This window comes from Elaeis guineensis, chromosome 7, assembly GCF_000442705.2.
Source record: "Elaeis guineensis isolate ETL-2024a chromosome 7, EG11, whole genome shotgun sequence".
Taxonomy (NCBI): Eukaryota; Viridiplantae; Streptophyta; class Magnoliopsida; order Arecales; family Arecaceae; genus Elaeis; species Elaeis guineensis.
In genome coordinates, this window is record NC_025999.2 from 70,736,271 (window position 1) to 70,808,359 (window position 72,089).

Genomic DNA, 72,089 nt, shown 5'->3' on the forward strand with positions numbered 1-72,089 from the left:
AAAATGAGTGATCAAAAGGTCAATCGGCATCCCATTATAAGATAATTTTTTAAATAAATAATCTTTGCTACTACGTTGATCATTTGTACAATGGTGATCATAAAATTCAAACTGCATGTATATGAACCATCCATATTAAGCAGATCTTATAAAAGTACAAGTATAATTATTTAAGGACTTTACGTTAAGCAGATCTTATAAAAGTATAAGTATAATTATTTAAAGACTTTAAGAATAAGTATCAAAAGATAACCATCATACAAATGATCAAAATAGTAGCAAAGATCATTTATCTAAAAAATCACCTTATAATCGAATGTTATTTGGTCTTGTGATTATTCATTTTTTATTTAACAGTCCAAATCATTCCATACTAAATTAACTATAATAATGATGTCCGATTAAAGTAAAATTTTAATAGTATACTATAAATATCATCAAGATCATCGTTATAAATTTTTGAATCCATCGACGGTCTCTATCTATCAGATCATCATGCGATCGTTCGTGACCGTCGAAATCAAATTTTATTGATCGACATAGCTAGAGCTATCAGATCGAGATGATCTTTTTTGATGATACTATAATAATAATTATTTATATAATAAATGATAAAGATAGATTTTAAATTTTAAAATTATATCATATTCAAAAAAATAAAAAAAAATTATATTCCATTATAAAATATATTTACGATCAATTTTTTAATAGCAAAATATTAAAAAATTTTATGACTAAAAAATTGATTGCAAAATTTTTAAATTATTTTTTAATCTATAAATAAATTTATGATCAATTTTTTGATCATAAGATATTAATTTTATGATTGAAAAATTGATCATAAAATTATTTATAGATTAAAAAAATAATTCAAGTATTTTATGATAGATTTTTTAGTCATATATTTTTTTAATATTTTATAATTACAAAATTGATCACAAATATATTTAAATTAAAAAAATAATTAAAATATTTTATGATCGATTTTTTGATTGCAAAATTTTAAAAAAAATTTATGATCAAAAATTTGAATGCAAACTTACTTATAAATTAAAAAAGAGCTCAAGAATTTTGTGATTAATTTTTTGATCACAAAATTTATTATTTATGAAATATTAAAAAATTTATGATCAAAAAATTAGATACAAAATTTTTGAATTATTTTTTTAATCTATAAATAAGTTTGTGATCGATTTTTTGATTGCAAAATATTAATTTTGAGATTAAAAAATTGATCATAAAAATTTTGAATTATTTTTATTCTATAATTAAATTTATGATTGATTTTTTATTTATAATTTTTTTTATATTTTGCAACCCAAAAATCGATCGTAAATTTAAATTTTGAAAAAAAATTAATTGTTGCTACTGATTTCTTCTTTATAACCCGCTTTCTTCTCCTCCCCTCTCTGGCCTTTTCCCCTCTTTCCATCTCCGGCACCCGAAGCCCCTCTTCCCCTCCTTGGCAACCACTAGCGACGGCCTTCCATTGTCGGCCTGCCCGTAATGGCACCCCCTCCCCCCCCGGTGACCACCCACGACGGCCTCCCCTCCCCTCCAGCCTCTCCTCGCCAACCCGCTTGTGACGGCCCCCCTCCCCTCTCCGGTGCCCGAACCCCCTCTTCTCCTCTCTGGCCCACCCACGACAACCCGCCCTCCCCTCCCCGACGATTGCCCACGATAGTGTTTCCTCACCGACCCACCTGCGATGGCCCCCCTCCTCTCCCCGACGATCGCCCTCGACAGTCTCTCCTTGTCGACTTGTCCATGATAGCCTCCCCTCCCCTCTGACCTCCCCTTGTCGGCTCACTCGCGATGGCCCTCTCTCCCCTCCCCAGTGACTGCTCACAATGACCTCCCCTCGTCAGTCCACCTGTGATGGCCTCCCTCCCCTACTCGACACCCGAACCCCCTCTTCCCCTCCCCGACCTACTCACAACGGCCTCCCCTCACCGTGAGCAAGAGAAACAGATGGGAAACACCCTCGATCCATAGTGGACCATGAGAAATCGAGCAAAACTGATTGCTGGTCCATACCTCGCTCCATGGATCGCACCAATCGAATTTTATTTTAAATAATAATATAAAAAATAAAATATATAAAATAATAAAATAATATAATAAAAAATAATATAAAAATAAAAAATATAAGATTAAAAATTTGCAACTAATTTTGTGATCAATTTTAAAAATTAAAATATTATAAAAAATAAATTATGATTGATTTTATGATTAATTTTTTAATTAAAAAAATAAAAATAATTAACAATCAATTTTATAAATAAAAAATATTTTAACAAAATTAACAATCAATTTTATAATTGATAAATTAATTAAAAAATAAAAATAATTAATGATTAATTTTATGATCAATTTTATTAATAAAAATTTAAAAATAATTAACAATTAATTTTATGATTGATTTATTAAGAAACAATATTTTAATAAATTTAGCAATCAATTTTTTGATCAATTTTATTAATAAATAAATTTAAAAATAATTAGTGATTAATTTTGTGATCAATTTTATTGACAAAAATATTTCAACAAAATTAGCGATCAATTTTGTGATCGATATATTAATTAAAAAAATTAAAAATAATTAGTAATTAATTTTATGACTAATTTTATTAATAAAAAAATTTTAAAAATAATTAATGATTGATTTTATGATTAATTTATTAATCAAAAATATTTTAATTATTTTAATGATCGATTTTAGTGATCGATTTTACAATCAATTTTAAAAAATAAAATATTATAAAATTTAAATTATTTTTTTATTTTTTGATCACTAAATCGATCACAAAATTTTGCAATTGATTTAAATCGATCACAAAGTTTTATAATCAAAGTTTTTGCAATCGATTAAAATCGATCTCATAATAATTTAGCAATCAATTTTTATTATTTTACAATCAATTTTTTGATCGCTAAATCCTTATTTTCTTGTAGTGATATAGCCGTATCACGTGGCTAATCCAAGTGTGGGGTTTAGAGTGTGATAGAATGATATCAGAGCTTAGATTATGATCATTAGAGATTATGGTGCAAGTAATATTGGAAGATATAGGTTCAATTATAAGAATTTCTTTAGATCTTAGAAAATGATGTATCTTGAGCATAAGTAGGATGGTTATTGAAAATTAAGATACAATCTCTTGTGATACTATGAATTATTAGAAGTCCTACATCTTGATTTATTTGGTATTTTGCCTAATGAGCATAAGTTGAGGGAGTATATCTATGTTGCTAATAGTTCTTATGATAAGTGAAATATGTAGATTTTTATATTCCTTGCTTATACTGAATGTTGTTTACCAATTGGTGAAAGTTGGGATAGCACTCCTATATGGGTGATGGTTGATATCATTTATGTCGATAAATAGAGAACTAGATGGCAGTTGTTAAGGATTACAGTTTGTTGAAAGTTTCAAAATTTATAAGGTTATAATATATAGTTTCAAAGTAAAAGAAGACAAGATGAACTCGGATATTTAAGACATAATGTGGACATGTATAATATGAATATTCAAAGATAAGAATGACTTTCATAAATATTTAACATTTAGTAAGATGAATGGATCGGAGTAATGCAGCGGAAGCATGATAGAATTATAACTTGCAGGTTATATGAAAATTTTTGATATATGATTTTATGAGGATTGATTTTAGAAGAAGATAATTATTTTGTATATATATTTATAATCTAGTTGGGATTCATCTTCATATATATAATAATAGTCATTTTATATAGTTCATTTTCTATGGTGATGATTGCAAGGCAATGAAAATAGTTGAGATACCCCGAAATATTATTTTGGTTAAGATAACTAAAAATTTAAGATTAGTTGAATCTGTGTATGGGTGTGAATAATATAAAGGGCAGTATGGGCAGTATGTACAATCATATGTAAATATGGTGTTGAGTGGAATAAGTCTCATAAACTTGAAAGTCGGTAGCAGCCAAGCAGTGTAAAGCAATAGAAATTAGAGGAAAAGGATCGCCACTTGTGCTTTTAATTTACTTCAGGAGGTAATTTAGTTTGAAAGTCAAAAATATAAATTACGATGAAAAAGAATATAAGTATGCATATTAAAGAATGGATGCTAGTACGAGGATTTACGAGTAAAACAATAATGGTTGAGATGAGGGTATGATTTACTAGTAAAAAGACACCAAAAGTAAATGAATGAGTATGTTGAATTGCATCAAAAAGTCAGGAGATGGAGGCAAACGCTTTCTTCGAATGTTGAATCTTTGTCAAGAGAAAATTGATGCGGAGAAAGAGAATAAAATAAAGAAAGTTATGATTTATTATTGCATATAATAAGTTTATGCATACTCGATATTTGAATGACTAATCTGAGTTTATTCAAATTTTATCTTGTGTTGGGGGACTTAGTAGTGATCAATTTTGAATTATATTATTAAAAATTTATATAAATAGTTGAATATGATCTCGGTATGTTTTGAAAAAAGATTTAAGATGATATTCAAGAATTTAAGGAATTGATACTTGGTCAAATATTCTTAAGGAATTTGAAAAGAAATTTAAGATTTATGGAGAATTATTTGGATAAATATATATGAATTAAAAATAACATACTAAGGTTTAATTAAATTATACTATCTTATATAATATTTTGCATAAGAAATGGTATAAAGATGTAAGTAGTTATAAAATATGAAAATTATTTTTAATAAGAATTCCTCCAAGAGTATGTAGATTGAACAATAAATGCCTAACACTTCTATCGATAGCCATTGATATAAGCCATAGACTTGAAGATCTTTTGAATATTAGCATTTTTGGTGATGAAATTTGAAAATCGATTAAATCTAATTTTATTATAGATTTGAAAATTTGAAAATTATTAATCATTGAATCATGATTATGAGTATGTATTGATTAAATAATTAAGTTAGTATTTTCTGGAAAGAGATGATCATGTATTGACTAAGGTAATGCTAAGAAATGAAAAGATACAAATCTAGTAAATATTGCAAGCATACCAAGTAGAGGATGGTACTAGAGTTCAGAAGTATAACTTTTGAAAGGAGATCTTCAAAAACTGAAATTAAGATTTGTAATACTATATTTTGAATTTGAAGTCTAATTTTGATAGTTAAAGTAAGTGCAAAGGATAAAGAAAAGGAAAATATTATAATCCAGATCTACTAAGGATTGCTTGTATAATGAGATTATAACAAAGTCATCCCTATAAAAGAAGTAAAGTGATTATAAATGGTGGTATCTATGAATTTGAGGCTTGATACTTGAACTTGTGCCTTCATTATGCATAGGATTACAATGATGGACATAATTTTTTCTATGAATTCTCGGATATTATCCAGTTAATTAGATTTTGATAGCAGTAAAGTAGCAAATGCTAATTGCAGTAAAATAATTGTAAGTGCGTGTTGCTCCTAGATTGATTTTGATGATTACAAAGCAGATTGAAGGGGTACCAATATTTTTTATTTGAAAAAATCTTTGTGCTCTTCAGGGGCAAAATCATAATTTTACCAAAACCCTAATTTAATAGTATCATTTGGTAGAACAAAAGATTTGTGATCTATTGGCAAAAATTTTATTATTTTTGGACTTGTATTTTTGAAGTTATGCATGTTTGAAATCCATGAGTCGACTCATGAGTCAGCTCATGGCACAATGAGCAGTTTGGCACGCTGAATTTTTGGCTTGGCACGGTCTGTGAGTCGACTCATGAGTCGACTCTCAAGGCATGAGTCGACTCATGAGTCGACTCCTGCAGTTTTAGGCCAAAATTTACAGAACCCTGTTTTCTGGTTGCTTCAACAGAGGTCGACTCATGAGTCGACCCCTGAGGCATGAGTCGACTCATGAGTCGACCCCTGTGACGGGATTTTTCCGCAACGGCTAGTTTTTAACCCGTTTTAAGTACTTTAAATGCTCATTTAATGTGGTCTAACGGCTCTTTTTCAGCCTAAAATATTTTTTCTTTTTCTTAAAGCTATAAAAGGATTCAAAAGGTGGGAAACACAAGAAGAAAGAGAGAGTGCAAGAGATTAAAAAGAAAAAGAAGAGCATTCAAGAGAGCATTCAAGAGCATTCAAAAGAGAAAGAGTTTCTCAAGCCAACTTTTCAGCCCTAATCAAGAGCTCATTTAAAGCTTCCAAGAAGCCATCAATCCAAGCTCACCAACTCCTCAAGCGCTCAATCAATTCTCCATCCACTTTGAGGAAATCCAAAAAAAAGGAGCTTCTTCTCTTGAGTAAAGTGTATTTAAAGTTATATTCGCTCATTAAAGGAGCTTTTCTTGTACTTATTTGTGCTATAAATTATTTTACTCATTTTGAGTGATTGTTTTTGTTTTGGAGGGGTTCCAAAATAAGAGAAGGTTGATCCGAACCTAGAATTGGAGTGTATTGGGTTGGCTTGTATCCGGAAAACAAGTGGACTAACTTGGGATAGCTAGTGTCGGAGTTTTCGACGTTTGTATTCGGGTTGAATACAAGTTTAGTAGATTGAAATTTTCAAGTAGGAGCTTGGGGAGTGGATGTAGGTGCAAGGTTGGCACCGAACCACTATAAATCCTTGTGTTTGTGGTGTGCATAATTGCCTCTCTTTAACTCTTCATTATTTCCTTGTATTCTTGCTTTAGACAATTAATCTTGAACTAAAGTCATTCTCCTCATTCATTTAGCTATTGACAAACATCTTTCATAAGTCATTAGTTAAGCTTAAAATTTTTAGAAACCCAATTCACCCCCCCTCTTGGGTTGCATAGCTGGGCAACAAGTGGTATCAGAGCCTGGTGCTCTAGCCCGTCTTTGATCTAAACAATCAAGGAGCCAAAGATCTATGGCAACCCACGTCGGTACTTCTCTAGCCGAGGGGCAATCCACCAACCGACCTCCACTTTTCAATGGGTCTAATTACACCTATTGGAAAGCTCGGATGAAAATATTCATACAAGCACTCGACTATGATATGTGGAGTATCATAGTGAACGGTCCTCACACACCCACTAAAATTATAGATTGTGAGGAATCAACCAAATCCGAGAAAGAATGGGATGAGGTTGATAAAAAGATGGCCCAATTAAATGCTAAAACAATGAATGTACTTTATTGTGCTCTTGATGCAAACGAATTTAATCGCATTTCTACTTGTTCTTCTGCTAAAAAAATATGGGATAGGTTAGAAGTAACCCATGAGGGAACCAATCAAGTAAAAGAGTCTAAAATAAACATGCTTGTGCATAAATATGAATTGTTTAAAATAGAGCATGATGAGTCCATAACTGTAATGTTTACTCATTTTACTGATATCATTAATGGTTTAAAGAGTCTTGGTAAGTCCTATACTAACAGTGAGCTTGTAAGAAAGATTCTCAGGTCCTTGCCAAGAACTTGGGAAGCCAAAGTGACTGCCATCCAAGAAGCGAAGGACTTGAACACTCTACCTCTAGAAGAGCTTCTTGGATCTTTGATGACTCATGAGCTAAGCATGAAGCAACATCAAGAGGAAGAAGTCAAAAAGAAAAGAACCATCGCCCTCAAATCCACAGCTCCTCCTGATGAAGAAACTGATGACACTGAAGATGAAGAACAAGATGAAGAGATGGCTCTCATCACCCGAAGATTCAAGAAATTTTTGAGAAAAAAGAAACAGGGGATGAGAAAGAAGCCATTCACAAAAGGGGAACAAAGCAAAGAAAAAGAGAAAGACCAACCCCTTATCTGCTACGAGTGCAAGAAGCCGGGACACTTCAAATCCGAATGTCCACAACTGAAGAAAGGTCCTAAGAAGTTCAAGAAGAAGGCCATGATGGCCACATGGAGTGCGAGTGATGACTCAAGCTCCGATGAGGAAACCTCAACCGAACAAGCCAACCTGTGCCTTATGGCACACGAAAATGAGGTAATTTTCGAAACCCCTAGTGATTTTATTTTTGAAGAATTGCATGAAGCATTCTATGATTTAGTTGATGAATTAAAGAAACTAGGGATGAAAAACAAAGAGCTGAAATTGAAAAATCAATCATTAGTGAAACAAGCTGAAAACTTTTCAATTGAAAAATCCACCTTGCTTCAAGAAAATCAAAGCTTAAAGAATGAAATTGCCAAGCTAAAACCAATAGTAAAAAAGTTCACCTTAAGTTCAAACAAACTCAATATGATTCTTGATAATCAAAAAGCCGTATATGATAAGGCTGGACTTGGCTATAACCCCTTGAAGAAACAAAAATATCTGAAAAATATTTATGTAAACTCTTTAAGTAACAAGTCTACCAATATTATTTGTTTCAAATATGGTAGAGTAGGACATAAGTCATACACTTGCTTCTTTGACAAATCTGCAAACTCGACTATAAAGAAAATATGGGTTCCAAAAGGAACCATTTTGACAACCAAAAAGGATCCAAGAAAGCTTGGGTACCTAAAACAAAAACTTGACTATTGCTTGCAGGTGTGTCTAGCATCCCAAGGAGGAAACAGGAAATGGTATCTTGACAGTGGATGCTCGAGACACATTACTGGTGATGAATCACAATTCATCACGCTTGATGCTAAGGATGGAGGGATGGTCACCTTTGGAGACAATGGTAAAGGAAAGATCATCGAGATAGGTAACATTGGTATCACTCCCTCCAAATACATTAAAAATATTTTGCTAGTTAATGGTTTAAAGCATAATTTACTAAGCATTAGTCAATTTTGTGATAAAGGGTATAAAGTTGTGTTTGAATCATCTGTTTGCATTGTGACTAGTCCTATTAACGATGGCATTAAATTTATTGGACATAGACATGGCAATGTTTATATGGTAGATTTAAATGATTTAGCCAAAATAAACATGCAATGCCTAGTATCCTTGAATGCTAAAGTTAATGAGACTGGTTGGCTTTGGCATCGTAGACTTGCACACATTAGCATGCATTCTCTTTCAAAATTAATTAAGAAAGAATTAGTTCTTGGCTTGCCTAAACTGAATTTTGAAAAAGATAAATTTTGTGATGCATGCCAACTAGGTAAACAAACTCGAGTTTCATTTAAATCCAAAAATGTTGTTTCAACTTCTAGACCTTTAGAGCTTTTGCATATGGACTTATTTGGACCAACTAGAACCACTAGTCTAGGAGGAAAACGATATGGTTTTGTAATTATAGATGATTACTCTCGTTTTACTTGGGTTTTCTTTTTAGCACACAAAGATGAAACTTTTCATATTTTCACTAAATTTTATCGAAAAGTCACTAATAAAAAAGGATTTTCAATTCAAAATATTCGAAGCGATCATGGAACTGAATTTGAAAATCAAGACTTTGAAAATTTTTGTGATGAAAATGGAATTGGCCATAACTTCTCTGCTCCTAGGACACCCCAACAAAATGGGATAGTTGAAAGGAAAAACAGAACCTTAGAAGAAATGGCCCGTACCATACTTTGTGAAAGTAACCTTCCAAGATATTTTTGGGCGGAAGCAATTAACACAGCTTGTTACATTTTAAATCGTGCTTTGATTAGACAAATTTTAAAGAAAACCCCCTATGAACTTTGGAAAGGAAGAAAACCAAATATTGCATATTTTCATGTTTTTGGTTACCGATGTTTTATATTAAATAATGGTAAAGAAAGACTTGGTAAATTTGATGCAAAATCAGATGAAGCAATCTTTCTAGGTTACTCCTCCACTAGTAAAGCTTTTAGAGTTTTTAACAAAAGAACTTTAGTAGTTGAGGAGTCCATACATGTTATTTTTGATGAATCTAACGATCTTCCTTCAAGGAAGAATGAGGGTGTTGATGATGCAGATCCTCTAATAGAAGGTATGAAGGAGATCACTCTGAAAGATTCAACAACTCCAGAGGATGAGGAACAAGAAGACAAACAAGATGAGAGAGGTGAAGAAATTCAAGGACAATCTCAAGGTACAAATGACCTACCCAAAGAATGGAGGTATGTTCACAATCACCCTAAGGAGTTAATTATTGGTGATCCTATGCATGGGGTAAAAACTCGTTCTTCACTTAGAGATGTATTTAATTATTGTGCTTTTGTATCTCATCTTGAACCAAAAACTATTGAAGAAGCTGAAATGATCATAATTGGATTAATGCAATGTAAGAGGAACTTAATCAATTTGAAAGAAATAATGTTTGGACTTTAGTATCAAGACCTAAAAATTATTCAATAATTGGCACAAAATGGGTCTTTAGGAACAAATTAGATGAGCATGGTAATGTAATTAGAAATAAAGCAAGACTGGTTGCTAAAGGATATAATCAAGAAGAAGGAATTGATTTTGATGAGACCTTTGCACCGGTTGCTAGATTAGAAGCCATTAGACTTCTACTTGCATATGCTTGCTTTATGAAATTCAAATTATTTCAAATGGATGTCAAAAGTGCATTTTTAAATGGATATATTGCTGAAGAAGTCTATGTAGAACAACCCCCTAGATTTGAAAATCATGCTTTTCCTAATCATGTTTTTAAATTAAATAAAGCTTTATATGGATTAAAACAAGCACCTAGAGCTTGGTATGATAGGCTAAGCAAATTTTTACTAAATAATAGTTTTTCAAGAGGTAATGTAGATACAACCCTCTTTATTAAAAGAAATCAAAATGATATGTTAGTAATATAAATTTATGTTGATGACATAATTTTTGGGTCTACTAATGAATCTCTTTGTCAAGACTTTGCAAAGCTCATGCAGGAGGAATTCGAGATGAGCATGATGGGAGAACTTACCTTCTTCCTCGGACTCCAAATCAAACAAACAAAAGAGAGAATCTCCATCACCCAAAGCAAGTACACCAAGAAACTACTCAAAAGATTTGGAATGGAGAACTCCAACTAATTGGCACACCAATGAGCCCCTCATGTAAGCTTGACAAGGATGATGAAGGTAAATGTGTAGACTTAAAATACTATAGAGGTATGATTGGCTCTCTATTATATTTAACTACAAGTAGGCCTGATATCATGTTTAGTGTTTGCTTGTGTGCTAGATATCAATCTAATCCTAAAGAATCTCATTTGAATGCTGTTAAAAGAATCCTTAGATACTTGAATGGTACTCAAACTCTGGGGTTATGGTACTCTAAGGACTCACTAATTGATTTATTAGGATATTCAGATGCTGATTTTGCTGGATGTAGATTAGATAGAAAAAGCACAAGTGGAACTTGCCAATTTCTTGGAGTTAACCTAATCTCCTGGTTTAGCAAGAAACAAAATTCGGTAGCACTGTCTACGGCTGAAGCCGAATACATTGCAGTCGAAAGTTGTGCTCAAATCTTGTGGATTAAGCAACAACTCGAAGACTTTGGAATCAAACTTAATGAAACACCAATAAGATGTGACAACACAAGTGCCATAAATCTATCTAAAAATCCAATTCAACACTCAAGGTCCAAACATATTGAAATTAGACATCATTTTATAAGAGAACATGTTCAAAATAAAAATATAATTCTTGAATATGTTTGCACTGAAAATCAATTAGCTGATATCTTTACAAAGGCCCTTAGTGAGGATAGATTCTGTGAAATTAGGAGAAATCTAGAAATTCTTGATCCTTATGCCTAAATATTTTTCCAATTCCAAAGATTTGATTCTTTGAGCTCAATTTTCATCATCTCTCTTGGTTCTAAATGCTCAAGATTATCACTCTCACAACTTGTCACTGAGCAAAATTCTTTCTCCTAAAATTTTAAATTTTTCCAAAATTTATTCATATTTTTTCTGAATTTTTGAGTTTCATGAGTCGACCTCCTAGGGTCGACCCCTTGGCAAACTTGTAATTACTGCCAACTTCCCACGGGCTCTTTCTTTTTAATTGGAAGCCTGTTCATGAGCCGACTCATCTCTTCGTCTTCCTCCTTCCAAGAACCGACATCCTCATCCTCATTCTCTCCAAAACCAAGGATCTAGCTCAAGATTGTTCTCCCTTCTCCTCTCCATCACAAATCACCGCCTGGGAAAGAAGATTTTCGCATCTTTCTCCTTTGATTGAAACGGTTGGAGCATGCCCTAGCCTCCATCGTTCTTCTCAAAACCGCCTCTTCTCTCCGCCAAAATCCCTCTCCATCCTTTTGTAGCCCTTCTTCCACTCATCCACTTGATCCTCCAAGTCTCTCTGCCTGCTGCTGTGGTGAGAATGGCTCCGAAGATGAAGCTCCCTCAGAGAAGAAAGTCGGTCCGTGAGCTAGAAGAAAATATCCGCAGAAAAAGGCAAGCTGCTCAGTCCTCCACTGCTCCCACTCCGGCTTCTGTGTCAGCTCAAGGTCCCTCTCAGTCTTCCCTTAGCCCCAGTAAGATCCCTCTATCTGATAGGAAGGTTAAAATCGGAAAGAATGTAGATTTTAGATTCTTTGAAAAAGAGGGTTTCACCTTTGGAACAAAGATTAAAAACCAGGGTTAGGATTTCTACTGCTCTCTTAAGGAAGTCACTTTTGTAGACCTAGTTAGAGAATTTTATCAGAATCTGCATTATGGGAATGGAACAGTGACTTCGACAGTTAAGGGAGTTGATATTTGTCTGGATCCTGTCATTTTGGGAGAAATACTTCATTTGCCCTGTGAGGGTTATTCTTACATGGAACTCCCTGTGAAGGAAGAGGGAATCAGTGTGATTTTAGGGAGAACCTACTCAGGAAGTTTGAATAAATTGGAAGCCAAAATTTTATCTATTGAGATGAGGATCTTACATCAGTTAGTGACAAAGCTCTTCTTCCCTAGGAGTGGTAGGCATGATCTACTTTCTAGCAGAGATATTTGTATTATGTTTCATGTGATCACTCAAACCCCCCTAAACCTCCCGGCATTAATGATTGAGGCCATGAGAGAGACACTGAACAGATCCAAGGCACATCTGCCTTTTGGTATGGCCATTACACGAGTTTTTAGGAGGTTTGGAGTCAGCTTTGAGGGGGAGGCATCTGCAAAGCTTTCTCATGTAGACACCATCAACCAACATACTCTGCACCGCATGGGATTTACGAAAACTGATGGTGGTTGGATCAAGGGTTCTGAGGAGAGAGCTGAGGACAGAGTAGAAGACAGAGCTGAAGAAGAAGGTCCATCATCTCCTATCCATGACTTCAGGGCTGCATCTCCAGATATCCAGTTTATTCCAGACCCAGAGGCTGGCCCTTCAGAGTTCACCAGGAGGCACACACCAGTACATCAGCCAGAAAGCAGTGCACCTTCTTCAGAGTTCAGACTGGCTGATGAACAGATCGAGCAGATATCTCAGCGTGTGGCTTCGTTGCTATCTCGACAGTGGAGCACTACTACATTTGCACCAGGGTCCACTTCATTAGATTCATCTGATCAGACCCAGATTCCCCATATCTCCACTGTGTTTCAGTTGATCTCAGATCAGTCTATTCGGATTCAGCAGCTAGAGGACACTGTTTGAAGACTGACTGGGAGAGTTCTTGACTTGCAGGGGCAAGTCCTAGCTTTGGCCCATCCTCAGCCACAGGAGTCCACTATTGAGGTCACAGACCTTACTGCAGAGGCTGGCAGGCTCAGAGGTGCATTGGAGGGTGGCTATGAGTTATTGAGGAGAGAGATCAGAGGCTCGAGTGAGCATGCATCTACTCAGTTCACTGCTCTACTTCAGTCTGTTTTCAGAGCACTGAACGTTCTTGATTCCATCAGACTCACTCTTTCAGTCTAGTCCTTGGCCTCTCAACGTTCTCAGCCTCCTAGTTCATCTCGCTCACCTGCTCGTGCCAGAGGCAGACGGGGTAGAGGACGTTCTTCTGGTCGAGATCCATCATCTCCTCACCCTATATCTGATGACTCCGATCCTTCTAGTCATGATCTTTACTAGATCCTAGGTGTTAGTCTCTTGTTCTTTCTAGGATCTGTATTTTGGGGCCATGTAATGACATTAGCTAGCTGACTTTTATGTTATGAAATTTGTATTGAAACAACTATGGTTTTAATCATCATTTACTTATATATCTACTCTTTGTAATGATGTCAATCATCTTATGGTTATATATCTTCTCTTTGTTGAAACAATTTCTCCTTGTTGATGATTCATATCTATGGTAATCTATGACATACTTTGGTTAATGATTGCTGTATTAAGGGAGAGCAAACATAAATGATTAGCACTAGAAGTTTGAAGAAGTATTAAAGAGAAAACGTATTCAGAAAAAGAGCGGGAGTTAACAATGTTTGATGATGTCAAAAAGGGGGAGAAATTAAAAAAAAAAAAAAAAGAAATCCATCAAAAGCAAAACTATAAATTATGAGAAATTAAAGAAAAAGAAACTCATCAAAAGCAAAATTATAAATTATTAAAAGACTTGAAAATAAAATGAATGAATTAGGGAGAAATTAAAGAACAATATCAAAAGTAAAATTATTAAATGACTTAAAAATACAATGAGTAAATTGCTAAGTACAATGCAATTGAGCAACCTTTAAAATTACTTCTTTAAACATGCTCTGATATGCTTTAAAAATTTTAACTTGCTCTGATACATCTTAAATTTAACATGCTCTGATATACTCTACAAATTAATTCTTAGACATGCATTGGTACACTTAATTATTTTTTGCTCTGATACTAAAACTAAATAAACAAATGAGAATGAGCAAATTTTTAAGATACAACTTGCTCTGATAACAAAAATAAATTTTCTACTCTAACACCGAAATCATATAATCCAATGAGCAAATTTTCAAATCTTCAAGCAAATGGGCAAACTATTTATGCATATGACCATTTGTATCACATGCCAAAAGAATCAATATTCTTTTCAAGCATATGCACCTATAATGCATCCTTTTAAAATTCATGATTCACATAAATGCTTTTGTTCAAGTGTTTTGTCATCATCAAAAAGGGGGAGATTGTTGCTCCTAGATTGATTTTGATGATTACAAAGCAGATTGAAGGGGTACCAATATTTTTTATTTGAAAAAATCTTTGTGCTCTTCAGGGGCAAAATCGTAATTTTACCAAAACCCTAATTTAATAGTATCATTTGGTAGAACAAAAGATTTGTGATCTATTGGCAAAAATTTCATTATTTTTGGACTTGTATTTTTGAAGTTATGCATGTTTGAAATCCATGAGTCGACTCATGAGTCAGCTCATGGCACAATGAGCAGTTTGGCACGCTGAATTTTTGGCTTGACACGGTCTGTGAGTCGACTCATGAGTCGACTCTCAAGGCATGAGTCGACTCCTGCAGTTTTAGGCCAAAATTTACAGAACCCTGTTTTCTGGTTGCTTCAACAGAGGTCGACTCATGAGTCGACCCCTGTGACAGAATTTTTCCGCAACGGTTAGTTTTTAACCCGTTTTAAGTGCTTTAAATGCTCATTTAATGTGGTCTAACGGCTCTTTTTCAGCCTAGAATATTTTTTTCTTTTTTTTAAAGCTATAAAAGGATTCAAAAGGTGGGAAACACAAGAAGAAAGAGAGAGTGCAAGAGATTAAAAAGAAAAAGAAGAGCATTCAAGAGAGCATTCAAGAGCATTCAAAAGAGAAAGGGTTTCTCAAGCCAACTTTTCAGTCCTAATCAAGAGCTCATTTAAAGCTTCCAAGAAGCCATCAATCCAAGCTCACCAACTCTTCAAGCGCTCAATCAATTCTCCATCCACTTTGAAGAAATCCAAAAAAAAGGGGCTTCTTCTTTTAAGTAAAGTGTATTTAAAGTTATATTCGCTCATTAAAGGGGCTTTTCTTGTACTTATTTGTGCTATAAATTATTTTACTCATTTTGAGTGATTGTTTTTGTTTTGGAGGGGTTCCAAAATAAGGGAAGGTTGATCCGAACCTAGAATCGGAGTGTATTGGGTTGGCTTGTACCCAGAAAATAAGTGGACTAGCTTGGGATAGCTAGTGTCGGAGTTTCCGACGTTTGTATTCGGGTTGAATACAAGTTTAGTGGATTGAAATTCCCAAGTAGGAGCTTGGGGAGTGGATGTAGGTGCAAGGTTGGCACCGAACCACTATAAATCCTTGTGTTTGTGGTGTGCATAATTGCCTCTCTTTAACTCTTCATTATTTCCTTGTATTCTTGCTTTAGGCAATTAATCTTGAACTAAAGTCATTCTCCTCATTCATTTAGCTATTGACAAACATCTTTCATAAGTCATTAGTTAAGCTTAAAATTTTTAGAAACCCAATTCACCCCCCCTCTTGGGTTGCATAGCTGGGCAACAGTGCGAGTAATTAAATTATAGATACCTTTGCATATGAGTATATTAAGTAAAAAAAAAGAAGAGAAAAGCAAAAGCAAGAAGCAGAAGAAAAAGATCAGTAAATTCTAGACAATTTGATATTAGAAAAAAATACTAGAATCAGAATTATGAATGTTAAAAGAAGAGGGAGACCATAGTAATATAGTTGCTAGCATGATCAAATTGATCTAAGTTAATATATTGAATTGATTTCTATCTGACACCCTAATTATAAGAAGTATGATGGATATTCAAAGCTATATTACAAGAGAGTTAGTAGAGATTCTTGTTCTTTGAGAGTTGCTATGGATGATTTGTAATGCCAATTAACTATAAGTATATTTAGAAACCGGAGGGATTATGATAAATTTGAAGACTTGTCGATAAATTAACTATCCATAATAGAATAGAGAATTAGCTATGGAAGATTAAAGACCTTAAAACTATTTTGAAGGTCAAGAGAATTAGAGATCTTAAAATTATTTTCACCATTAAGATTTTAACCATAGACTAACATGTGAGTCACATTGATAAAATTTGTTGATAAAGCTTGAGAGTAATAATGTAGGGGTGACAACAATCGATCCGACCTACCAACCCGACCCGCATTCGACCCGTGTTAAACAAGTTTGGGTTTGGATTAAACGGGTTCGAATCGTAAACGGATCAATTTGTTTAACTCATTTAATAATCAGATCGGGTTCAGGTTTTAGGTTACTGATCTGTTTGACCCGTTTAACTCGTTTAATAAATGGAATGAATCGGATTGGGTTGGATCGGATTATAACCCGTTTAACCCGTTATTATAACCTTAAGGTCCTGACTCCTTAACCAGCTTAACTCTTAAGTGTTATCAAGTTATATTCTTTCATTCGATCGAACAAAACGTCACTTCCCATCCCAGGCTCGCCGCTCGCATCTATTCCCCTTCTCTCCTCTAGGATTTCCATTCCATCCCCTCTAGGGTTTCCATTCCATCCCTCCTCTCGACCGATGAACCCCCACTGTCTTCTCCACCGTCGGCAATAGGTGGCCGTCTACTACCGACTCCTCTCCGTTCGCGGTCGTGCTGAAGGAAACTCAGAGAAAGTTCAGGTATTCCCCTCCTCCTCAACCTCCTCCCTTAGATGGTGCTTTTCCCCGGTCTCCCCTCATCATGGGAGCGCCAATCGGGATTTGGCCTCCATCTTTATTCTTTAGCCGTCGTGACACCCGACATCACGATGATGGCAAACTCGAAGGAATCGCGAGGATTTTTACTCCAATCTCTGGGGTTGGTTTTCCCCTCCGATCTCTGTGGTTGGTGTTCGATCTAGATCCGAGGATTTTTTTCTTGGATTTACATTAGGGTTTCTGAGATTTCATAGTGATTTGATCTATTATTCTGGGATTTCATAGTCATTTGTATTTTATCTCATTTATGCAATCGATTTACTGATTTTTTTCTTAGATTTACGTTAGGGTTCCTGAGAGGTTTGTGTGATCTGGTCTTTACTCGTTGGCAGTAAGTTGATTGCTCATTGTTATCAGTTTTTCCCTCTCAAAAATGGACGATGGATATAGGCATTCTTTGATTTAGATATTATTCTTATTGTAATTATTCTCATTCTTGTTGATGTAAGTCTCAAGACAAACAGTTTTGCAGAAATCAAGTTGCCCAAATACTAGTTAATTGATGTATGTAATGGTCCAGGTATGAAAGATTAATTAGCTTCCCTATTTCTGTTAATTATCTGGATTTTGTGGTCTTCGTCTGTCTACGTGCGCATATAATTTTCTGTCTCACTCTGTATCCATGTTAATTTTGATTATCTCTGTATCTAAACAGGTTAAACGGGTTGGGTCAGATCAAATAAACAGATTAGCTATTTATTAAACAGATTAAATAATAAATGGATTAAACGGATCGGATCGGATCGAATAAATAGGTTAACTATTTAATAAACAGGTTAAATGGATCAGATCGGATGACCTGTTTATTAAATGGATCGAGTTCAGGTTTGAAAATATGATCTGTTTAATAAATAGATCGAATTCAGATTTGATATTTTTTTATCCGACCTGTATCCGATCTAATCTGATCCGATTACCATCCCTGGCAGCGGATGCGTGTCCTCACCAACAGAGAAAAAAAAAAGAAAGAAAGAACACTTTGGAACCTTCTCCCTCCTCCCACGTTCTATCCCTCCTCCTCTCTTTCTCTTCTCTCCCTCTCGTGCGCGCCTTCGCCCTCTCTCTCTCTCCCATTTTCTCTTTTGCGCGCTCACTCCCTCCTCTGTTTTTCTTTTTTTTTTTTCCCCTCTCCCGTCCCAGCTCTCTCCCTCACGCACTCTCTTCCCTCCCCATCTCTCTCTCTCCCCCCCTTCCCCACTATGAGTGTGTGTGTTGTTGGTAGGAAACACAGAAAAAAAAAAAAAAGAGGAGATCCGAACCCTCTTCCTCCCTTGTGTGTGTGAGTGGGTGCGTCTGTGTGCGCGCGCGCAAGGATGTGTGTGTAAGTGGGTGGAAAAGAGGAAAATAAAAGAAATGGAAAGATACAGTAAAAAAAAAAAAATCTCTTTTCTCTCTCTCTCTCTCTCTCTCTCTCTCTCTCCTTCCCTCTTCTCCCTTCTCTTCCTTTTTTCTTCTTCTCCTTCTTGTCGCTGCCATAAGTTGTATTGCTGTCATAGGTCAGCCCGTTAGAAAGTGTGTGGCAAATTGAATTGACTCGTCGGTTGGATTTTGCTACTGCAAGAGATAAGGAGCTCTAATCACAACCACCTGCATCAATTATGAATGGTTGATATCATATGTTAGAAGTTATGGCATTATATATGCGCATGTACAGTAAACTTTGATTTCTTATGATCCTAAATTATACAATTTGTATAAGTATAGCAAATGTCTAAATTTATGAAGTGATAATAATAATAAAATGAAAGGAATGAATTATAATAAATTAAAATCGGAGCATCTGGACTAGTCATGGCATCGGTATGGCCTAGCCACGTGCAGATATATGGTATTCTTATCAATATGGCCTAACCGCTGGTAGATACATGGTATTCTTATTAGTATGGCCTCACCATAGGTAGAAACGTGGTACTTTCATCAGTATGGCCTCTCCATAGGCAAGAACGTGGTATTTCAGTATGGTCAGTCACGGGCAGGACATGACCGTGAACAGTCCACATGCCAGAAACTCTGATCCAATCTACATTATACAAATTACAATAAAGTAATAAATGAGAATAATAGCTTGGTGTTGATGTTAATAGAAATATTAGTAATTGAAGTGAAATCCTCATTGAATAAAAATTTGTCGACTCAATTATACATGATGAGCATATCAGGGCTGCTACTGATGGAGTATTATATTCATCTAAACTGTCATATATTGAAACTTGATAAACATTCTGATAGCATTATTGAGTTGGGCATATGAGTATTCAATTGTTAATTATTGAGATTTGATTTATTATTTTTTAACAAATATATCTATTAAAAAATTATTATCTTTTTATATTGGCGTGTGTGTTTAGAAAATTCTTACTGAGCTATTAGCTCATATCATCATTTCTATTTTTTTTAAAAGCCGCAGAACATCTAGCTATTCGGGATTGATTTGGAACTTTTAATGAGAGGTAGTAATAGATAAGTTTTTATCGGATACTGGGGATATCTGAACCATGTATTTTGGATAATCTCAATTTTGATAAAAATTCACAATCAACTATTTGTTTTAATTGTTTATCTTTTGATGTTAAGTGTTCTAATTCAGTTTATTAGGCCTTACATATGCTCTAGAATTTTACTCTAGAGAACATGCGGCCATGTCACATGACCAATTCAAGTATGGGATTTGGGGTGTGACAATTGCAACCACCAATTTCTTGACTGATGAGAACCCCTAATTGAAAACAGTAGTTGGTTTGAGGATTTTGTTGGCTTTAAGTTTCTTTTAGGATCCAAACTTATTATATAAGCAAAATTTTTATAATTCAAGTGGCCATGATTTTTTTGATTATACCCAAGAGGTATGATTTTTGGGGAGAAATTTATTGAAAAGACTAATAGGAGAGGTTTGCCAGAAGCATTTTGACAATAGCTCAAAACTTAAAAAATTATAAGTGCACTGTATAATAGGGGCGTTGTGAGAATATAGAGAGTTTTTACATTGCTTATTCTCACACATATAGTTTTTAGGATTTTGTTAATTCAAGAAAGCGTGTATGGTCTTTTTATACCAAAAATAGAGAAAAATAGAGAATCCAAAAATAGAAACAAACAAAAAAATGAGAGAATCAAAAAATTACATTGCTTCACGTGTATGGTCTTTTTATACCAAGCAAGATCTACAACTAAACTACTAATCCAATTACATCCTGCCAGCTCAACTAGGAACGCAACAAACTAACAACCTACAACTATGAAACTAACAGCTTCTAACTATCTTTCCCGCCAACAATATTGATAAAATAAATTACATGCTTCAGCCCCCCCTCAAGATGGAGATGGGTTAAGATTAACCAATCCCATCTTGGATGTGAAAAAGTGGAAAAGGTGAGAAGTTAAAGGCTTGGTAAACAAGTCTGCTAACTGATACTTAGCAGAAATATGAACTGTTTGAATAAACCCTGGAAGCATTTGTTGGCGTACTATATGGCAGTCAATGTCAAGATGCTTTGTTCTTTCACGGAAAACATATGGACTGCGGCTTGGTTGTCACACTTCAAAGGGATAGGACGGGAGAAAGGGAGCTGAAAATCTGCAAGAATGTAGAAGATCCATTGTAATTCACAAAGTGTGGCTGCCATGCTCCTATATTCTGCTTCGACTGAAGATCTGTTGATGGTAGATTGCTTTTTGGATTTTCAGGAGATGAGAGCAGATCCCAGAAATACACAATAGCCTGTTAAAGATCTTCTGGTGGTTGGACCAGTGGCCTAATAAGCATCACAAAATTCCTGGAGGTTGCAGTCATTCTGTGAGAGAAAAAATAAGCCTTTTGCAGGAGTGCCCTTTAAGTATCGAAGAAGATGAAGAACCGCATTCCAATGAGGCTTTTTAGGGGTTTGAAGAAACAGACTAAGAGTTTGAACTGCGTAGATAATGTCTGGTCTGGTGAGGTTAAGATACAATAGTTTCCCAACAATACGTCTGTATCTTTCTAGTTCAAGAAGCAATTCACCTGTATCTGGAGTCAATCTCAAGCTTTTAGACATAGGATAGTCAGCTGATTTAGCATCAAGCAGCCCAGCATCTTGTAAAATATCTAATATGTATTTCCATTGACTGAGGAACAGTCTTGCATCTGATCCAGCTAATTCTACCCCCAGAAAATACTTAGCATATCCCAAATCTTTAATAGTAAAAACCTGATGAAGATAGCTTTTTACCTAAAGAATAGCTTCTTCATTGGGTCCTGTAATGAAGAGATCATCTACATAAACAAGTAGAGCTAGAAAAGTGTCACCAGAACCCTTTGTAAATAAGCAATTGTCATGAAGGGATTGTTGGAAGCCAAAATCAAGAAGCTTAGAAGTAAGTTCTTTATTCCATTGCCTACCAACCTGCTTTAAACCATACAAGGATTTGACAAGCCTGCAAATCTGACCTGGTTGTGCTTTATCATAGCCTTCTGGTGGTGTCATATAGAGTTCTTCATCTATGTGACCATGCAAATATGCATTGTTGATATCACATTGATGAATGGCCCAATGATTTACTGCAGCAATAGCTAAGAAAATTCTGACTGTGACTGTTTTAGCAACAGGAGAGAAACTAGCTGTATAATCAAGGCTATACAATTGATTATATCCTTTAGCCACTAACCTGACTTTATATCTTTCTACTGCACCATCTGTATTATACTTTACCCTAAACAACCATTTAGAATTAATGGCCTTTTTATTAGCAGGTGATGTGGTGAGTTCCCATGTACCATTGGACTCTAAAGCGGCAAGTTCCTTATTCATGGCCTCAACCCATTTAGGATCTCTCTTGGCATGATAAAAAGAAGTTGGTTCATGAATAGTTGACATATTTGCAACAAAAAAAATGTAATTAGGGTGAAAAATAGGAGTATGCAGGGTATAGGAAGGTAAGGATATACCTGGGGATACTGCAGAACCTGATTGAGCTTCAGATGCAATTGTAGCAGGAAGTGTAAGGGTGCTGTCAGAGTGAACAGTGGCAACAAAATCTTTTAGCCAGTTAGGTTTGGAGGTAGGTCTATTACTTTTTCTAGGTGGTGGTGGAGTTGGAGAAGGTGTGGGAGTATGGGAAGTAGGGAAAATAGTAGATGGTGTAAGAATGGGGTGAGTAACAATCTTAGGTACTGAAGAAGTAGAATCAAGATCATCAGAAGTGAGAACAGGTTCTGTGGGTGAAGGAGCGGGCATGGAAATGTAGGAAGAAGAAGGAAAAGAAGAAGTGATAGGAGATGAATCAAATACAGCATTGGGAACAGGTGAAAGAGATGTAGGCTCTCTGTGTTGTTGATAGGGAAAGATATGCTCCTTGAAAACCACATCTCTGGAGATACAAAGTGTTTTGGTTTCTAAGTCATAAAGTTTGAAAGCTTTATAACCTCTAGGATACCCCAGAAATACACATCTGTGTGCCCTTAAATCAAATTGTCTTTTGAGGTGAGAGATTGGTAACATAACATAAACTGTCAAAAACCTTCATGTGAGAGTAATCTGATGGTTTACCTTTAAGAACCTCATAAGGTGTTTTCCATCCTAAGATTCTGGTAGGTAACCTATTTATAATGTAAGTAGCAATAAGCAAGGATTCCCCCCAAAACCGTTTAGGTAAATGAGATAGGAACATTAAAGCTCTAGCCACTTGCAATAGGTGTTTATGTTTTCTCTCAACCACCCCATTCTGCTATGGAGAATAAGTGCAAGACCTTTGATACAACATACCGTTATTCTGAAAAATTTTAACACGAGAACTGTTGATGAACTCAGTACCATGATCACTTCTTATGGTTTGGACTATGGAATTGTATCTGGTATGAACCATGGTGAGGAAAGTATCTATAACTGAATGTTAACATATAATTGTGCAGCAGAAGGGAAAGATTAAACTATTTAATCTAAATTACATGCATAAGATCTAATCTACACTACCATGTCATGATCTATGATATAAAATAACATACACTTTAGATCTGAAAATAAAAACTCGCATCGATCTCATCGATGCTGCAATCTTAGATCTAACTACTAGATCTAACAATATGATCAAGACAGATTAGAAATAATTGCCAAACTAATTAAATCTTGATCTCCTCTAGTTCAATGCTTGGAGAGGATATTTCTCAGATTGCTCGCAGCCACATGAAGTCATCTGGCCTCTACAGAAAATCACGCGAAGACTGATGCAAATCAGGGGTTTGGAGGTGCTAGCCTGCAAGCAACTTCGATGGCTGATTTCTTCCTTCTTCTTCCAGCACCTTGGACACTCTAAAACAATAGGATATCTGAAGAAGGAAGAGAGAAAGAGGAGGAGAGGCTCTGAAAACAAAAACACCAGCAAAGAAAAAAGATATGTGACACCAAAGAGGAGGAGCCACCCTTTTATAGACTTGGAATTAGGGTTTTCATCCAAGGGAGGGTGCCATAATCTCCACACCAAAACACTTTTGGCATCCCAAAAAATTCTAGAAAAAGCTCCTTAGCATGGAGAAGGATTCTAGTGTCTCACACGCCAATGATCTCTCCAAGAAAAATAAAGAAAAAAATAATATGGCACCAACAACCTTTCTTTTATGAAAATTTTTTTTTCTTGTTTTCATTTTATCTCTAATTCGGATCACATTCGAACTAAGCAGGAGATAAGACTATGAATCAGCATCCATTGTTGCCCACCCTTATTAGGCCTACTCTTTTGATGCCAAATGGCTCAAGCCAAATCCAATTAGGCGTGAAGAAATTAGCATGGGTTCAGGTGTGGCGCAAGAGATAAGGATAGAGTCCCAGTCGACTGAGACTCTTCATTTCTAATCTGATTCTAATCCAAATCAAATTTAGATTGAATCCAATAATAGAAATAGACCTAATCCAATTAGAAACTCAATTATCTCAATAAATTCCTAACCCAATTAAAAATTAGTTGAGTCCAAACCCTGATTGAATTAGGATCAAATTTTTCTTGTAATCGAGCTTGATCATATCAAACCCAATCCGAGTCGAACCGAATCTAATTCAATTAGACTTGATCTAAAGCTCTTTACTCAATCAAATTGAGTCAATTAGTAATCTAATTACTAATTAATTCGTTATAAATAGTAAAATTTCAATCCCAGTGGGACTTTCCTCCAGAGTCTCAGTCCCAGTGGGATTCTTTACTAGAGTCATAATCTAATTGGACTCTTCAGCCATCAGATCTGATCAAATCTGTCACGTCCTAAATCTGGGACATAACACAGCCATACTACCGAGGGATGGAATCCCCGATAACATGAAGTTAATCCATCATAATCATCTAAAATCCGTCAAATAAAAAGATTCAATTCTATTATTCATCAAATAATCGAACCAATATTGGTTCAGAGCATCTAAATCCAAAAGCAAGTACTAACCCGAATCTCAATATTCATAAATAACTACAAATCCATGATTATAAAATAAATTAAACTTCTGTTGCAAAATTTTTTAGCTTGCTATGCCGATCTTCAAGCTTGGATTCATTTTGCCGATCTTAACCTTATTTTTCTGTTTAAACAAAAAGAAAACAAAAAGAATATGAGCTACACTAGCCTAGTAAGTAGAACTTGCACTTCATTATCAGATCAAACATAAATTTTTCATGATAATATAATATTTAAAAAATAACAGGTAAAACAAAATAAAGTATTTCATAGAGCATATAACAAAACAAGTTATAAACTCATCATGCATGCATAAATCATGTATATTTCACAATCATGAATCGTAAATCATTTTCATCATGTATTCATGTCATGTTTCAAAATATTGCTTACAGATATTCATGCTAAGGTCACTATTATACCCGTAACAGGGTTATGTTTCTTAATCAACAGAGTTCTTAATTTATGTGCCAACTTTATACCCGTTGGCAGGGCCATGTTTCGTATGGATGCTAGCTCCGGATGTCGACCTTTCTGAAGGGATTCATTCATAGCCATCTGAGAGCCTTTGAAATCATTATATCTTTTTCGTAAAGCATACATATACATAGATGAAAAAATAATGAAATTAATATTTCATAATCATGCTATTTTCATAAGACATATTTATGAAATCAATACTCATAATAAAACATGCTTTTTCATATCACATATGCCGATCCTTATTTTATGAAAAATTATGATTTCATCAATAGCAATTCTTTACATAAAAATATGATCATTTAAAATTAAATAAGGAATATAAGATCCACTTACCTCGTTCATCTTAGATCTTCAGATTTCGTTAGAAGAATCAGCTAATCCTATTTAAAATATCAAATCATTATCAAATTCTATTCCATAAATATAATAAAATTAAATCATAAGGAAAGAGGACTGTTGACCAGATGTGTCGGACCATCCAGATACCAGGGCAATTCAGGATCTCTGATCTGTGGGTCAGATTTAAGTGATTTGATCAAGAATTCGTGAAACACAGATCGAATTAAGATCAAGATCAATCAATAGAATTCTTTAATAATGGGTTTGAAAAATACTTGATATGGCCAAATGAGGTCAACATACAGCACAGATATCAAAGCAACTTTGCATCATCTTATTAGAGTCAATATGAGCCTCTAAAAGATGAAGGCATGACTCGGTACAGGATTCATAGACCTTCTTAGAGAGAAAAAATCAATCATGAGAAAGAAAGTAGAGAGAGAAAGTGGAGAGAGAATCTTCGTATCCTTCAAAAGTGGCAATCATGATTAAGATCATCAGAGGTTATATCAGGGTGACTTAATATGGATTAACCATGATCGATGTTATCAATTTTGAAGAAGGATCGGATCGAGATCCGATCTATTATACGAATTTCAAAGCAGTCTCAGATTATCATATTTTTATCTCAAGTTTCTTCTAGGATCTGTGATACAATCAGAGAGAGAGAATGACCCTAGAGAGATAAAATTCATAAAAAGAGATAAAACGGTCTAGAGAGAGAAAATAAAAAGAAAATCTAGAGAGAGAAAATATAGAGAGAAGGTAGAGAGAGAAAGTCCAATTCTAGAGAGAGAAAGACTTAAGAGAGAGAGATGAGAGAAACTTTCTCTCACATATATTTTATTATTATTATTATTATTATATTTTTTTCCTTTTTCTTTTTTTTTTCTTTTTCTCTCTCTTTATTATTATTATTATTATTATTATCATTATTATATATATGTATTTTTTTTTCTTTTTCTTTTCTTTTTCTTTTTCCTTTTTCTTTTCTTTTTCTTTTTCTTTTTTTTTTCTTTTCCTTCTTCTTCTTCTCTTTCTTTTCTTCTTCCCGCTTCCTTTGGGCCGAAACAGGGGATCTCACAATCTCCTGTTGGCTGGCCGGCCGGCGGTGCAACCGGCATGGGGCGGCCGTCGGCAGGAGGGGGGCGACCCAGCGGCAAGAGGAAGGCCAAGCCGGTGGCCGGCGGCGGCCACCGATGCCCAAACATTCAAAAGGGACTGAATCCCTTTCTCAAAGAAATTCGATGACTCCGGTCGCCGGCGATCGTGCACACGGGCACGGGGAGAAAGGAGGAGAAGAGAGGAAGGGGAGGAGGCTCACCTTCAATGTCGGTGAGGCTTTTCCGGCGAGCAAAAAAAGGATGGCACAGGGACGGTCTCCGCGGTGGTTTTCCGGCGATTGCCGCCGACTGGGTCTCGAATCTTCGGTGAGAGGGAGAGAGGAGGATTCTCCTCCTTAAATAGAGCCAGAGGGGGGGCTCTTTCCGACTCCGATTGGGAGCCGATGAGAGGAGGAAGAAGACTCCCTTCAGGAGTCTTCTCCTCTGTTTTCCTTTTTTTTTTTTATTTGGGTTGTGAATTGATTCTGGGCCCAATTGGGCCGGATGATCACATTCTACCCCCTTTAAAAAAAATTTCGTCCTCGAAATTTAACATACCTTCATTTTTAAATAAGTATGGATATCTCATCTTCATATCATCTTCAAGCTCTCATGTAGTCTCTCTCTCTTCATGATTACTCCAGTGAATCTTCACATACGGAATGATACACCGTCTTAGAATTTGCTCTTTTCGATCAATAATTCAGAGAAAAAAAATTTTCATAGGTTAAATCTTCATGAACTTGCAATGGCTCATACTTATCACACTGTTTGGATCAGGTACAAACTTTCTCAGTAGTGAAACATGAAAGACATTGTGCACTTTGGATAAATCTGGTGGTAAGGCTAGTTCGTAAGCAACATCTCCTACTCGATTTAAAATTTTAAAAGGTCCAATATATCGCGGACTCAGCTTGCCATGTCTCCCAAACCTCATGACACTTTTTTGTAGGTGATACTTTTAGAAGAATATGATCACCGAAGTGAAATTCTAATTCTCTTCTTTTTCTATCTGCCCAACTCTTCTGTCTATCCTGTGCTGCTTTGAGTCTTTCTTTGATCAGATAGATTTTCTCTCTAGCATCCATTTATTATCAAAAAAATTCTTCCTTATTTATAACTAACGTATTTCATAATATCTTTTGATTTAAAGGATTAATATTTCTAATCAATTCAGACCATCACGCTTTTGCTGCGCACTCTGATCTCAACTTACCAAATTATCTAAATCTATCAAAAATAAAAATATCTTTGTATATTAAATTAATCAAAGATAGATCCAACTTTCAGATTTTATATAAAATTTAGGATAAAATTTAAGGTTTCCTTGTCATTACTATCTCTTAGGCATAGCACATCAAAGTTAAATCTTCATCCATCTTCTATGTTTGAACTTATTACATAAGCTTCACCACTCCTCAAGAATCCAATATGTCTAGAATTAATTTGAGTTAACCTTCGATTTATCTTACAATCATTTAGACAACTTTCAAACCAACTTTTCTTTGCAAAAAAAAATTAACATCAAAATCAGCAAAGTTATCGTGTCCTTTATCCGTATAGGTTTAGCATTCCAATGTCATCAAATATACCTAACATAATATATCAATACCTCCCACTTCATTCTAGGGTCAATACTTCTCGTACTCAGATCAACCTTACTAATTGAAATCTAAGATATAACTCGTCAATTCTATTATAGACATCATATGCCACTTATGCATAAATTTTATCATAATACCTATTAATTCGAAATCAAATTATTGAATCCTTTCTTTTATATCTATCATGTTCCTCATAATCATAGCCTCAAGTTCAAATATCACTAAAGTCACAATCCCGAATAATAATAACCTTAAGTTCAAATATCACTTAAGTCATATTCTCTAGTGATCATAATCTAAACTTTATATCATTCTATCACATTCTTAATGATCATAATCTTAAGCTCTGATATTATCCATTATACTCCACTCGATCACATCCTATTGATCATTCATAAAGTTTTGATATCACTTTATAATCTCAATGATCTTAAACCTAAGCTCTGATATTATTCTTTCATGTCCTAATCATTTATATCATTTATATCATAATTTTTAATGATTATAACCTAAGCTCTGATACCATAAAATGTCACGCCCCAAATCCGGGACATAACACGGCCATGCTACCGAGGGATGGAACCCCCGATAACACGAAGTCAATCCATCATAATCATCTAAAATCCATCAAATAAAAAGATTCAATTCTATTATTCATCAAATAATCGAACCAATATTGGTTCAGAGTATCTAAATCCAAAAGCAAGTACTAATCCGAATCTCAACATTCATAAATAACTACAAATCCATGATTATAAAATAAATTAAACTTTTGTTACGAAATTTTTCAGCTTGCTATGCCGATCTTCAAGCTTGGATTCATTTTGCCGATCCTAACCTTATTTTTCTATTTAAACAAAAAAAATAAAAAGAATATGAGCTACACTAGCCCAGTAAGTAGAACTTGCACTTTCTTATCAGATCAAACATAAATTTTTCATGATAATATAATATTTAAAAAATAACATGTAATACAAAATAAAGTATTTCATAAAGCATATAACAAAACAAGTTATAAACTCATCATGCATGCATAAATCATGTATATTTTACAATCATGAATCGTAAATCATTTTCATCATGTATTCATATCATATTTTAAAATATTACTCACAGATATTTATGCTAAGGTCACTATTATACCCGTGATAGGGCCATATTTCTTAATCGACAGAGTTCTTAATTCATGTGCCAACTTTATACCTGCTGGCAGAGCTATGTTTTGTGTGGATGCTAGCTCCGGATGTCGACCTTCCCGAAAGGATTCATTCATAACCATCTGAGAGCCTTTGAAATCATTATATCTTTTTTGTAAAGTATACATATACATAGATGAAAAAACAATGAAATTAATGCTTCATAATCATGCTATTTTCATAAGACATATTCATGAAATCAATGCTCATAATAAAACATGCTTTTTCATATCACATATGACGATCTTTATTTTATGAAAAATTATGATTTCATCAATAACAATTCTTTACAAAAAAATATGATCATTTAAAATTAAATAAGAAACATAAGATCCACTTACCTCGTTCATCTTAGATCTTTAGACTTCGTTAGAAGAATCAGCTAATCCTATTTAAAATATCAAATCATTATTAAATTTTATTTCATAAATATAATAAAATTAAATCATAAAGAAAGAGGACTGTTGACCGGATGTGTCGGACCATCCAGATACCAGGATAATTCAGGATCTTTGATCTGTAGGTCAGATTTAAGTGACTTGATCAAGAATTCATGAAGCACAGATCGAATTAAGGTCAAGATCAATCAATAGGATTCTTTAATAATAGGTTTGAAAAATACTTGATATGGCCAAATGAGGTCGACATACAGCACAGATATCAAAGCAACTTTGGATCATCTTATTAGAGTCAATATGAGTCTCTAAAAGATGAAGGCATGACTCGGTACAGGATTCATAGACCTTCTTAGAGAGAAAAAGTCAATCATGAGAGAGAAAGTAGAGAGAGAAAGTGGAGAGAGAATCTTCGTATCTTTCAAAAGTGGCAATCATGATTGAGATCATCAGAGGTTATATCAAGATGACTTAATATGGATTAACCATGATCGATGTTATCAATTTCGAAGAAAGATCGGATCGGGATCCGATCTACTGCACGAATTTCAGAGCAGTCTCAGATTATCATATTTTTATCTCAAGTTTCTCCTAGGATCTGTGATACAATCAGAGGGAGAATGATCCTAGAGAGATAAAATTCATAAAAAGAGATAAAAGGGTCTAGAGAGAGAAAATAAGAAAAAAATCTAGAGAGAGAAAATGTAGAGAGAAGGTAGAGAGAAAGTTCAATTCTAGAGAGAGAAAGACTTAAGAGAGAGATGAGAGAAACTTTCTCCCACATATATTTTTTTATTATTATTATTATATTTTTTTCCTTTTTCTTTTTCTTTTTCTTTTTCTCTCTCTTTATTATTATTATTATTATTATTATTATTATTATTATTATTATTATTATTATTATTATTATTATTATTATTATTATTATTATATATATGTATTTTTTTCTTTTTCTTTTCTTTTTCTTTTTCCTTTTTCTTTTCTTTTTCTTTTTCTTTTCTTTTTCTTTTGCTTCTTTTTCTTCTCTCTCTTTTCTCCTTCCCGGCTTCCTTTGGGCCGAAATAGGGGATCTCACAATCCCCTATTGGCTGGCCAACCGATGGTGCAACCGGCATGAGGCGGCCGTCGGCAGGAGGGGGTGCGACCCAGCGGCAAGAGGAAGGCCAAGTCGGTGGCCGGCGGCGCTCACCGATGCCCAAACATTCAAAAGGGACCGAATCTCTTTTTCAAAAAAATCCGACAACTCCGGTCACTGACGATCGTGCACACGGGCACGGGGAGAAAGGAGGAGAAGAGAGGAAGGGGAGGAGGCTCACCTTCGACGTCAATGAGGCTTTTCCGGCAAGCAAAAAAAGGATGGCACAGGGACGGTCTCCACGGTGGTTTTCCGACGATTGCCGCCGACTGGGTCTCGAATCTTCGATGAGAGAGAGAGAGGAGGATTCTCCTCCTTAAATAGAGCCGGAGGGGGGCTCTTTCCGACTCTGATTGGGAGCCGGTGAGAGGAGGAAGAAGACTCCCTTCGGGATTCTTCTCCTCTGTTTTTCTTTTGTTTTTTTATTTGGGCTGTGGATTGATTCTGGGCCCAATTGGGTCGGGTAATCACAAAATCTTCTAATGTGTATGACCCCATAGGTTCGAACCTAAGTGGGTAGCATAAGAATAACTTTTTATACCAATTGATATAACCATCTAGCAATGATGACCCGATATTCGGATAGGTCGAAGTATTGCAAAGTAACATTCCAGAATCTACTGGCGTATGGTTACCGTATAATTCATCTCTTTGACCCTAATGCTCAAGATGACCTAGGATTTAACTGTCAATCCTAATTTAGTCGACCACACTATATTTCAATATTTCAAATCCATCATATGAATTATTCTAGCCAAGATTTTAGTGAATTGAAATACACGGATGTATATCTCCTACTAATTCAGAGGGATCAATTCCATCTTGACTCACGCACTGACTTGATAAATACTTGACTGTACCCAGTGTCCTTCCGTCACTAAGTTAGAAACTCAAATAGTCTGGTACAAAAGTATAGTGAGTTGCTTATAAGTCACCATGATAGTCTCCAGCCTGAGGGACACTTATATCCATACCCTTCATGAGCTACTCTTGACAGTAGAATGCTCGACATATGATCATGTTCGATATGAATATACTTCTACATTTCATCTGCATGTCATAACAGTATCTCCACACTCTTTGATTAAGAGAACAACCAACTCATATAGCACACAACGACCTATACTTGATATTGCTATCATCTTATTAATAGCATATCATTTGGTCGCGAACATTTTTAAGGACTAAAAGACAAATCCTTCTTTATCAATTTATTATAGTCCTAAGAACTTCATTACAATACAGAAGTTCAAAGATGGACAATTTGTAATAAAAATATTAAATAATTTTTATTAATAAAAATTTAAATATAATTTACAAGAATGAGCACAATCGTCAATAGGCTGACAATTAACTTTGGGACACATTTTTCAACAATCATTTAGTCCTTAAAAATGGTCAAGGCGTAGGTCGAACCTTTCTGATTTTAGGGTCTGGGGGTGTCCGGCTTATGTTAAACGATTACAAACTGACAAGCTTAGTCCTAGGTCCGATAAATGTAACTTCATAAGATATCCCAAGAAAATAAGGAGATATTACTTTTACCTGCTTGCTGAACAAAAGATATTTGTCAGCAATAAGGCACACTTTTTGAAAAAATAATTTCTTAGTGAAGGAATAAGTGACTCTAAAATCAAGCTTGATGAAGTTCAACAGATAGAAGAACCGACACCAATAATTGAATCTGAACCGAATTTGATGAGATCAAATCCGAAGCCCAATACACAAACATCCTTAAGGCGATCTAATAGAATACTATATCGCTGGATAGATGCTATGATTTTTTGATTCGGGATGGGGATCCTGTTGAGCTCAATAAGAACGATGAGGATCCGATCACCTATATGGATGTGATGCAGAGGTCCGACTCTGATAAGTGGCTTGAAGCCATGAAATCTAAAATGGAGTCCATGAAGGTCAATGATATATGGACATTAGTTGACTCACCTGAAGGGGTTAAACCCATAGGGTGTACGTGGATTTTTAAAAGGAAGAGGGGTGCAGACGGAAAGGTGGAGATCTATAAAGCCCATTTGGTTACCAAGAGTTATCGTTAGCATTATGATTTTAACTATGACGAGACGTTTTCTCCTGTAGCAATACTCAAGTCCATTCGGATCATGCTTGCGATAGCAACACACCTAGACTATGAAGTCTGGCAAATGGATGTGAAGACAGCTTTCCTAAATGGAGAGCTGAATGAAGAGATGTATATGATACAATCTGAAGAGTTCACATCTACAGACGAGTCTAAGGTGTGCAAGCTTCAGAGATCCATTTATGGATTGAAACAAGCATCTCGGAGTTGGAACATACATTTTAATAAAGTGATCAGAATGTATGACTTCGTTAAAAATAGAGAAGAACCTTGCATATATAAATGGACTAATAATTTAATAATTATATTTTTTATTTTGCATGTGGATGATATTTTTCTAATCGAAAATGATATTCCTGCATTACAGAAAATAAAAGTGTGGCTATCGTCACAATTCTCCATGAAAGATTTGGGAGAAGTAGCCTACATCCTAGGGATGAAGATCTATAGAGATAGATCTAAGAGACTACTCAGACTCTTTCAATCTACGTACATAGATACCATGCTGAAATGGTTCAGCATGAAGAATTTCAAAAAAAGCTATCTTCCAAAAAGCCATGAAATTTCTCTCTCGAAGAAGGATTATCCGACAACTTCTCAAAAAAGAGAGCGTATGAGTAGAGTTTCATATGCTTTGACAGTAGATTCTATTATGTACACCATGACATGTACGAGACTAGACGTGACATACTCATTAGGGATAGTGAGTAGATATCAGTCTGATCCAAAAAAGAACCACTGGAAGGTCGTAGAGACCATTCTTAAGTATTTGAGAAATACTAAAGATCAATGGCTTGTGTATGATGAAACTGACTTGAAACTAGTGGAGTTTACTAACTCCAGCTTTCAATCAGACCATGATGATAGAAAGAGAGTATTGAGATATATTTTTATCCTAAATGATGGAGCAATCTGCTAAAAAAGTTCTAAGCAGTATACTGTGGCTGACTCTATTTGCAAAGCGGAGTATATCGCGGCATCCGATGCTGCAAAGAAAGCTGTATGGTCGTGGAAGTTCATTGATAAACTTGGAATGGCACCCTCCATTGATGGCCCTATCTTATTATACTGTGACAATACTGGAGTCATTGCTCAAGCCATAGAGCTGAGGTCCAATCAGTGCACCAAGCATATTCTGCGCTGTTATCACCTTATCCGAGAAATCGTGGAACGAGATGACGTCGACCTTCAGAAGATCGATGAAAAAGAGAACCTAGCCGATCTATTTACTAAAGCTCTCAAAATCAAAGAGTTTGATGATCACAAATCGAAGATGGGTATACGATACTGTGCTGATTGACTTTAGTCCAAGTGAGAGTTGTTGAAAAATATGTTCCAAAGTCAATCGTCAGTCTGTTGATGATTGTGCTCATTCTTGTAAATTATATATAAATTTTTATTATTAAAATTTATTTGATATTTTTATTATAAATTATCTATTTTTGAACTCCTGTGTTGTAATGAAGTCCTTGGGACTATAATAAATCGACAAAAGAGGATTTGTAGTTTAGTCCTTAAAAATATTCACGATCAAATGATATACTATTAATAGGACGATAGCAATATCAAGTATAGGTCGTTGTGTACCATATGAGTTGGTTATCCTCTTAACCAAGAAGTATGGAGACACTGTTATGACATGTAGATGGAATGTAGGAGTACATTCGTATTGAACGTGACCATATGCCGAGCACTCTACTGTCAAGAGTAGCTCATGAAAAGTATGGATATAAGTGTCCCTCAGACTGAAAATCACTACGGTGACTTGTAAGCAACTCACTGTACTTTAGTATCGGACCATCTGAATTTTTAAATCAGTGACGGAAGGACACTGAGTGCAGTCAAGTACTTATCAAGTCGGTATGTGAGTCAAGATAGAATTGACCCCTCTGAATTAGTAGGAGATATGCATCTGTATATTTCAATTCAGTAAAATCTTGATCAGGATAATCTATGTGATGGATTTGAAAGATTGAAATACAGTGTGATCGACTAAATTAGGGTTGACAATTAAATCCTAAGTCACCTTGAGCATTAGGGTTAAAGGGATGAATTATACGGTAACCATACGTCAGTAGATTCTGAAATGTTGCTTTACAATACTTTGAGCTATCCAGACATCGGGTCACCATTGCTAGATGGTTACATCGATTGATATAGAAAGTTATTCCTATACTACCGGTTTACGTTCGAACCTATGGGTCATACGCATTAGAAGATTTGATCAGATCTGATGGCTGAAGAGTCCAATTAGATTGTGACTCTGGTAAGGAGTCCCACTGGAACTGAAATTCTGAAGGACAATCCCACTGGGACTGAGACTTTACTATTTATGAAAAATTAATTAGTAATTAGATTACTAATTGACTCAATTTGATTGAATAAAGAGCTTTGGATCAAGTCTAATTGAATTAGATTCAGTTCGACTCTGATTGGGTTTGATATGATCAAGTCCGATTACAAAAAAAATTTGATCCTGATTCGATCAGGGTTTGGACTCAGCTAATTTCTAATTGGGTTAGAAATTTGTTGAGATAATTGAGTTTCTAATTGGATTAAGTCTATTTCTATCATTTGGTTCAATCCAAATTTGATTTAGATTAGAATCAGATTAGAAATGAAGAGTCCCAATCAACTGTGACTCTATCCTTATCTCTTGCACCACACCTGAATCCATGCCAATTTCTCCACACCAAATTGGATTTGGCTTGAGCCATTTGATGTCAAAGGAGTGGGCCCAATAAGGGTGGGCGGCAATGGATGCTGAGTTGTACTCTTATCTCCTGCCTAATTCGAATGGGATATGAATTAGAGATAAGATGAAAATAAAGAAAAGGATTTTTCATAAAAAGAAGGTTGTTGGCATCATATTATTTTTTCTTTATTTTTCTTAGAGAGATCTTTGGCGTGTGAGACACCAGAATCCTTCTCTATGCCAAGGAGCTTTTTTTGAAATTTTTTGGGATGCCAAAAGCATTTTGGCATGGAGATTATGGCACCCTCGGATGAAAACCCTAATTCCAAGTCTATAAAAGGGTGGCTCCTCCTCTTTGGCATCACATATCTTTTCCTCTTGCTGATGTTTTTGTTTCCAGAGCCTCTCCTCCTCTTCCTCTCTTCCTCCTCTAGATATTCTATTGCTTTGGAGTGTCCAAGGTGCTTAAAGAAGAAGGAAGAAATCAGCCATCGAAGTTGCTTGCAGGCTAGCACCTCCAAGCTCCTGATCTGCGCCAGTCTTCGCGTAGATTTTCTATAGAGCCCAGACGACTTCATGTGGCTGCAAGCGATCTGAGGAATATCTTCTTCAAGTGTTGAACTAGAGGAGATAAAGATTCAATTAGTTTGGTAATTGTTTCTAACCTGTCTTGATCATATTGTTAGATCTAATAGTTAGATCTAGGATTTCAGCATCGATAAGATCAATGCGAATTTTTATTTTCAGATCTAAAATGCATGTTATTTCATATCATAGATCATGACATGGTAGTCTAAATTAGATTTTATGCATGTGATTTAAATTAAATAGTTTAATCTCTCTTTTTCACTGCACAAAATTTTTAAAATTACATACGTAGCACTACTGCATATTTTCTTCCAAATCAACATGAATCAAATGAAAATATTTCTCTAAACAAGTAGTACTAATGGGAAAAGGTATTCTTTGTTGTTTTGAAACATGAGAGAGATCACAATCAGAAATGTTTGACATACTATCAACTGTTGGTATATGGTTTAAAGCTGCTTTAGAAGCATGTCCTAGTCTATAATGCCATATGAATGACTGATCACAGACTTTATTACAGGAATCGTAATTACATGTAGTACTAGGGACATGAAGGGTTGAAGGTGAACAAGAAACGGACTGAAAAAAAGTGTTGTCCACTCTATACAAGCCCCCTTTCATCATTCCAACAGCAAGTACCTCCTCAGTCAATAGGTCCTGCAAAACACAATGATTAGGGAAAAAAATAACTTTTATGTTGGAGGTTTTTGCTAATTTGCTCCCAGATAATAGGTTATGTTTGAAGGTAGGAATGTGCAACACATCTGTGAGCTTTAATTTTGAGCTAAGGCTTATGTTTCCTAAATGGTTTACAGTTTGGGTAGTTCCATCTGGTAAATACACAGGCATTTCAATGTTAGGTTTGACTTTGGTTTCAAATAAGGCTAGGTCATATGTCATGTGTGAGGTTGCTCCTGTGTCAACTATCCATACACCTTTTTCTATGTTATCATTACCGAAAGAGCAATGAGAATACTGGTTACCTGCAAATCCTGAGAAGTTAGAGCAGTTTGTATCAGAAACAGACTTTTCTTTCATGTACTTGCAATTTCTTGCTGCACAACAGAAATTAAGCTTGCATTCCAGTTATCTCCCTTGGTAGTTTCTGCTTGATCAGTCTCCTCTAATGGATTGTCTTGCATCTGTGCTGCCATATTTGCCTGAGACTTTCTTTTCTGCTTAAATTCATTGAACCAGTCTGGATATCTATGTAACTTGAAGCATGTATCCCTGACATGACCAGCTCTATTACAGTAATTACAGTATCTGTCTTCCTTTTTGGTAACGTCACCCTTCTTTTGTTGCATCTTTCCACTTCCTGGTTCTTTCTTGGAGCTGTAATTCTTAACCACTATTGCCATCTGATCACTAACATTTTCATGAATTTCTCTTTGCTTTTCAACTCTTAAGACTATAGAGTAAGCTTTATTAACATTTGGCAAAGGATCCATTAGCAAAATCTGGTTCCTCACATGATCATACTTATCACTTAGTCCCATTAAAAACTGAATCAACTTATCATGTCCGTCTATCTCAGCTATTTGCTTCGCTACACCACAGTTACATGCTGGTAATGGCCTTAAGCAGGCTAACTCATCCCACAACTTTCTGAGCTTGGTAAAATAAACAGCAATTGGCAAGTTTCCTTGAGCAAAAGAACTAATCTCCCTCATGATTTGGTACTGCAATGGACCATTGCTTTCCCCAAACCTTTGTTCAATTTCTGTCCAAAGTTCCCTAGCACTGGTAGCATACAAGAAAGCTTCTACTAGATCTTTAGAAATTGCATTAAGAATCCATGAAATCACCATACAATCAACTCTTTGCCATTTCTCAAAATCTTCTGAATCTACTTCAGATTTCTCAATCTTGCCATTTATAAACCCTAATTTGTCTTTAGCACTCAAAGCTATAACCATTGAGCGACTCCAAGACAAGTAATTAGTGCCATTCAAAGGAGCACTCATCAGAATCATGCTCGGACTATCAAAATTCTGAAGATTCAGGACTCCATCTCTAGATCTGTTCGCAGCATTGCTTGTATTTCCAAATTCAGTCATCTTCTAGATCTCAGATCGACAGTTACCTTGATCTAGAAGAACAAACTCTCAGATCAAAATATCAAACAACCGATCTCTGTAGTAACGAAATTTGGATCTCCATAGCTACACAGGTTATAGCTCTGATACTATGATGTAGCTATTGAACAGAGAAAAATAGAGAATCCAAAAATAGAAACAAACAGAAAATGAGAGAATCAAAAAATTACATTGCTTCACGTGTATGGTCTTTTTATACAAAGCAAGATCTACAACTGCTTAACTACCAATCCAACTACATCCTGCTAGCTCAGCTAGGAATGCAACTAACTAACAGCCTACAACTATGAAACTAACGGCTTCTAACTATCTCTAACTATCTTTCCCGTCAATAATATTGATAAAATAAATTACATGCTGCAATAAGCCAGCAGCACGAAGATCTATATGGAAGGCGACATGTGTGGTTTTGAAGAAAAAAGCCTTCAATCATAATGGAGTAAGAGCATTCATCATTATCAATTACCCATTGATTGAAATAAGATAGCACGGAAACTTGGCACAAAAGCACTTGAAGCAGCTTGGATAGAAAAGTTAGCAAGAAAATGATAGTAGAGCGCCCAAACTTCTTCCTCCTGTCAGTAATAAATATGAAATAATATATAGTACTGAAAACACAGTAATCCGACGAAGAAGATAGACGCAGAAAAATGACTGGAGGTCATATAAATCAGCATAAAATACAGGTGGCAACCAGCACATCATCAGCAAAGGAGTAAGACTTATGTAGCAACAGAACAGCAGATGAAAAGGCTTCATGCAATGAAATTGAGACCGTAGCCCACAAATGAGGATATGGGTATCACTGATAATTGTCCTACATAATAAGGTTCTCCATGAGTGTACCTGCAAAAAAGATATTAAATAATGTGTTAGATCTTTCCTGTCAGAACACTTGTCATTTTCTACGAAACTTTTCGATTTTTTGTCTTCACTTGCTTTCACTGTTGCTTTTTTGATTTTGTCCCTTTTTTTTCTTTTTCTTTTTCTTTTTGTATCTCAATTTTTCTTCTCTTTTCTTTTCTTTTTTTCTTTTTTCCTTTCTTTCATTTTTTGTATAACTATTTTTTCATGCATCAATTGTGTACATCCTTTGGGAAGGATGGCTTTTATATACAATATAAAGTACATATAACAGACCATAATCTGTGGCTGAGTAACGTTACCCACTGCATACATATGAAGACCCAAACACACACAGTGTGAAACAAGCAGCCAACAGTAGCTTCGATATTGTTAGTAAGGGTCCAATATACAGCCATTTCCTATGGGTGATAGATGTCCAGTAATTTAGAAATAAAGGGACAGTAATCCGATGATGTAAATAGATCCAGAAAATGATTGTATAGCATATAAAACAACATGAAGAGCATGTAGTAAACAGGACATCATCAGTAGAGAATCAAAACCTATGCAGCAATGAATCAACGGTTGAAAGAGCTTCATATAATGAAATTGAAATGGTAGACCACAAGTGAGGAGCTGGGTATCATTGATAAAAAAGCTTACTTATTAAGGTTGTCCAGTAATGTACCTGAAAAAGAGAAAAGCTAAAAAATACATTAGATATTGCCTGTCAAAGCACTCATCATTTTTTATGACTCTCCCCTCCAATTTTTTTTATCCTCACTGGTTTTCACAATTACTCTTTTGATATTTTCTCTTTTCTCTTTTTCTTTTCCTATTTGTTTCTCAACCTTTTTTCCTCATTACTTCTCTTTTTTCTTGTATCCTCTTTCTCATTTTTTTTGTAATTGGTTTTTATGTATCAATTGCATACATCTTTTGGGCAAGATGATCTTTGTATGCAACATAAAGTTCATATAACAGCCCATTGCTTCTGGTTGAGTGGTATAACCCACTACATACATGTGAAGACCAAAATACATAGGGGAACTTTGCTTCCATATTGACAGTAAGGGCCAAAAATACAGCCCCTTCAAGAAGTAGCCCAGTGTTTTCAGGTGAGTAGAAGCACTAATACCTTCAGCTTTCCTTTTTTTTCCATTCATATTCTTTTGTACCCCCCTTACTCGGCAATATGTACCATGCAAAGGAAGAAAAAGACTGCTCCTTGATTTCACACTAATTCTCATAACTTTGCTCATTATTTTTGTTTCAAATTCATACCATATCATAATGGTGTCATAAACCTCAACAAAGTTATGACTATAGTCATGATTCAACAACCTGTATTGAGAGATGCCAATCCAATGGAACTTCAGATCCGCAGTTGAAGCTAATAAGTTTCCGAGCAACACCAATAATATTTTGGAGTTAGAGCCCTGCAAATGTTAGCCAAAAGAGTATATTAGTAATTCAAGATTAAAGTCCGCCTTCTTCCATGACTGCAAACAATACTTATTGGCTTTGTGACAGCCATAGTATATGGCATGCTGGTTCAGTTGTAGAAGCTTCAGACTCCAACGCATCCAACCTCCACCATTCAATAGCTGAGTTCCAAGCTGGAGAGAAGCCGTAAGCAAGTCCTAAACCTCTGCACTACAACAGAAAGGAAGTAAGTTATCATAGCAACAGAGGTGAATAAAATACAGTCTGATCATCCTCCGGTTGGGCTTATCTAACAGATTGGATTCCATACGCATCAGCTTGCAACAGGTAATTACAGTTAAAGTCTCAGTTATTCTCATCTGACCATTCAAAATCCCCTTGATGAGCCAACCGAGCTATATAATCTGCAACTTGATTGGCCTCACGAAAAGTATGTGTAATCTTGCAGTATTGCAAAGTATTTTTCCATTGATATATATCCTCAAGGAAGGGGATATGACTGAATCTTTGTATCGTTGGGGCATTCAGCCATGATACCACCGTGGCCGAATCCCCTTCAGTCCATATACAAATTGCATTAAGTTCGTATAAAGCAGCACGAAATCCAAGCCATGCAGCCACTAACTCAGTGAATGGGACAGAACACTTGGGAAGAAGCTTTCCACCAGCTCTCAATAATACAGCTTCCTTATTTCTAATCACATAACCTACCGCAGCTTGATCAGAGGTAACAGAAGCATCAAAATTAACTTTCAAAACTCCAACGGGAGGGGGCAACCAATACACCAGGCGGGTAAAACCAAAGGAAGATTCCTTTTGGATGTGGCTGACCCAGTACCTACACGGAGCTTGGAAAGTCCTTTGAATAATACAATCAGAATCAGCAGCATAAACAGATAGGCATCGAATAATTTGCATCGGCGTCATGGTCTTGTTATTAAAAATGCGGTCATTTCGGGATTTCCACAACAACCAAGCTAAATATGCCACTAATGATTTCTGTCCATTCTGCACTAAGGCATTGGATAGGAAATCAATCCAGCAATACCGACAAAGAGTATGGATGGAAATTCACTTGGTACATGTGACAAAATTGTTGCCAGCAATTCTTAGCCATTTGACATGCAATAATGGGATGGGAGCAATCCTCTTCTTGATTAGGACAAATATCACAAAATCTATCCTCATGAGGAATAATATGACTATGGGCTAATAAAGCTTTAGTAGGTAATCTATCCTAAGCCAATCTCCAAAGAAAAGTTTTAACATGAGGAGGAAGTTTTAAAGACCAAATCCAACCACACCTACAGTGAGCTGCTTGAGTATTAGTTGAGGAGAAAGTTCTCATATCCTATAAGGAGACATGAATTGTTCCAAAACTATTTGATTGAGTTCCAAAAGGCAAAAACAAAGAAAAGAACTATTTCCTTGTACAGATACCGCATGTTCCTTAAATGGGACACGGAAGCAACAAGACCAATACAAATATTCTTAGCAGTCTCTTATTCTTCCTTAATCATGGCGCATCACTTAAAAAAGTGAGCTGCATAATTAAATAAATTTTGGGAAGTCAAATGCTAGGCCTTTTTCTTTGTCAGAGAATAGTATTATTATTGCCATATAGTGGGTAGATATTATTTATTTATAAGTCAATGACATTGTAGATGAATATCTAGCTAATAAAAAAAAGAGTGATATGGTACTCTTCTAACATTTACTAATGTGAGGGAGCAAGTGCATGAATCTGAATGTGCCAGTTGGTGTTAGTGCTTTTAAATATTAACTTAATTCTAGATTTGTAATATGTGGTTCTCCTGCTACCGTTCTTTAAGAAAAATCACTTGGTTCAAACTTAGTTATTATTTTGATCGAGAATTTAAGTTATCTCTATTTGCTTGTTTCAGCCACTTCGTTAAGTTAAATAAAAGAGTTGGACTTTGCCGGATTTATAGATTTTTCCTTCAGCCAATGTAAAACGATTTGTTTTTACCGAACTAGAGGTAAAATGAAGTACCCTATCTATAGTTAACCCGAGCTTAGTACAATAACAGATATACTCAAGCTTGTTTGGCTCTCAACGAGGATGACAATTTATAACCCAGCCAATTAATCTGATCTACAAATAATTTACCTTAAATAGATTCAAATTTGATGTGAATAGATTTGAGTCATATCAACTCGTATGGATCTGTTTATGGAATAGATTAGAATCACATTTAGACCTTTGACCTATTTAACTTATTTTATCCTAATTAATAATTGTATCGACTCATAATCTGATCCAATTAATCCGTTTAAGATCTATCTAGTCTGTTAAAAATATTTTTAACCTATTTCGGTTCAGTTTAACCCAATCCACTTAATATATTTAACCTATTTAAATAATTTCAGTCCATTTAAAACCAACTTAAACTATTTTATCAGATTGACATATTTAATCAATAGGTTATGCAGATTTTGTAGGATTATCTATTTAATTAATAGATTGGATTTTGGTCTGATGGATTGATATTCGGATTATCTATTTTGTCGAATTGTTAATCTGAGCCGATCCATATCTGACCCGATCCGACACTACAAAACAGCCAAAACTCTATACATATATATACACATCTTGTCCACCATACATGGTATATGCAATACTATGTACATGGTACACACAATCAGCTATACATGATACATGCAATCAAGTATATATAGTATATGCAATCCTCTATATATTATATATACAATCAGCTATATATGATATATGCAATCAGTTGTAAATGGAATGTATCAACGATGTAATATTTGGTATCAGACATGATCTTCACGGTAATCACCAAATCAAGAGATATCCTTCCTTTAACATCCCTCTTCAAATTGATGCTAGAGATCAACAAGCATCAATTTGCCAACTAAATTAGCATGAAAAGCTTGATATATGTCCATTGAACCATTAGACTTCACTTTAATTATATATGCCCATTTGCTACCGATCACATAACATCCATAGGTTTAGGAATTAAATCCCAATTGTGATTAATCTTGGATGCACGAAGCTCTTCGGCCATTGTTTTTCTTCAACATTCATGAGAAACTACAATTGCTTATAGGTAAAAGGAATATAACTGCAATTGCTTATGGGTAGAACGACGTAGTAGCGAAGGATTTATACATTGATCGCACTAAGTTGACTCTAGGCTAGGAATATTATCAAGAAAAGGAATTTGAGGTAGGATCTCTGGGGTCATGACTGGTAGGAGGCATGATTAGCATTGCCACTACTGGATCTTGAGTAATAACTTCGATACAAGATGAATTATTAGTCTCCAAAGGCAAACTATCTGAAAATGTGAGCAAGAGATAAGTAGATTGATTCAATTGATTAGACTTATTGAAAAGATTACTAATTTCTTGAGATGAATCATGGTAATAGAAAGTTTCAAAAAAAATAACATGGTGAGATATGCATCTGCATTTATTTTGGGAATCATAACAAAGATATTCTTTTTGTTTATCACGATAACCAAAAAACACACTTCACAGCTTTGGAAGATGATGTATTCACAAGGAGGAAGTAATACCAAAAAAATGTATCTGAAAACACAGAGTTGACTATAATTTGGAGGTTTATTATAGAGATAAATCCATGGTAACTTGTTGTCAAGAATCGATGAAGGTTATCGATCAATGAGATATGTTGCTGTATAAACAACTTCTACCCAAAAGATAAATGGAACACGAGACTCAAGTAAAAGAATTTGGAAAAGATACATATTTAATATTCCAATTATTTGGAAAAAAAAATTAAACTTAAACATATAATTAAATCTCTTTCTTGGGGATTTCCTCGGCACTGATGCCAAAGATAACAAGTTTTATTTGCAAAAGAAATAGTAAAAGATAGAGAAATTCAAAGATACGGTAAGGAAGAAGGCTTTGAGTCGAAGTCTAGGTATAATAAATGTCTTTGCCTATGCGCCTTTCCCATCACTTTCCCAGTTTGTAGGCCCTATATGTCTCAACCAAGAGGAGAAAATTTAAGTGAACAATTTTGATCAATTGGCCAACAAAAATTAAATTTGAAACCAAACTAGGGACATAAAAGTTATTAGGAAGAGACAATGCTTTCTGTGAATACCTTTAATGGGTAATTTTTCTCATAACCATATGACCCAGTGGGTATGGTTTAGAAAAATATATGTTTTCCTCCTAACATATGATTAAAGGCGGCAGAATCAAGAAATCAAGGAGATGGTTAGATTCTTTTATCTGATACGCTAGCATTAGAGGAAGCGGAAGAAATAACACCTAGAAAAGTTGATTGTAGTGAAGTTTATGTCATCTGCTGAATTGCCACTTGAGAGATGAGTATCAAATGGTTTAGATATTTTTTTATTTCTACTCGAATCTGAAGTAAAGGATATTGATTGACCTTATTCTTTTGCGGCAGTTGGCATTTAAGAATTAGATGCCCTAATTTTTTACAATAATTGCATAAATTTCACTTCTTATGGTGATATTATATAACCCAATTCCGTCATAATATATGCATTGAATTCTATTATGATCTCCATTCATCTGTTTTGGGTAAGACCTACGATGAGTGTTAAGAAATACGATATGTACAATATTGGTCTTTGCATCTAATATAGCCTAGATGCGTAGCTTTATTTGTTCTGGAAAAAGTTTGGCTAGAATAAAATCAAGGTCCATGACAACTCAATTTATTATGTTAGTCCTAATATTTTCAAATTCAACCTTGAGTTTCATAAGAAATTACAATACCATATTTCATACCTCTTCCTTTTTGAGTTCTTCAAAGGCAGGACCTATGACAAAACTAGCAGCGTCATATCTTGTTTAGTCCATAATCCCAAGAATTCTGGATAAAAATTCCGACCATCCCTATTATCTTGGTTGAATTGTGCAATATCAAATTTTATTTTATATTACTTGCTTGAGTTATTTGAGAGTAAATTTTCTTCAACCGTTCCCAGATTTCATAAACTTTCCTAAATGATCTCAAGTTAGGGCGATATCTTTCTCAACTGAATGCAAAATCCAAATGATTACCCTAGCATTTTTTATTTTCAATTAAGCCTTGGATATCACCTGATTCTGAAAAAGATCCATCAACGATTCTAGAAAAATCCTTGCCTTCAACAAAAACTCGAAAATAAAATTTTCACGGAGAGTAATGGACCTGCTGATCAAGGTCTTTTTTTTACCCAAAGAGAGTAATTTTTTCCATTAAACTTAACAAATATAATCTCCTATTCTAAACAGGCATTTTTTCCCAAAGAGAATAGTAGACCTGTTTTGTTCCATTTTCTTTCTATGGGATTTGGGCCAGCCTACTACAAAAGTATTTCTGAATATTTATGCATAGCCTGTGTCTCAATAATTTTAATAACTTTAGAGTTTTTAAATAGCTCTCTGGAATGAGAAATCATACAAATCTCTTAATGCCTATGAGCCGATGCAATGGTCAAAAAGCCCAATCAAAACCCCTCCCCGAGCCATTATAAGTATTAATTCAAGTTTTAAGGATTGTGAATTCTAATATGAGCAAACCAAACATCTTCTTTGCACCATGTTAATGATAGATGATGATAAGAGTCGGTCCATCCATTAATGAATGATTGAGGATGACACCAGGCTTATCATGTTAATGATGGATGATGGAGTCCCTCCTGCTGACCTAAGCCTTCTTACCTATTTGCTCACAAGAGACGGGCATCTATGTTGGACTTGAGTCCATGCAAAACGTCACACCCCACTCCTTAAACTGAACAAGATATAACAGTTGAGCAAAGTTTTACTAGCATCTTATGCCATGGTTCATAAGCCACTAGTAAACCTGTTCATCTATCATATTATGCTACAATTCAAATCAAACATAATTTTCAAGTCCACTCAACATAACTTCAAAAACAACATCAAGCTTTTATTCATCATTTCATAACCTTATATATATGGCTTAAAAGCATAATACATTAATATTTTCTGAATTGAACAACGCCAACATACAACATAATCCAACTTCCTCCTCTCACTAGCTAGCATGGCAAAATGAAATGCTCCTCTCACTTAGCTGATATAACAAAATGCTCTTTTAACTTAGCTGACATAACAAAATGCTCCTCTAATATTAGTGCTAATGAAGATGCGGATGCTTTACTTCTATGCCTGGCTAAGATGCTCCAAATCTGCAACAAAAAAAAATAGAGGGGGGTGAGACCTAAGTCCCAGTGAATGGATAATCCATCTAACAATGGAGAAACAAGAAAGTTCAACTTTAATACTTATCATAACATATAACTCATGCAACTGATATACTTCCAAAATTTTTATATGCTAAACAAGAGCAAAATCAAATAGTAAATCATTTTGCTAAAGAACAACAATGCTGGACTATTGCCAACTACACCACAAGGCAGCACTCCCATGGCAGTTGATACGTAACAACTGATACTACTGAGCCCCACTGAGCATACTGAGTTTGTGCTATTTTTCTACTGTTTGTAATGCCGGCTATTTTTCTACAGTTTAAAAGACTGATGCTGTGGCACACCCAATAGATTGATCACTCCTATAAGTAGCTTTTTTCAAAAAAAAGCTCAATGAATTTTCAAAGGCTAATAAGCTGATTCAAAAATATTTTTTCAAAACAAAATGCTATCCAAACCGATTATACATATACATACACCTTCATAATCAATATTCAATAAGATATCATTTCCTGTTTTCATATTTGCATGAATATGTATAAGATGTAAAATAACAAAGATCTGACTTTCTTTTTTAGAATTAAATTCTTTCATAACAAAGTATAATGGAGAAAATATCAAAGTTAGATAGAAAATCTACTCATCTTTTAATAGTTACTGTACTATCTTAATGGTTAACTCACCCAAAGCACCCCTTGAGCGCTCAACTTCTCCTATAAAATTAGCACACACTTATTAATACAATATTACACAATACAAGCATATGAGAATACATGCTTTGCTCTTTATGCTTATCCTTTAACTCTTCTTATCCTTATTTTTATTCTATCTTACTTTGCCCTACTTAAGGTTAGCTAAGCCTCAACATAAACTCTAAAATTTCTATCAATTTGACTGTATTTCATTTTCATCATCTATCCCAAGTTCAGTTAATACAATACCATCTAATTGCTGAAATAGTTTAGATAATTTTCAATAAAATCAATAGCAACTGTGATTCTCCAATTCAAGTTCACCATTCATATTTCAATTTTTTGAAACATCAAGTCTTATAATTGTCATTTAAAATTTAATTTAAATTTAGTTTAGAATTTGAAGTTCTTATCTCAATTAGCTGGAACACTATAGCCACTAATACAGTTTTTTTTTCCTTCCTACCATCAGTAATCTTTTCTTCCAAATCAGGTTATCAATGGATCATCTTCTTCTAGTTAATTTTTCTTTGATTCATGACTGAGAATATTACCTTCTCCAGCCCTCTTTCTCTCTATCCTTCTATTTAACTATAGAACTAAAATAGCAGCACAAAGGAACCGATGGCTAAGGCTTGGTATGGCATAAATTAATGGAGCTACTTGCCAGATATCAAACTCATGGAAAGCCAGCAAAATAAAAACATGCTGAGGTGTTAACAAAAGAGAAATCAGTGGTTTCTGCATGGTGTTTTGTCTTTCTCAATTAAATCTAGCTGAAACAAGTAGAATAGGTGGCAAAATCAGTAAAAGACCAGTGGCACACTCCATCCCACACATCACTGCATTCATGCAAAATTCTATTACTTCTTTCACATAGACTCAACAATATACAAACACATATATATATATATTAATTCATGTAATTCCAATCTAATTAAATTCTTCAATTCTATGTCTGATTAATTATTCTTTTCAATCCAATTTAACTCTAATTGATTTTGCATCTTCAATTCCATATAAGCTATGAATTTTCTCATCAATTCTAAGCTGATTTTTCTTTCAAATTACTAGGCAAATTTAGTCCCAATTACACTAGGTACTCTAATATTTCTCATTATTTCTTCATGCTATTAAGGTTCCAATGCTGTGATATATTTCTTCATGCTACTAAGGTTCCAATGCTATGATACAATTATGTACCTTTTTTCTACACCATTCAAGTTTAACTTTTCACAATCACTAAGTAATTTTCGATAAATTTTTCTCTCCAAATGACAAAATATTCACTGCTCTTTTTACTTTATATTTCATGCATCTATACCATAAAAACTATCATGTATAACACCTAAAACGTCCTTCCAAATATCAGCTCATTCTATTTTAAATAGTTACTAAAAATTCATCTTCAATGTCACTATTATAAATTCAATCTCTTAATCAATTTCTTTCTTAAGATCAAATAGATTTATACTTCATTAATGCTAATCAATTAAGATTCAAATACTCAAGTACATCATGATCGAAATGCTAAATAATAACGTAAGTTTCTTAGGCCATTCATTCTCAATTCAGGGTGTTACATTTCTTCCTTCTTTTAAAGAATTTCATCCCAAAATTTTATTACCATTAGTTCTGAAATAGATGTGGATATTTGCTTTTTATTTCATCTTCTCTTTTCCATGTAACTCCCTCTATACTATGGTTCTGCCAAAGAATTTTAACCAGTGGTATAACTTGGGAATGCAACTGTTTTTCTTTTGTACTCAAAATCTATACTGGTTCCACTGGATAAGATAAATCTTCTTTTAATTCAACTAGTTTGGACTATATAACATATGACATCCTATGATGTTGTCCATTTCTATCAACTCCTCTTGGTCTACCCCGACCTCGGCTTCTATCTCTCACTGGTGATTGTTCTCCATCAAATCTTGATGTTATCTGTACCATCTTCCTACAAAATATAATTAAAATAATCAAATTCACTAATCTGAAATATAATTTTGATGATGACCAAATATTAAAATATAATAGTATACTATTATCTTTCAAATTTTTTTAAAAAATATTTTTTATAGATAGAAAATATCATTAAAATGGGATTGAAATCAGTTAAGAACATCTTGAACAATTTTGATATTAATTGGAGACAAATCCTATGTTAAAAGATCATCTGAAGAAGCTGAGTCGACTCAAGATAAAATAGAGTGAGTATCAACATGTTCTGAAGCTGGCACACATGCCTGGCACGGCACTGAGTCGGCTCGAAACCCAAATCGAGTCGACTCTGGCACAGAGAATAGAAGATCAGCTTCCACGATCTGAGATCGAGTCGACTCTAAAAATTTTCGAGTCAACTTTAAGAAAAATCGAGCTGACTCAGTCTCAGAAGATAAAAATAACAAAAAATTATGATTCTGCCAACTGAAAATGAGTTGACTCATCAACCAGTCGAGCCGACTCGAAAACCACTCATCCCCTTTTTAGGCTAATTAGCCAGGCAATACTATTGCAATTAATTATGCTATGCATATGCCCATGCAATCTACTTTTTTTACTCTGATACCAACAAATGTCATGCCACACTCTCTAAACCAAGCAAGGTATAACAATTGAGAAAAATTTTTCTAGCACCTTATGTTGGAATTCGGAGTTTGGTGCATGTATATATATTTCAAAATTTTATTTTCTAAACAGCATAGTGGAGAACAAGATTAAAATACTTTTAATCTAAATTATACATACATAAAAATATAAAATCACATGGATCTATTTGATATGCTGAAATTGATATATGCTAAAATTCAGATTGTGATCAAATCACATACCTGTTTCGTAATCTTTTTCTTCAAACCTGGATCTGAAAGAGGAGAGGTTCTCTCTTAGCCACACAAGTATCTGGCCTCTACAAGTATCTACTCGAAATCAGCCTAAAACAGCCCGCTTTAATTTAAATTTTTTTCTTCAAAATTCAGCCTGCTGAATCTGAACGAAACATGGATCGCAATCAACACTTGATCTCTTTCCTTGATCTTCTTCTTCTCTTCTCTAGAATTTCTCCTTGCTATATGCTGCTACCAGATGCTAGAAACTAGTAAGGAAGAGGCATCCAACTGTCTTGAGTATGGACACCTTGGGATGCACGTCCCAAGAGAAGGGGCATGTAGAACACCCAAGAGAGAAGAGAAAAAGAGAGGAAGAAAGGGCATGGAGACCTTCTATGGGCATGAGGGCTGCTGGTTTGGATGCTCTCGGGACCTTAGGAGAGGTCTCTTTAAATAGGCACAAGAATTAAATCATATTCAATCATATAATACAAGTTCTACTTGCATTGAGTTTTCTATTAACTTATCCAACTTACTTTAGAAGATTCTTTAGGCACCAACAATTGGAGCCCTTGCATCCATAATTAGATACCCTGAAACATATCCAAGAGATGCCCCATCGGAGAACTAAAGGCCCTCTAATCAATGGACACATCCAACTTGATCAAATCAAGGTGGTGCCCAAGAATAACTATTAAAAAAATTAATTAGAAACTTGCACCCTAAATTTATATGATCCATAATCTTAGACATCCAATAATTGAAGTTTCATGAATCTTATTCATGTATGTTATTAACAGATAATTAAGTTAGAATTATCTTATCAAATAAGTAATCCCAATGGAAAGAGAAATTGGATCCAACCATGTGCTAGCAAGATTACCATGAACCCAATAGATTTCTCTAAATCCTATTGACACTTCATAAGCTCAATTGCTTATTCCAGACCTAATCTCTTTGTTGTGTGATCTCATAGGTTCAATTCTATCTGGTAGTGAGACATACAATGATCTCTATCATCGTATTATTGAAACTCTTTTCAATGGGTCAAAATAATTTTACTCTAACTTAGCAAGGATTATCGATCCAGAATAATCCTAATAAGCTCTCACAATCCATCAGTGATACTTAGCAATATGTAGTGCCAATCCAGTAGAACTGAAATGAACCTCTAGGTGTAATAACGTATGATTCAGTCCCTCTATCATGAGTTTCGATTAGATGACAGATCATAGATAAATCATCAAACCTCATCATCAGTCATATGATAGATTCGATTAGCTCAAGCCCAGTTGTGACTTCTATGAAAACTCTTTTCCATCAATCACATCGTCGTGGCCACAGACTCTTGGACTTAACCTTTCAAATCCCATAGGAATACTCCTCTCTATCAAGGTCAATAGCTCCTATCTTGATGTGCACCCCCTCCTACAATGGACCAACTGTCGCCAACATCCACTACAATGACTCATTAAGACCCATATTTATGTGTCAGTCAAACTCTAGTAGCCTCACTGTGAGTAGCAATACCATCTCAAGTCAAAGGACTAGTTACACAACTACAACATCAAGACAATCACTGACGATCGAATAGAAATTCAAGTGATCTCTAGTATGGTCATGCTCAGTACTAGTTGTTCTCTAACAACTACCCGCACTCGTCGTCCAGTATCTCCACACTACAGACTAGAGACTCATCTATCTCGAAGGAAGTGATCTGTGCGTCAGTCTATCCGGATCGATCACCATCCTCATGAGGATCCTATGATCGGGAGCATTTAGGAATCAAATACATATCTCTAATTCTCAATACCTTGAGAATATGTATTGAAACTAATTTCATGGACGATTCAAGAATACAACACACTTGAATGAAAAATAAATTTATCTTTTTATTGATCAAATTAATATTAAGCACAAAATTATATCCTAGAGTTATTACAATATGTCAGCCATAATGACTTCTAGGACATACATCTAACAATCTTCCACTTGGACTAAAGTCAATTGGCCACAAATCTAAATCACATCTTCTCAAGGTGGACTTTCATTTTCGATTAGATCAACTGCTTAGTCAGCGGGTCTACCACGTTATCCGCGGAGTCTACTCTTCACACTTCGACATATTTCTTTTCGAGGTAGTCGCACATGATATGAAACTGCCGCTCGATGTGCTTAAATTTTTGATGAGATCTTGACTCTTTAGCAAGTGCTATGGCTCCATTGTTATCGCAGTACAGCAGTATGGCATCCGATGTCATAACCCCAAGTTCCATGATGAATTTCTTAAACCAAAAGCCTTCTTTTGTAGCATCCGAAGTAGCGACATACTCAGCCTCCGTGGTCGAATCCGCTATGATAGATTGCTTGAAACTCTTTCAGCTAACTGTGCCACCATTACAAATGAATACGTATCCTGATATAGACTTTCTATCATTAAGATCAGGCATGAAGTCTGAATCAGTATACCCCTCGACTCGCAACTTAAAATCACCTCCAAAGATCAAGAACAAATCCTTAGTCTTTCTTAAATACTTAAGGATGTTCTTCACAGCTATCTAATGCTCCTCGTCTGGATTCGACTGACACCTACTCGTGACACTCACGGCAAGAAAAATATTAGATCGAGTATATAGTATGGCATACATGAGGCTCCCTATCACTGAGGTGTAAGAAAACCTACTCATGCACTGTACCTCCTCAGATGTGGTCAGATACATCATCTTGGAGAGACTAATACCATGCCTAAGAAGTAAGAAATCTTTCTTGAAGTTTTTCATACTAAACCTCTTCAGCACCTTCTCTATATATAGCCTTTTGTGACAGGTCAGCATCTATTTAGGTCTATCCCTACAGACCTTTATTCTGAGAATATAGGATGCTTTCTCTAGGTCTTTCATAGAGAATTTCTTAGACAACCATCTTTTGACCATGGTCAGCATAGGAATGTCATTCCTAATAAGAAGAATATCATCCATGTACAATACGAGGAAGGTGATCGCACTCTCACTGACCCTCTTTTATACACAAGGTTCCTCTTCATTTTTGATGAAATCAAATGATTTGATTGCCTCATCAAATGATGTTTCCAACTCCGAGAAGCTTGCTTTAATCCATATATGGACCTTTGCAGCTTGCAGACTCTGTGATCACCATCACCGAATGTGAAACCCATAGGCTGCTCCATATATATATTTTTCTCAAGATATCCATTCAGGAAAGCAATTTTTACATCTATCTGCCAGATTTCATAATCATAGTAAGTTGCAACAGCAAGCAAAATGTAGATAGATTTCAACATGACTACGGATGAGAAAATTTTTTTATAGTCAATGCCCTCGCACTGACTATTACTTTTAGCCACAAGCCTAACTTTATAGGTCTCTACTTTACCATCGATACCTATCTTTCTTTTATAGATCCATTTCCACCTAATAGGTACAATATCCTCAGATGGATCCATTAAGGTCCAGACTTGGTTCAAGTACATTGAGTCAATTTCTGACTACATAATATTTAATTATTTTTTGAAATCGATGTCAGAAATTATCTCGTCAAAAGTATTAGGATCATCAGTATGACCCCTATCTCCGATAAGAAATATTTCTTTTACTTTCTCCGTAAGCATACCCATGTATCTTTCAGGAGGTCGGGAGATCCTGCTAGATCTATGAGATGGTAGAGAAACATCAACTACTAGCTCATGGACTATGGATTTCTGAGGATCTATAGCTCTTGGTTCTTCAAAGACTTTCTCTTCGAGCTCCACTAACCTCCCGCTGCCGCTATCCTGGATAAACTATTTTTTTAGAAATATAATTTTTTGACTCACAATCACATTATGATCTTGTGGAAAGTAGAAGTAGTATCCCATGTATTCTTTTGGATACCCTATAAAGCGAGCTATAATAGATCTATCCTCCAATTTATCTGTCATCTGTCACTTGACATAGATCAGACATTCCCAAGTCTTAAGATATCCCAGACTCAGTTTCTTACCGAACCATATCTCAAATGATGTGGTAGGAACGGACTTTGATGGAACCCTATTCAACAAGTGAATGGCAGTTAATAAGGTATGTCTCCAAAGAAATAAGAAAAGATCAGTGAAGCTCATCATGAACCGGACCATATCCAATAGGGTCCTATTCCTCTTTTCGGATATCCTGTTGAACTGGGATGTTTCAGGAGGGATCCATTGAGAGACTATACTGTTGTCCTTAAGATTCAAAAATTTTTGACTAAGATATTCACTTCCTTGATCAGATCGAAGAACCTTAACGGATTTATCTATCTGCTTTTCTACTTCATGCCTGAATTTTTTGAACTTTTCAAAGGCCTCAGACTTGTGTTTCATGAGATACACATATCCATACCTAAATAGATCATCAATAAAGATAATGAAGTAGGTATAACCATCCCTGATCTGTACATCAAATGACCCACACACATCGATGTGTACCAAGGCAAGTAACTCAGTGGCCCTCTCCTCATATCCTACGAAGGGTAACTTGATCATTTTTTTTTGAAGATAGGATTCGCAAGCTGGATATAACTCTGAGTTAAGAGAGCCAAGGATCCCATCTTTTTTCAGTCTATTTATCCTGTCCTCTCTAATATGACCTAGTCTATGGTGCCACAAGTACTTCTGCTTAATTTTATCTCTAGATCTCTTTTGACCTACAGCACTCACTATTTGCTCGTTTAGGTTCACATTCGCATCAACATGCAAGTAATAAAGATTGTCAATTAAAAGATCTCATACAACCAATTTATTTCATAAATAAATAAAATAAAAATCTTTATTGAAATAAATTTTAAAACCTTCCTGTACTAACACAGACACAGAAATTAAATTCTGACTAGCTACAGGAACATAATAACAGTCCTTTAAATCTAATCTAATACCAGACAGTAATCGAAGAGGGTAAGTGCCAATAGTCTCTGCAGCAACCTTTGCTACATTGCCGACCTGAAGAATCATGTCACCTTCCCTCAACCTCCTACTTTCTATCAGACCCTGCATTGAGGTACATATATGAGCACTCGAGTCAGAGTCTAATATCCAACTAGAAGTAGAAAAAATCATAAGGTTAGATTCAATTACGAGCATACCTTCAGAAGGCTTATCACTCTTTTTGATCTTTAGGCTCTCCAGGTATTTAGGATAGTTTCTCTTCTAATGGCCTTCAGCATGACAATGAAAATACTTTTCCTTTACCTCAGCCATCTTTAGACTATCTTTCTTTGGCTTGCTCTCTTTCTTCTGCTTCTTCACAAATTTAACCTTCTTCTTTTCAGTAGACTTTCTCTTAAAAGAAGAAGTCCACTCCACAGCGAGAACAGTATCCCTTGAACTCTTCAAGGTACCCTCCGTGGTGACCAACATATTGACGAGTTCAGAAATAGTGCAGTCAAGTTTGTTCATATGAAAATTCACAATGAATTAACTATATGAACTGGTAAGGGATTGAAGGATCAGATCCATCTGCAATTTTTTTTGCATATCTAGCCTGAGCTTTCCAAGCATCTTCAGATTGAAGAGCCTCTTGGATACTTCAAAGTGTGCGTACAGCTCTGCTCACCATACAACTCTTGTAAGTGAGTGATCATGATCCGAGCAATGGGCATATGCTCGTGCTGGCTTTGCAATTTGTTTGACATAGATGCCAGCATATAGCACTTGATCCAACTATCTTCATCTGTCTACTTCTTAAAAACAGCTCTTTGCTCAGCAGTAGGATGGTTTGGCAGCACTACAGGATCCTGGTCAAGAGCATGGCTTAACTTTTCTGAGGTCAGAATAATCTTGAGATTTCTGATTCAATCTTTGAAATTATTACTGATCAAACGAATAGTTTCAAGGATGTGGGCTAGAGAGTTTGAGACTGATATGATGGTTTAACTGTGAGAGTAGAGATTCAAGTTAGACTTTTATACTTAATATTTATATTTACTTCTAGAAATTTTAAGATACAAGCAATGACTCCCATAAATTTATCGGATCCCTCCACTCTCCGAAAAGAAAATAAAAATCCTAACGCAATAAAAGATTCTTAGTGGATGCTACGATCCCACCAATGACATGCACCTTACCTAACAGTTATTGAAACATGCACACCGATGCGTAGGTAACTTTTTGCCCAGATGCTTCTCTAAGCATATTGCAGTGACTTGATCTTTAAGTCATGTGGGCTCACCTAACAGTTATTATCCATTCTTCTTAGTTAAGTCCGACCCATCATTCACTAGCAGGTGCAAGACCGTCATTGGATCCCTCACCTAACAATTATTGGGCCCAACTCCATCCTTATCCTGAAGCAACTCTTTGCTAATAGAGTGGTTGTATGTTTTCGATGCAACTGAACTACTGTAATCAGTCAAAAATAATCAACATTGGTAGCACGTCCGTACATCTACAATGGTGGAAGACCTATGGACTTAATATTTATGGAGAGGTTTAGATTTAGGTCTCATCTAATTAGTCATCATATGACCAATCTAACTGACATGGACTAAATCAAATCGCTAAGCAACCTAATTCAAGACCCAATCTTTCAAATTGACCAGATAAGTGGAGATCAGTGGAGGTCCCCCCGTTGCCTTTCTTAGACACTAATAAATTGATCAGGTCGGCTAACGGAACTAATTAAATAACCACGTCTCATTAACTTGCCTTAGATACTAATAGGTCGATTGATCAGAATTGGTTAGCTCAAATGAATTGGACTCAAACCAACAAGCCAAATTAGGTCCTTAGGTTAATCGATTATACATATGAGATTCAATCGATTTGATCAATAATAATTGTATGATCATTAACTTAATTGATCTGATCCTAATCAATACTTGACTTGATTTGACCAATTACTTAATTGGATTAGACCCATATGACTCAAATCAAAAATCTTAAATACAATCCTATTACATGATCTAATTAATAATTTTTTCATGACCAAAATCCTCATACACAAACATAAATTTTAGATTCTAAAATCATATTTCAAATCTAAATTCTTTGCATGAAAATAAATTTTAAAATATAAAAATAATTTTTAGATTTTAACACATAAACTTATATCACATATATGCATGTAAAATCAGATCTAAATAAAATTTTTAATCTAAGCATGATATCATATATCTCATATACTAATCATGGATCAAATTGAAAGTAAATTTATGATCTAAATATAAAAATATATAACATATATATGAATAAAAATTCAGATCATATAAAAATTTTAGATTTTATGCATACATCTATATATCACATGAACATGAACTAAAACTCTTTCTAGATCAAAATTCAGATCTATGCATGCAATAACATATCAACTATATATTCTAAAATCAAACTCAAAATCAAATTTTAGATTAGAAGATCCATCTATACATCTCATGTATCAAAAAAAATTTTAATTTTAAAATTTTTTTAAAAATATATATATCAAAATTCAGCATATGAAAATTTATGGTCTGATACCACTGTTGAAATTTAGAGTTTGGTGTATGTATATGTATTTCAAAATTTTATTTTCTAAACACCATAGTAGAGAACTAGATTAAAATATTTTTAATCTGAATTATGCATGCATAAAAATATAAAATCACATAGATCTATTTGATATGCTGAAATTGATATATACTGAAATTCTGATTGTGATCAAATTACATACCTATTTCGTAATCTTTTTCTTCAAACCTGGATCTGAAAGAGAAGAGATTCTCTCTTAGCCGCACAAGTGTTCGGCCTCTACGAGTATCCACTCGAGATCAGTCTGGAACAGCCCTCCTTAATCTGAATTTTTTTCTCTAAAATTCAGCCTACTGAATCTGAACGAAACCTGAATCGCGATCAACACTTGATCTCTTTCTTTGATCTTCTTCTTCTCCTCTTTTTTAAAGTTTCTCCTTGCTATGTGCTGCTACCGAATGCTAGAAACCAGCAAGAAAGAGGCACCCAATTGCCTTGGGTGTGGAACATCTTGAGACACGCATCCCAAGAGAAGGGGTGTAGAACGTCCAAGAGAGAAGAGAAAAGAGGAGGAAGAGAGGGTGTGGAGACCTTCTATGGGCATGGGGGCTACTGGTTTGGATGCTCTCAAGATCTTAAGAGAGGTCCCTTTAAATAGGCACAAAGATTGAATCCTATTCAATCACATAATACAAGTCCTACTTGCATTGAGTTTCCTATTAACTTAAGTTATCCAACTTACTTTAGGAGACCCTTTAGGCGCCAATAATTGAAGTCCTTGCATCCATAATTAGACACCCTGAAATACACCCAAGAGATGCCCCATAGGAGAACTAAAGGCCCTCTAGCCAATGGACATGCCCAACTTGATCAAATCAAGGTGGCGCCCAAGAATAACTATCAAAAAAATTAATTAAGGACTTGCATCCTAAATTTATATGATCCATAATCTTAGACACCCAATAATTAGAGTCTCATAAATCTTATTCATGTAGGTTATTAGTAGATAATTAAGTTAGAATTATCTTATCAAATAAGTAATCTCAATGAAAAGAGAAATTGGGTCTAACTATATGCTAGCAAGGTTACCATGAACTCAATGGATTTCTCTAAACCCAATTGATACTTTATAAGCTCAACTGCTTATTCCAGACCTAATCTCTTTGTTGTATGACCCTATAGATTCAATTCTATCTGGTAGTGAGACATACAATGATCTCAATCATCGTATCATTGAAACTCTTTTCAATGGGTCGAAATAATTTTACTCTAACTCAGAAAGGATTGTCGATCTAGAACAATCTTAGTGAGCTCTCACAATCCACCAGTGATACCTAGCAGTATGTAGTGACAACCCAGTAGAACTGAAATGAACCTCTAAATGTAGTTAACGTGTGATTCAGTCCCTCTATCGTGAGTCTTGACTAGATTGCAGGTCATGGATAAATCGTCAAACCTCATCATTAATTATATGATTGGTTCGATTAGCTCAAGTCCACTTGTGACTTCTATGAAAATTCTTTTTCATCAATCACACTGCTGTGGCCACAAACTCTTGGACTTAACCTTTCAAATTCCATAGGACTACTCCTCTCTATTAAAGTCGATAGATCCTATATTGATGCGCACCTCACTCTTACAATGGACCAACTTTCGTCAATATCTACTACAAGGGCTCATTGAAAATCATGTTTATGTGTCAGTCAAACTCCAGCAGCCTCACTGCGAGTAGCAATACCATCTCAAGTCAAAGGATCAGTCTCACAACTACAACATTGAGACAATCACTGATGATCGAATAGAAATCTAAGTGATCTCTCATATGGTCACGCTCAATACTAGTTGTTCTCTAACAACTACCCACACTCATCATCCAGTGTCTCTACACTATAGATCAGAAACTTATCTATCCCGAAAGAAGTGATCTGTGTGTCAGTCTATCTGGATCGATTACCGTCCTTATGATGATCCTATGATTGGGAGCATTTAGGAATCAAATATATGTCTCTAATTCCCAACACCTTTAGAATATGTATTGAAACTAATTTCATGGATGATTCAAGGACACATCACATTTGAATGAAAAATAAATTTATCCTTTTATTCATCACATCAATGTATTAAGTATAAAATTATGTCCTAGAGTTATTACAATGTGTCAGCCATATTAACTTCTAAAATATACATCTAACATTTTATGCTGTGGTTTATAAGCCACTAGTGAATCATGTTCATCTACCATATCTTGTTACAATTCAAATCAAACATAATTTTTAAGTCCACTAAACATGACTCCTGAAAACAACATCAAGCCTTTATTCATCGTTTCATAACCTTATACATATGGTTTTAAAGCATAATACATTAACATTTTCTAAATTGAACAACCCCAATATACAACATAACCCAACTTGCTCCTCTCACTAGCTAACATGGCAAAATGAAATGCTCCTCTCACTTAGCTAATATAACAAAATGTTCTTTTAACTTTGCTAACATAACAAAATGCTCCTTTAAAAGTAGTGCTAATGAAGATGCTAATGCTTTACTCTTATGCCTAACTAAGATGCTCCAAATCTGCAATAAAATAAATGAGAGGATGGGGGTGAGACCTAAGTCTCAGTGAATGGATAATCCATCTAACCATGAAAAAATAAAAAAGTTCAGCTTTAATACTTATCATAATATATAACTTACATCACTAATATACTTCTAAAATTTTTATATACTAAACAAAAGCAAAACCAAATAGTAAATTATTTTACTGAAGAACAATAATGCTGGGCTACTACCAACTACACCACAGGAGACCACTCCCATGGCAATCGATACGTAGCAACTGATACTGCTGAGTCCCACTGGACATGCTCAGTTTGTGCTATTTTTCTACTGTTTGTGGTGCCAGCTATTTTTCTACTATTTAAAAAGATGATGCTATGACACACTCAATAGGTTGATCACTTCTATGGGTAGCTCTTTTCAAAAAAAAGATCAATGGACTTTCAAAGATTGATAAGCTGATTCAAAAATATTTTTTCAAAATAGAATATTATACTATCCAAATCGGTTATACATACACATACACCTTATAATCAACATTCAATAAGATATCATTTCTTATTTTCATGTTTGCATAAATGTATATAAGCTGTAAAATAACAAAGATCTGACTTTCTTTTTCAGAATTAAATTCTTTCACAATAGAGTATAGTGGAGAAAACATCAAAATTAGATAGAAAATATACTCACTTCTTAATAGCTACTGCACTATCTTGATGCTTGACTTACCCTAAGCACCCCTTGAGCCCTCAACTTCTCCTATAAAATTGGCACACACTTATTAATACAATATTACATAGTATAGGTATATGAGAATACATGCTTTACTCTTTATGCTTATTCTTTAGCTCTTCTAATTCTTATTTTTGTTCTATCTTGCTTTGTCTTGCTTAGGGTTAGCTAAGCCTCAATATAAACTCTAAAATTTTCATCAATTTGACTGTATTTCATTTTCATCATCTATCTCAAGTTTAGTTAACACAATACCATCTATTTTCTGAAATAGTTCAGATAATTTTCAATAAAATCAACAGCAACTGTGATTCTCCAATTCAAGTTCACCATTCATATTTCAATTCTCTAGAACATCAAGTCTTATAATTATCATTCAAAATTTAATTTAAATTTAGTTTAGGATTTGAAGTTCTTATCTCAATTAGCTAGAATACTACAGCCACTAACATAATTTTTTTTTTCTTCTTACCATCAGTAATTCTTTCTTCCAAATCTGGTTATCAATAGATCATCTTCTTCTAACTGATTTTTTCTTGATTCACAACTGAGAATATTATCTTCTCTAGCCCTCTTTCTCTCTATCCTTCTATTTTAACTATAGAACTAAAATAGCAACAAAGAGGAATCGGTGGCTAAGGCTTGGTATGGCATAAATTAAGGGAGCTGCTTGTTAGGTGTCAAACTCATAGAAAGCCAGCAAAACAAAAACATGCTGAGGTGTTAACAAAAGAAAAGTCAACTATTTCTACATGGTGTTTTATCTTTCTCAATTAAATCTGACTGAAATAAGTAGGACAAGTGGTAAAATCAAGAAAAGATCAGTGGCACACTCCATCCCACACATCACTACATTCATGCAAAATTATGTTTCTTCTTCCACATAGACTCAACAATATACAAACATATATACACACACACACTAATTCATGTAATTCCAATCTAATTAAATTCTCCAATTCCATCTCTGATTAATTATTTCTTTCAATCTAATTTAACTCTAATTGATTTTGCATCTTCAATTTTATATAATTATGAATTTTCTCATCAATCCTAAGCTGATTTCTCCTTCAACTTATTAAGCAAATTCAGTCTCAATTATACTATTTACTCTAATATTTCTCACTATTTCTTCATACTACTAAGATCTCAATGTTGTGATATATTTCTTCATGTTACTAAGATTCCAATATTATGGTATAATTCTGCACCTTTCTTCTACACCATTCAAGTTTAACTTTTCACAATCGTTAAAAAATTCTCAACAAATTTTTCTTTCCAAATGATAAAATATTTACTGCTCTTTTTACTTTATATTTCATAAATCTATACTACAAAAATTGCTATGTATAATACCTAAAACATCCTTCCAAATATCAGCTTATTCTATTTTAAATAGCCACCAAAAATTCATCTTCAATGTCACTATTATCAATTCGATCTCTTAATCAATTTTTTCCTCAAGGTCAAATAGATTTATGCTTCATTAATACTAATCAATTAAGATTCAAATACTCAAGTACATCACAATCGAAATGCTAAATATGAACATAAGCTTCTCAGACCATCACATTCTCGATTCGGAGTGTTACACAAAATCTCGCCTCTTTTCTTAGTGGATTAATCTATGCAAAATTCTGTAGCAATCTACTGCCCATGATGGATGGTCATGCTTAAACATTTAACTTGTTTCAATCTATTATAAATCAGATTAGATTACATGTTTACTAAAATGATGAGATTCAAAAGTAAACTTTCGATTCTTTTAATAAACAAATTAAGTTCAAATTAAATAGTTTTCTATTATATCTGTATATGATCCAATCTAATCTAATTGCTATGGCATGCTTACAACCCAACAAAATCAAAAAGAAAATAAAGAAAAAAAATGATGCACTTTCATACTAGCTAGACTATCGCAACCACCAATTCCTTCACCAACGAGAACCTGCATGTGAAAACAGCAGTTGGCTTGAGGATATTGTCGCCTTTAAGTTTTCTTTAGGATCCAAACTTATAATATAAGCAAAATTTTTATAATTTAAGTGGCCACAATTTTTTGATTATACTCAAGAGGTAACAATATCCTCAAGCCACTTAAAAGAAATTTAAGCAACATATCAGGGGAAGTAGAGAATCTATGTTGATTCTGTCAAAAAGGAGGAGTAAAGAATCAAAAGCAAATGAGCAAATGAGCAAATTGTTAGGCAAATGAGTAATATAAGCAAATGAATAAATTTTTAAATTATTAAGCAAATGAGTAATAAGCAAATTGTTAGGCAAATGAGCAATATAAGCAAATGGGCACATGTGTCATATGTCAAAGAATCCAAATCAGCTCTTCTTTCCAAGCAAATGTATTTATAAGCAATTTTCAAATTGATAGCAAATTTCACATTTATCTTCAAACTACTTATGATGCATTTCATTCCAATACTTGGCTATAATATTTAAATAATGCATCTTCATAAATTTAAAATTTATGTTCAATGCTTTATATATGCTTTTGCTTAAGTATTTTGTCATCATCAAAAAGGAGAAGATTGTTGCTCCTTGAATTGATTTTGATGATTACAAAGTATTTAAGGGGGTTACTAATGATTTTCGCTTGAAAAAGACTTATTGTATTTCAGAGGTAAAATCGTAATTTTACTAAATTCTGATTTGAAAGTATCAAGAGCAAGAACAGAAGATTTGTGATCCATTGGAAAAAATTTTATAATTTTTGGATGTGTATTTTGAAAGATATTCATATTTGTAAAATTGAGTCGACCCCATGAGTCGACTCATGGCACAAAGGGCTGAATGGCACGCAGAATTTTTTGGCTGGCACAGTCTGTGAGTCGACCCCATGGGTCGATCCCAAGACATGAGTCGACCCCATGAGTCAATCTCTACTGTTTTTAGGCTAAAATTATAGAATCACTATTTTCTGCTATTTTTCACAGAGATCGACCCCATGAGTGGCCCATGAGCATGAGTCGACCCCTGTGACGGAAAAGTTCTGCAACGGCTAGTTTTTAACCCATTTTAAGTGCATTTAATGCTCATTTAATGTGGTCTAACGGCTCTATTTCAGCCCAGATTACTCTCCACCATTCTTTAAAGTTATAAAAGAAACTAAAAGGTGGGAATCAACAAGAAGAAAGATTTTTGAAAAGAGGTTCTTCAAGCATTCAATTCAGCCCTAAGGAAAGAGCCTTCTTGAAGTTGAAGAAGCTTTTAATTCAAATTCACCAACTCCTCAAGAGCTCATTGAAATCTCCAACCACCTTGAAAAAATCGGAAAGAGCTTTCTTCTATTTGAGTAAAGTGTATTTAAATTTTCATTCGCTCATTAAAGGAGCTTCTTTTGTATTTTCTATGCTATTAATTGTAATACTCTTTTTGAGTTATTATTTTTGTTTTGGAAGGGTTTCAAAATGTGGGAAGGTTGATCCGAACCTTGAATCGGATTGTATTGGGTTGGCTTGTACCCAAAAAATAAGTGGACTAGCTTGGGATAGCTAGAGTCGGAGGTTCCGACGAGTGTATTCAAGTTGAATACAAGTTAGTGGATTAAAATTCCCAAGTAGGAGCTTGGAGAGTGGATGTAGGTGCAAGGTTGGCATCGAACCACTATAAATCCTCTTGTTTGTGTCGTGCTTAATTGCTCTACTTTTAGAACTTCTTTATTCTCTTGCATTCTTACATTTAACCATTAGCCTTGAATCAACTATACTCTCCTTATTTATCTTGCTATTATTAAACAATCTTCATAAGGGTAAGTTAAGTTTAAAATTTTTAGAAACCCAATTCACCCCCCCTCTTGGGTTGCATAGCTGGGCAACAAGTGGTATCAGAGCCCGGTGCTCTAGCCCTACTTTGATCTAACCAATCAAAGAGCTAAAGATCTATGGCAACTCAAGTTGGCACTTCTCTAGCCGAGGGGCAGTCCACTAACCGACCTTCACTTTTCAATGGGTCCAACTATACCTATTGGAAAGCTCGGATGAAAATCTTCATTCAAGCACTCGACTATGATATGTAGAGTATCATAGTAAACGGCCCTCACACACCCACTAAAATTATTGATGGTGTGGAATCAGCCAAATCCGAAAAAGATTGGGATGAGGTTGATAAGAAAATGGCCCAACTAAATGCTAAAGCCATGAATGTTTTGTATTATGTACTAGATGCTAATGAATTCAATCGTATCTCAACATGCATGTCTGCTAAAAAAATATGGGATAGATTAGAAGTAACTCATGAAAGAACTAATCAAGTGAAAGAATCCAAAATTAACATGCTCGTGCATAAATATGAACTTTTTAAAATGGAGCATGATGAATCTATAACTGAAATATTTACTCATTTTACTGATATTATAAATGGTTTAAAAAATCTTGGTAAGTTTTATTCTAACAGTGAGCTCGTAAGAAAGATTCTCAGGTCCTTACCAAAAACTTGGGAAGCCAAAGTGACCGCTATCCAAGAAGCCAAAGATCTGAACATCCTACCTTTAGAAGAGCTTCTTGGATCACTGATGACACATGAGCTGAGCATGAAACAACATCAAAAGGAAGAAGTCAAAAAGAAGAGAATAATCATCCTCAAATCCATAGCTCAACTTGATGAAGAAACTGATGATACCGAAAATGAAGAACAGGATGAAGAGATGGCTCTCATTACCAGAAGGTTCAAGAAGTTTTTGAGAAAAAGAAAACAAGGAATGAGGAAGAGGCCACTCACAAAAGGGGAACATAGCAAAGAAAAGGATAAAGACCAACCCCTTATCTGCTATGAATGCAAGAAATCGGGATACTTCAAGTCTGAATGTCCACAACTGAAGAAGGGTCCCAAGAAGTACAAGAAGAAGGCCATGATGGCCACTTGGAGTGGAAGTGATGACTCAAGCTCCGAAGAAGAAGACTCAAATGAACAAGCCAACTTGTGCCTTATGGCACATGAAAATGAGGTAAATTCTGAAACTCCTAGTGACTTTACCTTTGAAGAACTTCATGAAGCTTTTTATGATTTAATTGATGAACTAAAGAAACTAGGAATAAAGAATAAAAATCAAAAATCAAAAAATCAATCTTTACTGAAACAAAATGAGAGCATTTCAATTGAAAAATCTATCCTGTTTCAAGAAAATCAAAATTTAAAGAATGAAATTATCAAGGTAAAATCAATAGTTGAAAAATTCATCTTGAGTTCTAATAAACTTAATATGATTCTTAAAAATCAAAAGGCCGTGTATAATAAGGCTGGACTTGGCTATAACCCCTTGAAGAAATAAAAGTATCTAAAAGATATCTATGTAAACTCTTCAAGTAACAAGTTTTCTAATATTACTTGCTTCAAATATGGTAGAGTAGGACACAAGTCATACACTTGTTTCTCTAACAAATCTGTAAACTCAAATGTAAAGAAAATATGGGTTCCAAAAGGAACCATTATGACTTACCAAAAAGGACCCAAGAAAGCTTGGGTACCTAAAGCAAACAACTTGACTTTTGCCTGCAGGTGTGTCTAGCATCCCAAGGAGCAAACAGGAAATGGTATCTTGATAGCGGATGCTCGAGATACATGACTGGTGATGAATCTCAATTCATCACACTTGATGCTAAGAATGGAGGGATGGTCACCTTTGGAGACAATGGTAAAGGAAAGATCATCGGTATAGGTAACATTGGTATCACTCCCTCCAAGTACATTGAAAATATTTTGTTAGTAGATGGTTTAAAGCATAATTTACAAGCATTAGTCAATTTTGTGATAAAGGATATAAAGTTATTTTTGAATCTTCTATTTACATTGTAACTAGTCCTATTAATGAAGGTATTAAATTTGTTGAACATAGACATGGTAATATTTATATGATAGATTTGAATGATCTATCCAAGATAAACATGCAATGCCTAGTATCCTTGAATGCCAAGATTAATGAGACTAGTTGGCTTTGGCATCGTAGGCTCGCACATATTAGTATGCATTCACTTTTAAAACTCATTAAGAAGGAATTGGTTCTTGGTTTGCCAAAATTGAACTTTGAAAAGGATAGAATCTGTGATACATGCTAACTAGGTAAACAAATAAGAATTTCATTCAAATCTAAGAATATTGTTTCAACTTCTAGACCATTAGAGCTATTGTACATGGATTTATTTGGACGTACTAGAACTACTAGTCTAGGAGAAAAATGATATGATTTTGTAATTATTGATGATTTCTCTCATTTTACATGGGTTTTTTTTTTGGCACACAAGGATGAAACTTTTCAAGTTTTCTCTAAATTTTACCAAAAAGTCACAAATGAGAAAGGATTTTCAATTCAAAATATTCGAAGTGATCATGGAACCGAATTTGAAAATCAAGATTTTGAAAAGTTTTGTGATGAAAAAAAAATAGATCACAATTTTTCAGCACCTAGGACACCCTAACAAAATGAAGTAGTAGAAAGAAAAAATAGAATCCTAGAAGAAATGGCCCGTACCATGCTATATGAAAGCAACCTTCCAAGATACTTTTGGACAGAAGCTATTAACACAGCATGTTACATATTAAATCATGCTTTAATTAGATAAATTTTAAAGAAAACCCCCTATGAGCTTTGGAAAGAAAGAAAATCTAATATTGTATATTTTCATATTTTTGGTTGCCGATGTTTTGTGTTAAACAATGGTAAAGAAAGACTTGAAAAATTTGATGCTAAATCCGATGAAACAATTTTTCTTGGTTACTCCTCTAGTAAAGCATTTAGAGTTTTTAACAAAAGAACCTGAGTAGTAGAGGAGTCAATACATGTTGTCTTTGATGAAACTATCGATCTTCCTTCAAGGAAGAATGAAGGTGTTGATGATGCAGATCCTCTTATAGAAGGGATGAAGGAGATCACTCTGAAAGATTCAATAATTCAAGATGATGAGGAACATGAAGACAAACAGGATGAGGGAGGTGAAGAACAACAAGAACAATCTCAAGGTACAAATGATCTACCCAAAGAATGGAGGTATGTTCACAATCATCCCAAGGGACTAATTATTGGTGATCCTTCACATGGTGTAAGAACTCGTGCTTCACTTAAAGATGCATTCAATCATTTTGCTTTTGTCTCTCATCTTGAACCTAAAACCATTGAAGAAGCTGAAAAAGATTATAATTGGATTAATGCAATGCAAGAAGAACTTAATCAATTTGAAAGAAATAATGTATGGACTTTAGTATCAAGACCTAAAAATTATTCAATAATTGGCACAAAATGAGTTTTTAGGAATAAATTAGATGAACATGGAAATGTAATAAGAAATAAAGCAAGATTGGTTGCTAAAGGTTATAATCAAGAAGAAGGAATTGATTTTGATGAGACCTTTGCATCTGTTGCTAAATTAGAGGCAATTAGACTTCTACTTGCATATGCTTGCTTTATGAAATTTAAATTATTCCAAATGGATGTCAAAAGTGCCTTTTTAAATGGATATATTACTGAAGAAGTCTATGTAGAACAATCTCCAGGTTTTGAAAATCATGCTTTTCCTAATCATGTTTTTAAATTAAATAAAGCTCTATATGGTTTGAAACAAGCACCCAGGGCTTGGTATGAAAGGCTAAGTAAATTTTTACTTAATAATAATTTTTCAAGAGGTAATGTAGATACAACCTTTTTCATTAAAAGAAATCAAGATGATCTATTAGTTATACAAATATATGTTGATGACATTATTTTTGGGTCTACTAATGAAACTCTTTGTCAAGATTTTGCAAAGCTCATGCAGGGGGAGTTCGAGATGAGCATGATGGGAGAACTTACATTCTTCCTCGAACTCCAAATCAAACAAACAAAGGAAGGAATCTCCATCATCCAAAGCAAATACATAAGAAAATTACTCAAAAGATTTGGAATGGAGAACTCCAAAGTAATTGACACACCCATGAGCCCTTCATGTAAACTTGACAAGGATGAAGAAGGTAAAAGTGTAGACTTAAAATTTTATAGAGGTATGATTAGCTCTCTACTATATTTAACTGCTAGTAGACCTGATATTATGTTTAGTGTTTGTCTTTGTGCTCGATTTTAATCAAATCCAAAAGAATCACACTTGAATACAGTTAAAAGAATTCTTAGATATTTAAATGGTACACAAACTCTAGAATTATTGTACTCTAAGGACTCATTAATTGACTTAATAGGATATTCAGATGCTGATTTTGCTGGATGTAGATTAGATAAAAAAAGTACTAGTGAAACTTACCAATTTCTTGGAGTTAACCTAATCTTCTGGTTTAGCAAGAAATAAAATTCGGTAGCACTGTTTACGGCCGAGGTCGAATACATTACAGTCGGAAGTTGTTGTGCTCAAATCTTGTGGATTAAGCAACAACTCGAAGATTTTGGTATCAAACTTAATGAAATTCCCATAAGATGTGATAACACTAGTGCTATAAATCTTACTAAAAATCTAATTCAACATTCTAGGTCTAAACATATTAAAATAAGGCATCATTTCATAAGAGAACATGTTCAAAATAAAGACATAATTCTTGACTATGTTTGTACTGAAAAATAATTAGCCGACATCTTTACAAAGGCCCTAAGTGAAGATAGATTTTGTGAAATTAGGAGAGAACTAGGAATCCTTGATCCATCTGCTTAAATGTCTCTCTGATCCCAAGGGATCAATGTCAAAAACTCTTTGAACTTAATTCTCATCATTTTCTCTTGGGCTTAAAAGCTCAAAATTATCATTTTCATAATTAATCTTTGAGTAAATATCCTTCTCTTAAATTTTTAAATTTTTCAAAAATTATTTCATCATTTTTCTGAATTTCTCTGTGCCATGAGTCGACCCCTAGGGTCGACCCAAGAGCAAACTTATAATTTTTGACCAAATCCCATGGGCTCTCTCTTTTTGTTGAAAATCCCTCCTTGAGCCGACCCGACACACCATCTTCTTCCTTCCTCCAAGCCACAGGACCCCTTCTCTTCTTCTCCAAACCCAAGTTTTCCCTCAAGACTCTTCTCCCACCGCCTCTTACACCTTAAATCGACCCTTAGGAACCAAGTTCCTCCCCTTCTCCCTCTTCATTTGGAGCGGTTTGAGCGTGCCCTAGATTCTACCCGTCTCTTCCAAATCGGGGTATCACTCCTCCAAAAATTTCTATCCTTCCACTAGAAACCTTTCATCTCTCCCTCACATTTGCTCTCCCAAGCTCCGTGCTAGTCTCATCAGTGTAAATGGCTCCGAAGATGAAGCTTCCACAAAGGAGAAAATCGGTCCGTGGGTTGGAGGAAAATGTGCGCCAAAAGAGGTTAGCTATCGAGACCACTTCAGCTTCACACCCTGCTGCTGCTTCAACTCCAACTTCAACAAGGTCACAAATTAGCCCTAGTAAGATTCCTTTATCTGATAGGAAGGTAGAACCTGACAAAAACATAGATTTTAGATTTTTTGAAAAGGAGGGGTTCTCTATCGAATCAAAAATCAAGGATCAAGGTTAGAAATTCTACTGCTCACTTAAAGAAAATACCTATGTGGATCTGGTTAGGAAATTTTATCTGAACTTGAGCTATGGCAATGAAACAGTAAGATCCACTGTAAAGGATATAGAAATCAGTCTAGATCCTATGCTTTTGGAAGAAATTCTTCATTTACCCTGTGAGGGATACACAAATATGGAACTCTCAGTTAAGGAGGAGGGAATTAATGTGATTCTAGGAAGAACCTTCTCGGGAAACCTAAACAAATTAGAGGCCAAGATCCTTTCCATTGAGATGAGGATACTACATCAAATGGTAACTAAGTTATTCTTCCCTAGAAGTGGTAGACATGATCTTCTCTCTGGTCGAGATATCTGCATTATGTTTCATGTGATTACCCAAACCCCCCTGAACCTCCCAGCATTAATGATTGAGGCTACGAGAGAAACCCTGAATAGATCCAAGGCACATCTGCCTTTCGGTATGGCTCTCACTTTAGTATTCAGGAGGTTTGGAGTTAGCTTTGAGAGAGAGGCAGTAGCTAGGCTTTCTCACTCTGGCACCATCAACCGCCATACTTTGCACTGCATGGAATTTACTAAGACTGATGGTGGTTGGACTAAAGGTGTGGAAGAGAGAGCTGAGGACAGAGCTGAGGAAGAAGGACCATCCTCACCCCTCCGTGATCACAGGGCAGCATCTCCAGTCATTCAGTTCGTTTCGGATCACGAGGCTGGTCCATCAGAGTCTGCGAGGAGGCATACTTCAGATCAGCAGCCGGATAGCAGAGCACATCCCCCAGAGATCAGATTGGCTGATAATCAGATAGAGATGATCTCTCAACGTGTAGCTTCCATACTATCTCGACAGCTGGGTACTTCAACTTTTGCACAGGGATCCACATCTCACGATGTATCTGATCAGACACTGATCCCTCACATCTCCTCTGTCTTCCAGATGATTACAGATCAGTCAGTTCGCATTCAGCAGCTTGAGGATTGTGTAGTGAGACTGACTGCTAGGGTATTCGACTTGCAGAGGTAAGTACTAGCTCTAGCCCATCCACAGCCACATGAGGACATCACTGAGGTCTCAGACCTATCTGCGGAGGCAGCCAGACTTAGAGGAGTCTTGGAGAGTGGATTTGACTTTCTGAGGAGAGAGATCAGGGGCTCTAGTGAGCATGCTTCCACCCAGTTCACTGCATTGCTACAGTCTGTTTCGAGAGTCTTAAACCTTCTGGACACCATCAGACTCTCTCTTGTAGCTTAGTCTTTTGCTTCTCAGCCTTCAGGATCTTCTCACC

General features: G+C 34.9%; 1 protein-coding gene across 1 annotated transcript; it reads right to left on the bottom strand.

Moving 5' to 3' along the window:
• Positions 1-21,590: 21,590 nt before the first annotated feature.
• Positions 21,591-38,489, bottom strand: LOC140859320 (uncharacterized). The gene is made up of 5 exons (XM_073260978.1): positions 37,472-38,489; positions 37,243-37,421; positions 36,963-37,086; positions 23,124-23,243; positions 21,591-22,867 (listed from the first exon to the last, which is right to left on the bottom strand). Exons 1-5 carry the CDS (start codon positions 38,487-38,489, stop codon positions 21,591-21,593), a joined length of 2,718 nt encoding a protein of 905 aa, XP_073117079.1.
• Positions 38,490-72,089: the final 33,600 nt, after the last annotated feature.

What these genes read in the sequence shown, in the direction of transcription:
- LOC140859320 (XM_073260978.1), bottom strand. Translation starts at nt 38,489, where the DNA reads ATGACTGAATTTGGAAATACAAGCAATGCTGCGAACAGATCTAGAGAT. An exon ending in CAGATGGAACTACCCAAACT is followed by an intron (nt 37,087 to 37,242) that starts GTAAACCATTTA and finishes TGTGTTTTGCAG; the next exon opens with GACCTATTGACTGAGGAGGT. An exon ending in TAAAATTTTTCAGAATAACG is followed by an intron (nt 22,868 to 23,123) that starts GTATGTTGTATC and finishes GGTTTTTGACAG; the next exon opens with TTTATGTTATGTTACCAATC.